Source organism: Corvus kubaryi, unplaced genomic scaffold, assembly GCF_017639235.1.
Source record: "Corvus kubaryi isolate FWS band 111438036 unplaced genomic scaffold, C.kubaryi_AGA036_p1.0 137, whole genome shotgun sequence".
Taxonomy (NCBI): Eukaryota; Metazoa; Chordata; class Aves; order Passeriformes; family Corvidae; genus Corvus; species Corvus kubaryi.
Window position 1 is genome coordinate 27,071,923 of NW_024580671.1, and position 60,948 is coordinate 27,132,870.

Sequence of the window (60,948 nt, forward strand, 5' to 3'; positions counted from 1 at the left end):
TCTACCAGCTGACAAACAAAATGACTGTACTGTGTGGATAAATTGACACATATACAGAGTTATAATCCATGTCTGCTGGTTTAACTGAGTAATGATAAAGCATAACTCTAAATGTAAACAGAGCACAGTTAAATCTAATCTGAGATAACAGCACTCAGGAAGCTAGTGCTTCAGCTGCTCTAAAAGTTTGTGCCAGGAAGAGTACAACTCATGCAGTGAATATGCAGATTAGGAAAGGCTTGAAAGGCAATCAGATCACTGGTGGTAACAAGTTAAATATCATCACCCCTACTAAATTTCAGCACAGATTGCCCCTGGCAAAAGGAAGGGAGAAATCTGGCCAAGAGTAAAAAGCAACAGGATCTTTAGCTAGGCTTCAGCGGAGTACTATTTCCATAGCTTAGTCTTTACCTTGATGATGCAGTCACACTTAATTCTTCTTCAAAATAAATGTTTTGTAGGTATATAAGAGATCTTTACCAGTAACAATTGGAAATTTCATATACAACTTCAGAACAGCATCTTTGTTTTAATGGGAAGTCAGTCTTTCCATTCATTTATTAATATCTGCCTGTCATTTACATAAACAGGTGGAGTTGATGAATATGCAATGAGAGACTGAAGCTGTCCATTTCTCCTCAATATGGCTTCCTGCTGCCCCATCCACCTGCTTTGTATTTATTTCCAGAATGCAGCATTTTTCACCATTTGCTCAAGTGCTTTCTAAGGGGAGACTCCATCCTGACCACAATTTGTTTCCCAGAGAATACATAATATGGATCCCCAAGCACACTATACCATTCTGTATTATTATAATGGTTATTAATATAAACTGTTCCCCAACTGCACAGAGTAGCATAAAGTAGAAGGACGCTAATAAATACCATCAGTTAAAGTGTCACAGAAAGAACGTATTTTTTCATTATAGAAAAATCTAAATGGAAACAGCTTTGCCTAAGGACTGGAGAGTGTAACCCTTTTGCTTCCAGTTTCCTTACTAGTTGAATAGGTCCATTCAAAACAAGGAAGCTTCATGGATGAGTAAAATGGGACTATGCCACTGAATTAATGTTGAATTAACCTGAACTGTTGTACTATGCAGCCCAAAAAATTGCATGACAGAAAAAGAGTTAAATAAGATAGGTCCATAATGCTTGGCTAAAATGACACAATTTTAATTTATATCGTTGGACAAAATAGCATTTGGATTGCCACAGTTAATGACTTCCTAAAATAGAACAATTAACTTGTAGTCTTGCAAATTGTCAGGATTTAATACAGCGAATGCTACAGTTGATCCTTGAAAACATCCAGCAGTAGGCATTCTTGAACTTCCCCAAGAATGGATGTCCTAAAACAACCTCAACATTTTCATAGAAGTCCAGACTATAAAAGATGGGTTAGACTGAGGAAGCAGAAATTAAAATATGAGGAATAAAAATATATCAAATAAAAGATTTCCACACAGGAAAGTGAGTGGGATTGAGTTCACCCTCAGTAAGTTTGTCGATGACACCAAGCTGTGTGGTGCAGTTGATTGTCTATACAGAAAAACAAGTGATGCACAATAGGGCGTGACATCCTGTGATGTGGAATATGCCATTGGTCACTTTGGGTCACCTGTCCCAGCTGTGCTCCCACCAAGTTTCTTTTTTGCACCTCCTAACTGGTAGAGCATGAGACAAGGAAAAAATTCTTTGACTGTGGATAAACACAACTTAGGAAAAAAACAAAACTTCAGTGTGTTATGAACACGATTCTCATTCTGAATCCAAAACACAGCACTGTAACAGCTACTGAGAAGAAATAAACTCTACCCTAGCTGAAACCAAGACAGCTTAGACAGGTTGCCCAGAGAAGTTGTAGCTGCCCCACCCGTGGAACCGTTCAAGGCCAGAAAGGATGGGGCTTTGAGCAACCTGGTCTAGTGGAGATGCCCATGGCAGGAGTTTGTAACTATATGATCTTTAAAGCCCCTTCCAACACAAATAATTTCTGTGATTCCACGATATTATGATAAACAGTGAAAAATTTTCAGGATATTTCCGTGTTTAATTCAGTACTCCCTAAATGATGCTCACTTCAACTGATGTCATATTATCACTGCAATATGTTATTGCAGTGACATCAGTTGATCTTGGTGTGCTTTCTACACACTGTAAGAGGATAGAAATGCTACATATATACAAGTACATGTTGTAAAAGAATCAGAATTTCAAAAATTGTTTAGGCTTATGTAGTTAGAAGTTGTTCCTAGGTCTGTAAACATACTTTATATTGGATTAAAATTATGCTAATTTTAGAACAAGGACCTAGGAGCATGGAGATCCACAAGCAAATGCTATAATATTTTTATCACTGTTAGATTTCTCTTACCTTTTCCTGTCTCAATGGCTTTTGAAGTCCTGGCTGCCTAGTGTCCTAATTTTACCAGTAGACAAGGACCACATTTTTAGCTAAAGAATTGATCTGTGTGGTGTCTTGGGAACTCTCATTATTTCTACTGGCTCCAAGAGGTTATAAATTCTTTAGAATAAATTTCCTACCTTACAATAACAAACAAAGCTTGGGATGCTAGCCAGTGACTGCTGAAGTCAGTACTTTGATAGTTAATGGATAAAAATCTTTTGAAGTTTTCTTCTTTATATTTTGTAGTTTGATGCTTAGGTCCTGACTAGAGCTAGATTTGTTTCCATGAAATAAAGAAAGAAAATTGTGGGGGAAAGAATTAACTTCTGGAAAATGTAGACAAGAAATCAAATTTGAAGATCTATAGTCTACAAATACAACTATATGCTTTTTCTATTTAGTGTTCCAAAAATGTTAGCACACTGGTGTACTGCATGTTGAGGTCAGAAATTTTCAGTGTTTAGTTGTTTGAAGTTGGTGCAGAATGAGATAGTTGTCTGTGTTGGAGAGGATGACAGGAAGGTCAGGAGTGACAGTGACTTATGGAAATGAGAGCTAGAGGGAAAGAATGAAAAGCTTGAGGAAAAGGGTCTGTGCTGACAGACAGAAGGGTTAGTTTACAAAATGGAACAAGAAAATTTTTAGACTTGAAAGTAAAATAATAAGGCTTGGAGGTTACAAAGAAGTCTCCTCCATTGTGGTATTATCCTTATTGAAGTAATTGAAGTGAATCATGGGAAATAAGATTAATCACTATATAAGATAAATTTTTGGGACTCTGGAAACCTGGGAGGATGTCCAACTTATAGTCATATTCTGAGTTCTTTCAAGAAATAGAAATTAAATATTCCAAAGTTTATTAATTTTCCTGAGTACACCATTCTCTTAGAGGAGTTGGTAGCTTTAGTATTTATCTCAAATAAGGATGAAAATGAATTTGAAGAGTAAAATGTTTCCACAGGTTTTTTTACTTTAAGTACAGATCTTTAGTTATGTCTTTATTATAGACATGGAAAAGTTAGGAAGGCTGATGATGAGAAAAAGAGAATGACTTCTACAGGATTTAGGGATCACCTTTACTGAACATGTTACTGGTAAGGGGAAAGCAGCCAGTTACTTTGAATTCATAAGTAGTTGCATAGGTTCAGTAACATGGAAACCTTACTGTGCTACTGAATATAGTAATGAAGCATGGCTGGCTTTTGGGCGATATGTGGACCCACTGTGTCTAGGGACCGGATGGGGAATTTCATATCTGCACAAGTATGGGGAGTGTTCAGGTTTGTACTCAAACTTTGCCACTGCTATCAGTCTCTGTTTAGAGCGGATGTAGTTTTGTCCCCTATAGCCATGACATTCCAACTTGCATCGTAATCTTCAGAGCTAAAACTCCACAAGGGAACAAAAAATAGCAGATGGAGTCATGTAATTTACACTGAATACTGCAGGAAAGGCAGCCAGGTCACAGCAGATCGGGGGAGAAATCCATTTTTGTCACTAAGCACAAGAAGAAAAAATAAATCACAAATAGAAAGGGATTAATTTCTAAGGGACCAGCTATTACATGTAGCATGGAAATTGGAGACTCTCAGAAGTTTGCAGAATTTAACTTCACAAAATATGTGCAATGGTGAATCATTACTTTAAACTCATAACCCAAGGCTGCAATGCAGGGATATAGAAGGCAGAAATTAATTAATCAGCAATCTAAGCTGAGAGCAATATTCACTTTTAGATGCCTGGTGAATAGAAGTAAGGACACCAAAGGACTTACATAAATTATAGGTCACTGGAGATAACAGCACTCAAATCTGTGAAGGTCTCAATTTTAAATGCAGAAGTGGTGTAACAAGATAAATAACAAGTGTTTAATGACAGCAGAAAAACAATAATAACCTACAATCAGATGGATAATAAATTATGGACAGATGGTAGTTGGAATCTTCAAATATTTCACTGTCCCATCTGCCTTCATCCATTGTTATAATTTTACATTGGAATCCAAAAAATAAGCTTTTATTACTCCTTTATTTTTTTTCCCTGCAAATACATTATTAGCATCATGTTGTGTGAATCTGTTTCAGTTTTCTATAATACATCACCAACAGCCCTTCATATTGTGAATTTGCAGGACTGGAAAAAAGGGTAACTTTGGTTTTGTACATTTTTGTCTTATAAAATTTCCTAAAACAAAACTTCCTCTGTAAAGAGTATTTTTATTGCAGGAAACATATTAGAAATTTCTCCTCAGTCAAGCAGTGGTATGACTTTGAAATTAAAGTAGATTTTCCTGTCCAAATAAATATATTGTACAAACATAGCAGGTACCTTTACAAACAAATAGCATTCAAGGACAAAGTGTATATGCACATTCATTTAGAGATACTGGGAAAATTATCAAAAAATATTTAACTTCATGGGTCTGGAATGGAGAATATGAATTTTTCTGACTTGTGGTTAAAGGAAAATTTCTCTCTCAAATAAACAATGTGCAACTTGGTTTTTTGACATAATCTTTTCTGTGCTTTCATATGTATCATTCTCAGTTTGAGGATGCTGATTCTTAATCTGATCCCACATAAAAATGAAAGGGAAAAAAATAAACAAGGGCACTTTCTAGGAGTATGTACAAGGGGAAAAAATAGGAGAGGGCACTTTCTTTGTACCACCACTCTCCCTAGCAGGCAGGAGGGTAAGGAAAGAAAGAGAGAACTTCAACTCACTTGAAGCAGGCTGTCCATCAAAGACACTTGCAGTTGGTCAAACACAACCATTTATCACCACGATACTACTAGAGGAGAAAAGGGCTTTTACAAGCAACTTAATGAGCTTAATTCTGAAATCTGACAGGGCTTAGCCCCAGGTAGCTGAGCTCTGAATGGTCTTAAATTTAACTGCTTTACAAAATTCTATCTTTTTATAAAGTGTGTGTGGGAATTGGGAAAGGGAATTTTGAGGGCATCTGTTTTGTTTCTGTAGTACTCAAGGATAATAGATAAAGTTAAGGGTCAGTTTTCTTTGATTTATATACTTATACCAAACTAATATGCTAATATCTTATTTAAATCAAGGCATATGGATTTGCATACTGTAGTGTTCTATATCCCATTGAGATCTTCACTGCCTCAGTGCTCTGTGTTCTCCTTGTGCTTCAGTTTCAAGGGCTTTTTAACCTCTGGAAGAATTTATTATGTGCTTTCCAGATGGAAAGGAAAAAAACCCAATTTATTATAAAACATCTGAAAGAATTATTAACCTTCCACATGTGGAACACAAGACAAAATCTATGGTATTGATATGCGAAAGAACTTTGGGGAGATGAACTATAATTTGGAACTGAGAGATTTAACTATATTTTAATGGATTTCTAATAAATTTACACAAAGGCGTTAAACAGTACAAAATAACTGGGAAGCAAGGGGCATCTGTGGGGGCTTTGTCCCTACCTGTTTTGCTCTTTTTGGGAAAGAAAACGTGTTTGAGACTTTGAACAATGAATGATAGGTAGGATTGAATGGTAGTAAACAACATTCTGAAGTGGTTCCATTTATAAATTTTTTGCAGAAACATATCTATTTGGTGAAAGTAGCATTGTCTCTGTGTCCCAGATCATTCAGACCAAAGACTTTTATTATATGTGAGCTCTGAGAATCAGCCACCCCACAGAATAAGGAAACAGAGGATTAAGGAAAGTAATTGAGAATCTAAAAAAACCCCAAATGAAATAAAAACCCGCATGTATTCATTTAGGAGCAGTCTGAAAGAAATACAGTTATCTTTCCATATATTTTTATCCACAGTTCAAAAGATGTAACTCTAGAAAATTAAAACTTCAGGAAAAAAGTAGCCTGTTTGCAAGGAAGGAGTTGCCAGAAACCTAAAAGGAACTAGATTCCAGAAGCTAAGAGGACCTGGGGAGAATTACAGTCCATTTGAAACTCAAAGCACTAAGGATGTTGAAACTGGTAAACTAAAAAGATATATAAAACCCAGTGAAGAGATGGTAGGGAGACTTGTTTTGGAAGACTTCTAATGAACCTGATAATGATACAGGTGAGCTTATTTTGAAGGCAATAGTTGAATTTTGTATGCTATTCTGAATAATGAAAGATAGAAAATAATTTGGGATTGGATCAGAAGTGGACTGAAAGAGGCTATTAGAATAAGTTTTGTATAAGATGGAGAATCAATATTTTACCTGAAATAAATTAAACGAAACAATTTTCTGCAGCTCATAAATTTCAGAATCTCTTTAACTGATTTAATTTTGTTGAGTATTTAGTTATTTTGTGATTATTTTTAAGATGTAAATACAAATATGGAGAGACTAATTTTTCAGAATTTCCAAACATCTGTGGCTTCCTCTGAAGCTATAATACATGCCTCTTCCCCTTACAAATACAAGAAATTATTTTCTAAAGACTTCAGTTAATCTTTTTGCATTATTTATACATAATTAGATATAACAGTAAGAAGTGGTGATTGTGTGCTGTAGTTTCTATTTTGTCCTCATGCCAGCACTTTATTCAATCAAAACTACAACAGTTTTCTAAGATCCAGCACATCTTTTCTCAGAGCTCATCCTCCTAGGAACAAATATGGTCATATCCTGAAGCTTGTGAAGCAGGTCACAGAGCTTGACACATGCCATAGATGAGATTGTGCAGCTTGAGTTACTTTCAATCCTGTATGTTTCAAATGTAAGTGCTGACTTCATGCTCTGGGTGTTTTGATTCACATATCTGCACTTTAATTTAATTTACCTGTTACCTTACTATATATGGAAGCTGACTTGTGTGCGTGGTAGTTAATCATATTCACTTAATAACCCTAATTCAGTGTATTTCATCATAAACTATGCTATTTTGGTATAGTGCTCCTTTTCACACCCCTCTTTCTCAGTCATACAAGTCTGCTCTCTGTCTTGTTGTCTTTCAGAATATGAAAGTTAGGATTTAACAGAAGGTGTCAGTCTCTCTCCTTATCACCTTATTTAATGCACAGCTTTTAAATCTTAATAGTGTTGTTCTTATTTATATGAAGAATGTTTCCTTGAAATATTTTCCATTTTTACCATAGTTCTAATTTTTTTAATGATGTCAAAACTCCATTCACTACTTCATGAGCAACATTTCCATTTTGTCACTGGCTCTTCTGCTGTGGGAAAACCATTGTCCATCCTTTTCAGCTATGACAAATACTTTAAATTATATTTTGAAATATCTTCTTATTTAACTTGTAAGCTAGACTCCTTCTCTGACTAGATGGACTTCACATGAATCTTGTTTAAAGCCAATATTTTATGTCAGGAAGGCAAAATTAAAACTTCTTTGACATGTATTTCTCTGGTTTTTACTTTTTTTTTAACAAACTTTGCAAATAGCAGCCTTTGGCTTTTGTTGGGGTTGGGATTATTACTAATGTACTTACCCCCCATCATTTAGATTCATTTCTATTCTTTTGATATAAGGCTGACAGACAGCAATAATAATTGCACACCATAAATTCTGATATTTTTGTAACCCTACTCCTCATATAAACAATTCATCTTTTCTCATTTCACCTTCTGCAATATTGCAAGAAAAAGATTTGATCTCTTTGAGGCTGTGGGAATAGGCAGACATAATACCCTTCTTGCAGTATTTATACGCTTTTTGCTCTCATCATTCCAGAAACTGAACATATATGAGAAGTCAGTTCATTGACTAATGCCAGGTATTTTATTTTGAGTCTCTTTTGTGTTTAAAAAAAGGGTCTGATACATAATATTTTTGTTCTAGCCTTAGAAATGAATTCTTTTCAAATTAGTCTTCTGGGCTTTAATTTATGCCTAAAATAGTAATTGATCCTCATTCTTCATGTAAAAGTAGATAGATTTAATTTCCTCTTTTAATATATTAAACAGTGTTAAATTATATTTTATTGATTTTTTAAAGAGAAGCTTCCTCATTCTTTGCAGACTTTGGTGGATCATAATTTGGCTAGTTTTTTAGGAGCCAAATGTGGGCTTTGGTGCATTGCTCCATGCATGATACATCTGAACTAACCCATACCATCTCTTTCTTGTTTCTAATACAAAAACTTTCAAATGCAATCACAGTGGCAATAGGAGTAAAGATGTCTGTATAATGTGATCACCAACAAGTAAAAATAAATTTTCCCTTCTAATTTATTAAATAAGAGGTAGTCAAGATAATCAAATTGTGCAAGTTAAGTTGATTTGCAATGTACAGCTAAGCTTCCAGATTCTTGGTCACACAATACAATGGACAGTTAATCCATAAACAAGGTTATTAAGAGCTGAAATGCAGATACAATCTTCAGGGAAGGTTATAAATGGAGGAGTGAGACTACTGGGAAGATAGCACTTCATCTTGACCTGTTCTTAATCTTTTTCCCTATTCGGTGTCAGTGGTCACAATCAGATAGGAGACTGTAAGAAATGGATACCCAGGCAGATGCCTAATCTCCCTGTTAATTTTTCCTTGGCAATGCAGAGAAATTAATAGTTTAATTAATTAAGTTTAAGGAGTAGTGACTGATGCCATGAGACAATGCCATGGAATGGGAACTGGCACAGTGGTAGCTGGATGTTCTGCTATCTATCATGATGTTTTCTCCGTGGTCAGGGTAATCCTTTACTCCAAATCCCATCCTCTGGATAGCAGGAGCAGCTTTTACTTGTCTGATATGATCCGGACAATAGATTTGGTTTCTCGTCCTGCTCTAAGTGTGTGATCAAGCACAAGTTGTAATGCCTCGTTCCGCTTGGTGTATTTAGGGGTAGGTAGTTGGATTTACTCTGGGCAGTGTGTGGGAGAAACAACAAAATTCTTAGGAGGTTCAATAGCAAGCTTATTTGCAAACTTTAGAACATTCTGATGGAATAAGGCACTTGGCAAAGCCTGACTTGTGCCTGCATTTTACACAGAGCCAAAATGTTCCTGGCAGGTCCATGAGGTTGACCCCCCAATTACAGTGCAGACCAGTGTCTGACTTTTCAAATGAACGAATGCTGCATAGTGCAGTGTGAGAGGGCTCAAGGGGGTGGGGAGAGGGACCAGCACCGTCCCACCTATGCAGAGCTCATCCTGTTCCCCCACTCCTTCCTATGTGGTTGTTTTGAGCCAGACAACCATTCCTCCAGTCTCCCACATGAGGCTGCTCCACAGCTACCCTCAGACAGCACCAGTCATGTGGCTACACAGTTTGTTGTCCTTTTCTTGCATCTTTTGACCTTTCACTGTTGTTCTAACTCTCTTTCTATGTCTTTGTCTCCTCCCAGTTAAAATCCAGTCATGATTACTTTCTCACTATTTTCCCAGCTGTGCTACAACAGTATCTAAATGTGTTATTTCTGACAACATTTCCTAGGTTCTCTCTCCCTTAAACGGCCTTTCTGGGACACTTACCTGGCTGCAACACTTACTCCCCAACAGGTCCATAATCCTTCCCTTCAAGTACCTGTGCAGTCTGACTGTCTCTCTACTGTCTCTCCCTTTGATCTATGAAATGCAGCCAACCCTAGTGGTACTAACTATATCTCATGTCAGCATGTCCCTGGGTTATTTGTTATGGCCAACAGTTTCGTATCCAGCAGTTTTCCATGCCCAAGCCACTTAGTTCAGCTTCCAGCCAGGGACAAGTATGTGCTGTAATCATTTGCCTGCAATCCTAACACAGCCCATTGCCATTTTTTACCTAAATTACTTTATCAAAATGCTTTTCAAATCTTTTCAAAATGTTTAAGAGATTAAGCAGTTGATATTATTCTATGTATAACTGTTAATTTAATTGATCCCACCACATTTCCAATTTGATAATTATTAAAGTGGTAAGTACAGTAAGCACAGCATTTATTCTATGAATGGTGTCTCAGTGAAGGCCAGATTGCAAATTTCTCTTACATACCGGAAGGACCACATTATATTCCAGTCAGTAGAATTCCAGTAAGTTATCTGCTTACCCATGGAAGAGCTCAGGATTGAATGTCCATGAACATATGATTTCTGCATTAGTTTTTCAATGATGACTTACTGGATGTCAGGGGAGAAAAGGTTAATGGCAAAAAAATGTGAAAATCACACAAACTAATATTCATGTAAGCTTTATTTTATATTTGTGTGTGTGAATCTTCATTCTGTAAACATTTTGTCTTAGTTTCTCTCGTCAAACTAAGATGAATTGATATATATATATATAAATGGGATAGGAGCTAAATGATTAAAATATTCTACTATATACTTAATTCTAGCTCTTTTGCCAGAAACTCTTCAATATGCTAAAGGATTAAAAAGGTTCAAATGGAAGCAGTAAAAGGAGGTTATTAATTTTGTGGGAAACAAGTTCTGGCTCAAGAGCAGCAAAGGACTGAAGACTAGAAGAACAACTGAGAGTGAATACAATTTTCACATATGCCTGCCCTGTTCCCTTCTCCCAAGAATCTCCTACTGCTCACAGTTAAAAGCTGGGTGCTGGCCCAGGCTGATCTTTGGACTAAAAGAGTATACTAATTGTAATATTCTTATGGTTTAGAAAGCATTCCTCCCTCAATACAAACTTCTTTTTGCCATTGTTTAAACAGTCTTTGAAATTTCCATATAGGATGGTGTCTAGAGAAAGGATGTTCAGCCAGATAAACTTTCAGGTGGTTGGATTTATTTCCTCATCTTCATATTAAGCTTGATTATTTTAATACATGACAGGAAATGCAGCTTGCAATTTTCCTGAGCTGTACTGCAAACAAGAGAGATTGCTTTCTGGAAAAGTTACATTCCATACAAAACCCCCAAACAAACAAGGGGAAAAAAAAACAACATATCCCAAACAAACAAAAATAAGAAATGTTTTTGAAGGGACAGGAAAAAAAATGAAAATACTCATTAATCAAGAATCAAAATTAAATGACACAGACAAAATGAAAGATGCAACAGTCTGAAATCTACTGTTGGAAGTCTCCAAATATCTGTAAAGTACTTGTTCATCAGTGTGACTTCTCTTTCTCAGGTTTCTATTAATTTTTACTCATACTGTATTTGAAACACGAAAGAAACTGCAGGTTATCTTATTTCTGATTTAGAGTATAACTTACATCACAATTTAATTGTACCATATTCCCATTTCCTTTCAAAATAATGTCATTATTATTCTCAATATGCTTTTGCTCACAGGATAAACTTGTACTTTGTCCAGGCCTTCTGCCAATGCAATTCAATGGGTCAACTTCAGAAGAACATTGGCATCAAAATAAGCACGCTGAGATCTGTCCATGTTAGTATCTCTGCAGATGGCATCTGCATGATAAGGAATTTTTTGTGAGCAAATGGATAGTTAGCCGTATTTAAACCTTGCTCTCATGGCAGTATTTCAAGACTAACTTGGTAATGTTTAGCTGTGTCCTCAGAGAATAAGCTACCAAGTGAGAGCTGAATTCCATGTAGAAACTCTGCTGAATTGGCTTGTCATTTTTTCAAGAAGCATCCAACTCTTGAAACCTTTTCTTTGTATTGGATGTTTTTAGATGCTCCATTTTAATTAAGTTGTGGGATAAACACTATGTGTGTAGATCTGACTTCTGGCTGGCAATAGCTCAGATTAGATGCTTTCAACACTCTCTGAATGTCTTAAATCCTATTACAGGTCTTCCATCCCTGTTAACATTTCACGTCCTGTATGGTACATACAGCAAACCATGATAGAGTAATTTAGACTTCCAGTAAATAAATATTTCTACTCTCTCTGATAGCAGCCAAACTTAATGTTCAGAAAGACATGGATCTGATGGAGGAGGTCCAGAAGAGGGCCAAAAAAATGATCAGAGGGATGGAATGCATGTCCTGTGAGGATAGGCTGTGAGAATTGTGCTTGTTCAGCCTGGAGAAGACCCCAGGAAAACCTTATTGTGACATTCCAGTACTTGAGTGGGGCTTATAGGAAAGATGGGGACAAACTTTTCAGTAGGGCCTGCTTTCAGTAGGACAAGGGATAATGGTTTCAAACCATACGTATATTTTTATGAAAGAAATGTAAAAAAGATTTTTTTTTTTTTTAAATATAATGAGGGTGTTAATACACTGGAACAGGTTACCCAGAAGGAGATATATGCACCACCCCAGAAACATTGAAGGCCAAGGTGGACAGGGCACTGAGCACCCTGATTTAGTTGAAAATGGCTCTGCTTAATTGCAGGGTGGTTGGATTAGATGACCTTTAAAGGTCCCTTCCAACCCAAACTATTTTATGATACCATGAATACAGGAACACAAGTATTTATGGATATTTTCTTAAGCGTAAATTTTTGTGGTTCAAAGTTACACATAGTGAAGATAACATTTTTGGGTTTAATAATTATGTTTCTGAAGCCATGTAATCTTTTGGTAATCAAGCATCATGTGGAAAAGAATTCCATTACTTCATCATCATCATGATGTGAAGAAGTGACTCCTCTTGCTTATTTTGAAACTACCACTGAATTTAATTTGTTTGTTTTCTCAAGTAGGAACTTTGTACTCTGTTCACCTATTGAGTGCTTCTACTCATGATTGTGTAGACTTCTATCACACCTGTTTTTCATGCTAAAGAGTTTATTTAGCTTTATCCCAGTTTATCTAGCTTTTTCTTCAGTGAAGGCTATGTCTGGAATTATTTGTACCAGGTTGGTGAAATGCTAATTCCCAGATGGTAACTTCTGGAAGAGACATTTTCAGGCAGTTCCAGTCCTTCTTGTGAATCACGTGTTTTCTTCCCTTTCCCCATACAATGACATTTTTATGTACTTGTCCTGGCCTACTGCTTCTGCCCTGTATGCAGCCTCTCACACACTTAAATTCTAAGCTTTGATGACCGTGTAGACTGGGTTTTTTTCTGGCTGTCTACAGTCAACAGATTATGACTCCCACTGACAGTCTTAGAACTAATAAATGTCTTAGATTTGTGTATCAAATGGCTGTTTTAAGGATTCTTAAACAGTTTCAATCTTTGTTTCTATTTAAAGAAAGCAGTCATTGGAAGTAGCAAGTCCAAAGGAACAATGTGATGATACTCAGAGTACACAATTCTTAATCCTTTCAGACATATTTTCAATGTGCAGAACAAAAAACAGCCTCTTCCTCTATTTTTTAGCACAGATCACTTAAAAAAAATCCCATTGATTATTCTGTCATGGCTTGACTTACAAAGTTGCCTCTATACTAGATGGCCTTGAAACTGGCCCTCTGCTTCATCCTGAAAGAAGACTCACCTCTCACTGTCTCAGACTTCTTTTAAAACTGTGTGGGTCTGTGAAACAGGCCAGAAAAAAGAAGAGTAAGTACCTGTTGGGGAGTCCATCTGTCAGGTGGTGATGCTAAATTAACTTTCTGTGTAAAAGTAGAGCTCTTCTTCACTGGGGAACAGTAGTTCTTCTGGATTTTCAGATTAAAAATCAAATTTATTTTCCTTACTGTGTAATGTTGGGACTCTTTTTTTTACATTGTCACCTCTCATTTAGTTTAAATTTACTCATATTGTTTTACTATTTTCAAGGTCCCCTGTGGTTTTCAAAACCTGTGGGAAGACAGATGATGCTTCATAAGTCAGGCACCCACTTCTGGGAGAGCAATTCATAGCACGCTAAACTAGGTACCAGTACTCTAGATACATCGTATGCAGGACAGGAAAGCTCTGACATGCAGCTTGCCTGAGTTGGCAAAGAGCAGCTGAGACTCTTTTCCAGCAGTGCTTGGATATCACCCTAGAACAGAGATTATATTGCTCTACAGTCCAGCAGAGGCCTGGCCTCACTTCCAGCCCTGAAGTACTCAGCACCTCCCTGGGAATGGGTTTCTGGCAATTCTCACTCTTGCTCTCATCGTTTTTTGCTCTTTAAATCCAATTTAAAATTGATGAAAGGTTGTGAGAGTTGATATTGACAAATAACTGCCTCAAATATTAAACATTTCAAGATCTTAAGGGTATGAACCTTACTTTTCTTGAATTCGTTTCCTAAACCTAGATTTCTAAAATTCATTTACATACTACTGGTTTTGTCCAAAGGTTTTGCTGCATGCCAGCCCAGCTGTTCTGATATTCATCTCAAACATTATTAGTAGGCAATCTTTGCCTATACTTTAGGCATTCACATAACTAAAAAATTACTTTCAGTGCCTCACTTGTGCATAAAAGGGTATCTATTTCAAAGAACTTCCTCTCCTCACTTTTATAGCAGTTGGTCTTTTTATTCTCTGAATTGTTATGCTATAGAGGTATTAAAATTTTTGCTACATCTGAAGAAAAACAGAAAAAAATTACATCTGAGTTGTATTTATTCCCATTGGCATAGCTGCTTTCTTCTTCTAGAGGGAAAAATTGAACTTCCAGAGATCTTGCTAGTCATAAAACTGCTGAAGCAAGGTCAGGCATTTCAATGTGGATATAAAATGTTAATAAATGGGGGCCATTGTCCCACACTCAAAAATTTATGCACTACATCAATATGGGATCATTCTTTTCTTGGTTAAATTCACCTAGTAATTTCTGACAGTATTCATTGCCCAAGGATATATTTCTTTACAGTTAAATACCACTAGCTTAGCATTTTGATAGAAGAAATGCAGAATACCATTTATAACCTGCACAATAATAAGTGAATAGAAAGTTGCCCCTTGGAAGAAATGTTACAGAGTATATAAAAATACAGTATTCGGTTTCAATTACTTATGCTGAACAGCATTGGAAGAAATCCCAGTTGGAATTCTAATGCCATTTCTGAGCATCTTCATTCTCTCTTCTTTAAGAACGTAAAAGCAATGATGTATTGACAGTCAAGGCAATGCAAGATAAAAACAGCATTAGAAAAAGCTTGAGATGATCAAAGTAAATTTTGAGAGCACACACTTCTCTATATTTTGTACAGTTCCAGACACATTGTTGTAATAAATATCTTTGCCATGGCATCAGTAATCACAAAAGCATGTAATTAAAATGATCATTGCCCCCTCCCCCTCAGTTTTACTCTTTAAATAGAAATCCCTCTAAGGCTGTTGTAACTTTTGATCAGCAATAACACCCTCTTCAAGAATTTTAGGTTGTAAAAGAATGAAAGACAGAAAAAAAAATATTTTCCTGAAAATGTTTGTGTACAAATTGTATTTCTAGAAAATAAAGTTTAATTAAAAATAGAACTAAAATATTTTTTGATGGGTGTTGTGATTCATACAAGTAAAATTATTTTGGAATATTTAGGAAAAAAAGTCATACTGCAACATTTGATTTAGAGAGACTGTAGTGACAAAAAGTTTGGCAAGACTTCCTAAAGACATGATTGGAAAGAACTACAAATTGCAAAAACAGGTTGTAATGATCATTGGCTGCATTTAGAGGAAGTAGCAAGTAGGAAGATATTTTCCACTCTCCCTACAGGAAAAGACCTATAGGGGAATACTATATGAATGTTAGAGTATTACAGTTCTAATATTGTATTTTTCAATGGAAGGAAACGTTGGAAAATTGTAGAATGTAAGAAACCTTCACAGACACTAAAAATATTTAATGTTTACTGAGACACTTTTAGAGATCAATGTACTTATCTCAACAAAAAGAGGACTGAGGGGTTATTTGATCATAGTTTCCAACTGCTTTCACAGGGTAAAAGTACAGGATATTAAAGAAGTGTTTAATCTAACAGCAAACAATATTATGGGTACAAACAATGTAAGAATTCAGGCAGAAAATACTTATCAGACTTTTTTTTTTTTTTTTGCACATGGAGTGAATACTCAGTAAAGCAAAACATGAAGAAAAGAGTAGATTTCTCTTATCTCAGTGTCATCAAAGCCAGATTGAATGCTTCTGTGGAAAATCTCAGGCATTTGGTCAAAGTTGTGGCCTTGAAATCAAAATTAACCTACATGACTGGCCCTAATTACCTGTGTCCTTAAAACCAACTTTTCCCTCTAATTTGCTGTTCTACTGTTGCAGTGCGGATACTGTAACACGCATATATCAAACCAGGAGTCCCGTGGAAAGGAAATATATATGGACAGACGGATTCTTGATAGCTGTTTCAGAGAGATGTTTATTTCCTTCTACCTTGCCTTTTATAATACTGACAGTTTTCATTCATTTATTGAAATAATTCTGCTATTCAAAGCAATGTATTAACAGTGATAAATGCACAAACAGGGCTGGGAAATATTTTCATATGTATGCTCTAATTTAGATATGTGGATAAAAGCTGAGATAGGCCAAAGAATTTTAGTAAAAGCATGTGAGGACATAATCAGCAAAGTCTGCTGATTATGCAGAATTGTAGAGGTTAACACCAAAAAAAAAAAAAAAAAAGAAAAGTCCATCTGATCATTTGATTTTCTGTAGACAATACTCAACTTCTGGGGACAGCATCTTGTAGCTGTAGCAGTTGGCTAGCAGGGTGCTGATCTCTTCTCCCTTGTATCCAGTGATGATTCCACATGTGAGAATGGTTCAAAACTCAGCTAGATGAGGTTTAGAAAGCATTTTTTTTCTTGAAAGAGTGTTCAAACCTGGGAACAGGCTTCCCAGAGAGGTGGCTGATGGTCCCAAGTCTGTCAGTGTTTGACAGGTACTTGGACAATGATCTTAATAACATTCTTTACATTTTGGTCAGTCCTGAATTGATTCAAGCAGTTGAACTAGTTAAGGAGGATATCGGACTGCTGGAGTGAATCCAGAGGAGGCCATGGATATGATCAGAGGGCTGAAGCACCTCTCCTATGACGACAGGCTGAGAGAGTTTGGATTGTTCAACCTGGAGAAGAGAAGGTTCTAGGAAGACCCTACAGCACCTTCCAGTACCTAAAGGGGGGCTGCAAGAAAGATGGACTTTAAAAGGACATATTGTGATAGGACAAGGAGAAATGGCTTTAAATTGAAAGAGAGTATGTTTAGATAAAAAGTTAGAAATTCTTTACTGTGAGGGGAGTGAGGCACTGGAATGGATTGCCCAGAGAAGTTGTGAATGCCACATCCCTGGAAGTGTTCAAGACCAGGCCGGATGAGGCTTTGAGTAAGCTGGTCCAGTGGAAGGTGTCCTTGCCCATGGTAGGGTGATTGGAACTAGATGATCTTTAAAGTCCCTTCCAACCCAAAATATTCTATGATTCTGTGCATTCTATGACTGTTGTAGGAATTTTCCAGCTGAAATAGTTTGTTCCACTCGATTTTGTTGTGTGACCTTCATGACTCAATGCTCAGCTTACTGAGGAAATCTGCCTTCCCAACAGGAACAGACATGGAAAGCCCCATGAAATACTCATCCAAGGTGATTTCACACAGCTCAGTCTCCTAGGAAAACACGGGTAAGTAGCTTCTCCAGTCCATGCACTAGTTCTTCATTGACATCATGCATGAATTTTGAAGCAGGGCCATCACCTCAGGGCCATCACCACAGGGTTACTGTAAACTTCCGAATATAGGTGTCATAACAGACTTCGTTCTCATATTTGATTCGAAGTCCATCAGTCTAAAGAAACAGATCTTTCTGCAGAACCACTCTATATCTCAAGCATTGAGCTGCCTGTCTTTGCAGGAATAGCTTGAATTCTTCCTGTGTGAAATAATGTCCTCATACAGGCTTAAATACCTATTTTACAGGAACTTGATCTCAAAGTATGGCTGAGTGGAGCACTTGGTGCTTAAAATGGCAGCAAACTTGTGTTCATGAACTTCACAGATAGATCCATTCTAAGCAATTCCTTTTATCCTTAACTCTTTCACATTCCCTTCCTTGACATCTCCTTACCTAACTGCCTACAGACAATCTATCTTAAAATTCAAATTATCATGTTACTGGAGACACCTTTAATGCTCTGACACCTCTACTTCTCTGACACCTCAAAATATTTTTCTTTACTGTTTGCCGCAGATCCTGGAGCACTGTCCCATTCTTGCCCTCCTCTCCTCTCCTCTCCTCTCCTCTCCCCCATCCCAGACGGTATCTATTTTTTCTTATCTTCTATCCTCTTGTCTTTTTCCACCTCCATATATGCATCTAGAGATATGCACACTATTTTTGTTTGGCTGTGGAAAGTTTGTATTTTCAGTTCCTCACAAAGTATTTGAAAATACAGCATTTTTTTTGCATTAATTAAAGGCCATAAAATATCCCAAATTATGCCTTAGAGAAAAAAGCAGCAAACACTTTTGAAAGTACTGGCTTGTGGTCACTGATGGAAACCGATCCCCTTAGCCCAAACGAAAGGGGCATAGACCATGGAATCACACTTCTGCATTCTGTTAGTTAAACTGTGCTACTGTTATTAAATAAACAAACCAAGTCCTTCAGGAAGGATAAAGGCGTGGTTGGTTGTTTGGGGTTTTTTTAATTACGATATCTGCTCATTGTGGTATTACCCTATGGCCCCAGACTTGCCAGCAGTTACACAGGAAAAAGGAAGAGAGACTGTCTGCTTCTAAATGTCATACCTTCACTGTATGAAGAACTCATGGTGACTTTGAGGCTATTTATGTTTGGACCATAGATTCCTATTATATGGCAGATAGTAATAACTTTTAACAGTACCACAGTGCAGAAGACTCAGAACCTAAATAATGTAAGACTTTTCTCCTAACAGTAGTATTCTGGTGATTTCACATAGCTATTTTTAAAGAAAAAATAGGACAATGTACTGGATTTCTATGTTCCTAGAAAACCTTCTGCTAAGCAGCTTGCCAGTGTCTTCACTATCTAGCCTGAGACATGGGTGGCTTATTATATTAATTAAGGCAGCATTATGATTAATAGCTCTTTGTGTCAGTCAAAGGTAGATAACACAGCCACACAGCTCCAGATGTCCAGCAACTCTCCACACTAGCACAGTGAGAACATCTAACTCTTGATTTTCCTCAGATGCTCCTCATGTTCTTTCGCGAGTCTCACCTAATCATCTCATTCCTCAGACACAAACACTTCTGGTGTATTTCCTACTCTTCTAATTTGTCCCAGTCTCAGCTGCCAGTTTGTAGATGTGTGCCTTTTACCTCCCAGCTGTAACCTTCAATTGTGTATGTAGTTTCCACATGTGTGTAATCTTCAGGGTGGAAGAGACTGTTGCTGTGCTGTCTGGCCATATTATCATTTCAGTCTTTATTATAGGTGCATTAACCTATCATAAGCTCTTTGGAGTCAATGGGTAACAGGCATAACAAGACAAAAGCCATCTCCTATCACCCAGTGACCATGTAAGACACTGTTTCCTATCCATCTTTTTTAATTTCTCAGGCTTAAATGAGCCAGAATACTTCTGCTCTCTGATCATAGGTTGTACCATCTGAACAGTCTTTCAGTCATTTCATTAGGTTGGATTTTCTTGCTCTAAAATAATAAGTCAAGCATTTCACTGCTTGCACAAGGAGATCACTCAATACCTATTTTGAGATGCCATGTGTTGAAGACAGAACACACTGTTTAGCAGTGGCAGAATGGATTGACATGTCAGGAGAAGACTAAAATTTTGGAAGGTGGATGGCTGTTATATATCAAACCAAAAACAAACAAATAAACAAACAACCAACTGGACAAAAAAGAAGAAACCTTCAGCTATTTTGTGCAATTGGACAAAAGAAACTATAAAGGTTTTATGCAGAAATTGTTCTGGATGCTGAGTCACACTAGACCAGCACATCTAGTCATCTCAAGATTTGTTTTTCTGGTGATTTCCATAAGAAATCACCATTTATTATTGGCAGCAAGTGATCAGAATTTAACAACAGGGACATGGCAAAGTGTTGTCTTTATTTTCTGCAAACTTTGATTCTTTTGTGACTGTTGCAAATCCATGGTATCACAAAAAAATTATTTTAGATGAGCAGTAAAACCTGTTTTTCTTGCACAGGACTGTACAACAAATTCTCAAGAATCTACACACTTCTGTGTGGGTTTTTATGTCAGCTACAGCTTTAATATGTTCTTTAAATGGCTTGATGGATATATGTGTCCCATGCCTTTGAATGCTTTTGTCATGGGTGGCATCTTTTCAGAATGAATTGAGTATATGGTTCTTGTGTCCTTCTCATCATTTTCCTCGGTGTGTCTGTTTATCTGGGGCAGGTACAGCCATTATCACCTCATCATGTTGTTGCTCAAAACAACAAAAAAGAGCAAGTGTTTCTTTGCTCTTTTATTAAAACATCCTCTATTTCAGTTAATTGCAAGAAGTAAATGTATAATCTTGCAGCTACTATATCGAGTTTGAGATTGCTCAATTCAGCTAATTGATTCTGTAATCTGGCTAGCCACGGCCTGTCCTTGTTCTCAGTGAAAATATTTGCATCACATTGTTGGTGCTGTATATCAACTATTGTGCAGATAGGATGATGCTATCTCAAGATAAAGCTGATATTCTGCTGTGAATGCTTAATACAGATTTTCTTATCTGCCATTTTCTCTTCCTAATTTTGATGAAACTGTTAACCCATGTGTTTGACTTAGTGATGTTTTTATGACACTTTTTTGTCTTTTTGCAATTTTTAATTGAAGTTCCTTCACTATTTTCTAGTTAGGCTGTTTTCAGCAGGAGATCTGAACACAAACATGCTATTCTTTGTATTTCTGAAGCTGGCACTTATTTTGCCCCTTTAGCTTTTCTACATGTCTTATCTGTTCTTTTCCTAGGTGTAGGTAAGAAAATGACCTGATTTTGATCAAACCTAATACTTTCCTTGGACTACAGCAGTTGCTAAGTATTAGGATCTCGTTCTAAGTGGAATATTTTCAACTGGTTTCTAATAACATGAGTTAATACTTTCAGGAATTTCTTGCCCGCTGTGTACAGTAAGTGAGATACTTGCAGGTCCTCTTCACATCTATCTTTCCCCAAGGCATTCAAATGGATTTGGAAATCTTTTTTCTTTTATTTCCAATCCTCAGCATTTCTCTGAGATAAAGATAAGAATATTTTCTAGGTACTCTTCATTTATCTCTTGACTTTCACATACTGACAGGTTTTCAAATAAAACAACAAATCTTTGCTTTGTGTGGGCTATGGTTGCTTTTGACAACATGTTGTGCTGTCCTCTTTATATATCAGGAATCCAGATTGTGACCAAGGATATAGCATTTAAAGTTGAGCTCACTCTATAAACTCAAAGCACAATAGCTTCATCAGACACACTTAGTCCAAGACCCCTTTGGTAATCAGATATAATTAATTTTACACACAATTGGAAGAGGTGTGACTTTTTTAATTCTGAGTTTTCCTTTAATTTCAAACCTATGAGGCCTATGTCTAAAATTGCCTTTGGTGAATATGAAGTTTGTGACTTTTTCTATGGAATATAATCCTGTTCACTATCAGGATAACGTTTTAAAGATCTCTGCATATGACTTTAGTGACAAACTCTAGAGTATGTGAGGCTTTGTGACTTTGATAAGTACAGCCTGGTGTTAAAGAACGTATTTTGTCAATGGGAAGCTATTTTACAAAATCTATGAACATACTATGTAGGTTCAGTTATTTTTGCTCATATCTATGTAGGTTTAAAATAATCTAAAAGAAAAACCAAGAGGCAAATGAAGGCTAAGACACCATCTCTAAAATCTGGAAAATGAAACTGCCTGTGAATCTGCTTTTAAGGATGGTATTTAAGATATGTTATATTCCGTTATTTTTTTCTCTTTTGCACCAGTCACAAAAAAAAGAATGATGTCAAGAGAAAATCATTTAACAAAAGCAATACCTCTGTTGTTGCCTTGATATTGATCTATATCATCCGATATTTCTCTCTGACATTAGAAGTTCACCATCTGGCTACTGCGTTTTACTTCCCATAACTTTCAAAGAGCAAAGGGAAAGAAATACAGCCCAAATATTTACAGAATAATCATACCTAAAGCAGAAAATTATCTCACAGGGGTTTTTTGAATTGTTTACATTGTGTCATGTTACTGTGTTAAGGTACAATATAGACATTGTTCTTGATGGAAGACTCATGAGGTTCCCATGAAGGCTGTATACAACAAAAATCCAGGAAAATGGTTTTGAAAATCACATACATATATTTTGAGCATTTCTTTTTGCATTGACCCATGGTTCATAAATAAAATCTCAGATCTAGACAAGAACCCATCTCCTAACATTCCTCCATGTTTACTTGAATGGTGAATAAAAAGTCCATCTTTAGAAATGATTCAGATATTGTCAGAGACCTTTGGTTTCTACCTGTTAGTGTATGTAGAGTTATCTTCAGACTGACAGCATCCCAGTTACCTAAATGCAATTTGTGCACATGCATACATTACACAAAATTAAATGCCATATGGTGCTGAGCCAGTCACAATTTGTACTGTTTGAAAATAGCACACTTTTAAAGTCTGATGACAAATTTTATGGGTTTTCTCTCACTAATTTATGGAAAATTAGCTCTTAACCATTTATCCACAGACGACTGCCTAAGCTGTGGATGTAAAATTTCACTGCAAGAAATATTTCTAAGGAAATCACTGTGTGTAAAACATAGAAGACCTATGAAAAAAGATTTTTCCTCTCAAAGCACCTACAGCAGTTTTTATATTTCCTGCCTTCTCTAGGTGATGATGTGTTTTTACTCATCACAAATGAAAATATCCCAAGCAAAGGAGGTAAACCTCAGACACAGTCATGTTTCTGTGAGTAAGAGGGATTCACAGAGAAAGAGTGAGTATTTTCTGGCAAATTTGAGGATGTGTTTGTATCTTCTAGCGGTCAGCCAGTGGGTGATGTTGGCCAGAAGATTTCTTTAAATTGTTGATAAAATATCAGGATATGGTGAAACAGAAATGTTATGCATTTCTGGGTTAAAAAAAAGTGTACTTGATCATTTGTATAAAGTTTTAGAGTAACCTCTAATGCTTAGCATGAACAATGATATTTTGTTTGCTGTGTGTGAAAGCTGTAAACTACTGAAGCAGCAAATAGAGCATTTAATCTTTGTATTTTCATAGCAAATCCATGCCCTATCAGAGACTGGAGCATCCTCAAATGAGATCCTAGGACATGTGACAAGAAAATCTAGAATATTAATTTCTAAAAAAATATTCTGATCTCCTGAGAGAGGCACAAAGTTCTCACAGCCTAGTGACAATTTTTCCTGATCTGAGTCAGCTGTTCCAGGTCCTTGTATAGGTAAGGGAGGGAGAAAGCAAGTGTTATGATCCTTAATTAATACTCTGGGAAGGGAGTTCACTGATTAATTGTTGCCTCATCAGTGAGCTCACAGGGGCCCTGTCAAGTGTGGCGACTGAATCTCAGGTTTCTGAGCTGCATCTTCTTACTAGCAGGACCATCCGTCTGTTCCAGAAGGTGAGGAAAATGAATTTGGATACCCTTTTAAAGATGGTTGGGTTTTTTTCCCTCTCCTTGTCTTTACAGTTGATTGGAAATTTTCTCTCAGTCTTACGTCACTGTTTATCAATGACAGTCTGTGCTTTGTGTTTTAAATGCTGCTTGTTGTTTCCCTTCTCATCTTTATATAAGAAGAATTGGACTGTATTAAAAAGCCTGTTCTAAAAAACAAGTTGAAAATGTTTTGATATTTCTCAGCCCTAGAAGTATACATATATATGAGTCTGTCTAATTAGAAACTTTTCTTTTGCTCTTTCATGGAATCTGTTTGGCTGTGCCTCATTTTCGTAGAAAGAAAAAGAGATAATTTGGCGCTGGCAAAAATACTGTATTTTGGATCCTAAATAAGAAGTACTCTATATTTCCTTTTTGGACTATTCTAATAAAATCATTGTATAAATTAATGAAAAATAAAAAGTGTGGTCAGCAAATATAAGGACATCTACTGTAAGCAAAATATCTATTTATTTTACTGAGAATTTTTATTTAAATAAACTCATTTTGCTTACAAAAATTTTGTTCATCAGTTTGATGGAATAACCCACACAGACAAATATTTAATAGAAATGCAGGGAGGCGCCATTAAATCAAATCCATATTTTCTAAGTAAAAAAATTTATTAAAATACATTTCTTGAACCTACTTAGTTGTGAAGCATGCCCTGTGCCAGTATTGCTTTAACATGTCTACTCCACTCTGGTGAAATCCCAGCTGAAGTACTCGGTTCAGCTCTGGAGCCGTCAAGGCAAGGAGAACAGGGACCTGTTGCAGCAGGCCTGGAAGAGGGCCCAGGAAATGGTCAGACAGCTGGAGCACCTTTCCTATGAGAAAGTCAGGGTTTCCTGGGAGAGTCGGGGTTGTTCAACCTGGAGAAGAGGAGACTCCAGAAAGACCTGATTGGCCTTTCCGTACTCAAATAGGGATTATAAGAAAGATGGGGACAGACATTTTAGTAGGGTCTCTAGCAACAGAACAAGGGGTGATGGTTTTAAACTAAAAAAGGGTAGATTCAGGCTAGATATATGAAACATAATGATATAAGTTTATAATTATTTTATAATTAATACTTAATTTTGGAAGAAGTGCTGACAAAAGTCTTTCATACATGTTTAGGATATTCTATAGTTTAACAAAGATATTGAGTTTAATATTTAGCTCACAAGTGAGGTTCTTCAGCCTTTCTGGTCAGGAACGACATATTTTTCCACTTAACTCATCTGAGGAGCTGACTACAGAGTCTGACCATATGTTTGTTCTCCCCTGACCCGCATAAAGTGTAAAAAAGCCAAGGAGAGAATGAGGATGCATGTTCATAAACTTTAAACTGGGTATAAATTGCAGGAAGACTGGGGACCAAGGCTTCTTTATTCTCCTTTGTTTTCCTCTTTGCTAGTGAGTTTCTTTTAATTAATCATCACATCATTCTCACAGACTTTCTTTCTTTACTGCTTTGGTTTCTAAATGTTGGGCTGGGAGTTTTACGTGGTAGAAAATCTTTTCTTTTCTTCCTCAGTGGACACTGCCCCAAGAGGTGGGAGATAGGGAATGGCGAACAAGGAATTTGAGCCCTCAGTAGCTTCTTGAGATTGCTGCTCTGAGAGCTATCACAAAAATTAACTTGACTGTTAATAGGAAGCTTACTTAGTTCATCCAGTGCATCAAGTTAAATCTAAAATAATCAGGATCCAGTGAGTCAGCCATAGCTGTGCTTTCTGACTGCAAGTGACTTCTCATATGGCACAGATCTGGAAAGAGCAATACAGGCAGCTCTCTCTAGAGATTCTTCAAAGGCAAATTTCCCATATCTTTTTTCCCTACCCAAAGCAGAGAGACTAACAATCAACAAATGGCATTAACACAAGAAGAGAAATTATTTATGGTTGTCAATCACGTAAACAAAATAATAAACCAATGTGCACTTGATCTGAACCATTAATCTGCTGATCTTGGCTCTTAATTCTGTCATTTTCATGACATCTAGAGACTCTTATCTCTGAATTTTGTCCCACTACAGTTATGCTGTGTGTGTGTGCCATGATATGGTATGCCATAACCACAATATCTCATGTTTTATTTAATCTTCCAGCCATTTGTTTGCCAAACAGTGGCATTATTTTCTGGCAGTGGCAATAAATACTGTATGACCATTTTTCTGATAATATGTCTATTTATATAAATATTAAAAAATAAACACCCAACAACCTAGGGCTAGAACTTTATTCTCTGTTTGATATATATAGTAATAAGTTAATACTTATAGCTTTTTAGTACCTATTATACATAAATTTCTATTTCTGAGTTTTGAACAGCCTCTGGTTATTCCACTTTGCAATTTTCCTGACTCTTGTATACTATAATATCTGCTATAAAAAATGTCGTCTATGCACCACACAAAAATACTGGGTATTGGCTGTCACTCCAAGAATTTCTCCCACTCTAACAGTGGAAAACTATTTATTTGTAGAGACAAATATATATATATTTTTGATGAGTCTATCAGTAAGCAAAAATATCCACGTTTTTTCTTTACAGTGACCAACAAGATTACATGTAGTTCTTTCTTTTAGTCATTCTATAACTTCCTACTAACTACAGCTTATTCAATTTCTTTTTCATTTTAGACTGAGAAGAACTTATTAATGGACATAAGCTTTAAGGCAGTTGGTATCTTTCGTCTCTACTTGTGCATTCCTGTTACACTCCAAGTCCTGGCATTGGGCAAGGAAGAATTCATTGTATCTATGGAGCTAAGGATTTACTGTTAATCCAATTAATGTTTTAACAGTCTAATAGTCCAAATTCCCTAACACAGAGAAGTCTTCCCAGTGTAAATTGTTAAAACAAAAAAAATCCCCACTTCAAAATCCCAAAATTTCCTAGTACTTACCTTTTCCCCTTGTCCTGTACTTGTCCCTTCAGTGTCCTTTTAGGTCTTAAGGCTGAGACTTCCAGTTTTCTCAAGAAAAATTGCAGGTAGTGGTGTGTTTTTAAAGAGTTCTCGTTGTCTGGAGGTCTTTACTAGGAGAAGGGTGTCATTAATGGTGGAGGTATCTTCCTCTTTAGTCCCAGGACCTGCTTGTGTGGGTTGTCCTAGGTTTCCTTGCCCCAGGCTGCTGCCTTCTGGCTGCTCCCACGTGAGTGTGAGTATTGCCCTGCAGCCTGCCCAGGCTCAGCTCCCAGAGGCTCTTGTTTGCTGGGCAGACACCCCCTGGGTTTGTCAGATCCTTCTCACAGACACTGGCACAGATCTGGCTCAGGCAGAGGAGGCTGCAAGTACGTGACCCCGAGGCAGGAGCTGAAACCAGCAGAACCCAGCTCTGGTCAAGGGAAGTCCAGGCCAGTGCAGACCCTAGGTCACTTTGCTTGGAATGAAAAAAGCCTTATTTTTGCAGCAACAAAGAGCTTCAACCCCAGGACCTATTTTTAGACTTTTTTCCTCTGTTGAGTTCTTTTCTGCTGTTACATGTCTTCATTCTCTTGAAGTGATGAAGGGCTTGACAAAACTGGATAATGTTGTGTGTAATAGGATGAGGAAATATTTTATTCAATTTTCAATTCAATACATCTTGTTAGTCTACATATCAATTTCCTGCAAAGGAGAAAACATTACTGGAGAGAGCCATTAGCTTTGCCCATTTATGCTGTATTGTCGGTAACTCCCTGAATGCTAATAGAAATGTTTTAATAAGTTCTGTCTGGATTCTTCTTCAAATCAGTTTGTGTCCTAAATATTTTTATGTTGATATTTCATTCAGTTGTGTTGCAGCTCTCTGCCTGGATGGTGTGAAGAGATGCTCTGACAGTGTTTGTGGACCTGATTTGTCTCTGCTGTGATCTCTATCAGCTCTGACAAAGCCTTGCAAGGTGACATAGCCCACTCTGTTTTTTTCATGTCTTCTGCCAAAGTGTTTTGGCCTATATATTTTGCCACAGTGTCTATGGCTTCATTTGTACTTGTCTGAGTTACTGATTTGACAGACTTTATTTTTTGAGTAGTACCCTGAATTTTTGGTCTCAAAATAAAAGTATAGGTTAGTATTTCATTGCATTTATTTGACAAATTCCTATATATAAACATTTTCTTCATGTAATAAACTTGAATGACTGTCCCTTTTTTCTTTTTGGTCACTGATGGTTTTTTGCTTTAACCATTCTGTACATTCTGGTTAAAACAAGCAAACAGAGCTTATTTAGCTTTATTGGTATGATTGCATCTACAGATGTTTAGTCCCAAATAATACCTATAATTACTTTCATCCACCCTCCTTCGGCTTGTGTACTTAATTCCAGAATGAGCAACGTCCTTGTCCCTGAGGCCCTGTCTCTGTCTGGAAGTGCTGGTAAAATGGTAACTATAGGTTGAACTGCAGATTTACTCCTGGGAGTGAAAGGCAGACCCAGTTCTTCAGTTTCAATGGTTTTATACTGGTATAACTGTTTACCACACACACCTGTAGGTGCAGTGGTGAGCTGTAGAGCTCTGCAGTGCATAGCAGACAAAAGTCCTGCTGTCAGGAGGGGGAGTGGAAGATGACAAGCAGTGTATGGGAAGAAGCTACAGCCAAGCTGAAAGCAGGGTATTCTTTTCCAATGTGAAATAGTTACCAAAATGCCAGTTAAAAAACGTGCCACAATTATCAAACTAAGAAATCAGCCACACATTCAGCATATGTCAGTGACTGTGAACATTGTTGGCAGAGTGCACTGACGGAAGTCAAAGCTTTCCGTTGAAGGAGATAGAGACAATAAAGTGATTTCTAATCTCCGTTCAGCTTTTATGATTTGAATGAACTTGATTTTTTTTACCCTCCACTAAGCTTTTTATTTTCTGAATAAGAATGTGAGGTTGCTTACTCAACCTTTGTTTCAAATAGTCTGGTGCCTGGGTCTCCTGTGGCGCATTGCCACAGAGGTGTACTTGCAGCAGATTAAGCCACACGGATCTGAATTTCATGATCTTTTACTGTTTGTCATCTCTAACACTCTTCATTCAGAAACTATAATATTCCCCATGCATTCATTCCCTGGTCTAAACATTGTCCCCTTGGTAGCACTGATGCAGGCAGCAGACTGAGTTGTCAGCATGGTTTGCATCTCCATTAAGAAATACAGTTCTCTATTGCTGCTCAAGGTCAGCATGCTCCTTATGAAAGATTTTACAAAGGGAACAAATGTCACCCAACAGAGAATATGAAGGCAGGTCATTTGCTGGAGTACACATTTTTAGAAGCTTGGGTATGAAAGTCTTAACCTTGTATCATAAATTACAATGCAGAATGTCCTCTGTGTTCAAAAATTACACTTTATCTGAGGTCAATATTTCTGCAAGGTTTTATAGTGAAAAAAGTCTTTGAAGCACAATTTTATTTTCAATTTTTTTCTTTTTTTAATTTAAATAATAATGGCATTCATTGGTTAGCTTGATATTGGTAAACAAGGAATGCAGATTTTCGGCAGTAGAATAGTAGATATTTTAAAATTCTTTAAAAGTAATAGTGTGCATTGCACTTGAAGCTCTAAAGATCACAGAAAGTGGCAATTACAATAATGCCTATGGAAAGGCAATCTTTTCAACCTTAAACAGAAAAGAATCACTTCACTGTCATTAGGAAGCTATTCACCGGAGTCATAGAGACTGAGGTGTTACAAAAAGGAATTATAGAAATTCTGTTAGTAGTAATCATAGTAGGTTCATGTCTGAAATCAGTTCTGAAAATGAAGGTTAAGAAGTTATAAAAGTAGATTTATTTAAAAAGCAATAATTTATTGAAGCTCTACTGCCTCGTGGGAAAGAATATATTTTCTTCTTATGAAAATGAAAGTTGTAGAAACTGTTACAGTTAGAGAAAAGCTGAGACAGTGTAATTTTAGAGATCTGCCATTTTTCACATTTCTCAGGCCTGATTACTCTTTGACATGTTATTTTGTGAACAAACTGTTTTAAATAACTCTTGCAGTTCTTAATGGGCTTGAGTATGGAAGCCTGAAGGTGCTGGATTTGAGATGAATGAATACCAAATATTATAAGAGTACATTTAGTAAAATAACATAGGAAACTGAAGAAGGCACAGAATGAGTTTCTTCCTCAGGAAAACTCTTCCATCCTTTCATGACACTATTTTCAGTCTTGTCATGAGCAGCCTTAAAAAGGGACTAATTTTGCTTCTTTACACACAGCACTAGTCTGAAATCATGACGACTGTCAGCTATAGCAGAAACTCTTGCAAAATTAATCAAGCTCAGTGATGAATTAGAAAAGCATTAGACCATCTAACCTGTAGGTACACAAAACTCAGGACAAACAGATGTTTTGACATTTCTAGCTGGGAATCCTGCCCTCCATAAACATATTTCATGCTCAGACATGGTCTCTTGGCTGCTTGCAGTCATCCCCATCTGTCAGGATGGCACTGTGCCCACACACAAGGTGGTATGTCAGCTTTGGTAGGGCATAGGTGCCAAGTAAATTCTGCTGTTTGCAAAGCTTTGCATGTGCTGGTTCTTCAGTAGGAAGCCTCTGCTCTTACACAGCAAGGCTCCTTCTCAACACGACTCCCTACGCTTGATTATACCTGTTGACACTGCTGTGTCTAAGGAAGAATATTAAATAGTACGTGCAGGAAAGATTGGTATGCAGGAATGGATTTAGGAATCTGTATTGCACATACACCTCCAGGTACATAATTCTAGACTGGGGAGAAGAATATTGGCATAATTTCTGTCTCCGTCATTAACACCTTCAATTCGTTCTTCCCCTGCCCCCACTCCAAAAAGAAAGAATTCTAGTTATCAGCATGAATTCAGTCAAAAAACAAAGTAAAACAAGTGGAAAATGGTTGTTGAAGCAAGGAAAGATAAACTTGACTCTTCTGTGTTATCGATTTTGTGGTGAAACTATATTTACCACAGTAGAATAATCCTTGCTTTATCCCAGTGCATGAACTGTGAGAACAGAGAAAAGCCAGCCTGGGTATTATGTTTGAGAACTTTGTGAGCAGTCTATGTATCTGAGAAAGCATGGAGTTTCCTTACCAATAAAGGACATAATCACCTAAAAGATGAGAAAATTCTGGGACTGCAGAGACTTTACCGTACCTTCTTCCTGTAACAGTCCACATAGCTGACCTAGCAAAGAAGGCTGCACTGCCTTGGGGAAACTGTGATGTTCTGGGTTCAATTTACTCTTGAAATTATTTTCTTTGATGAAAAGTTGAATAAATTGAATCAACTGAACTGTCATTTTAAAGGACAACTCTGTCTTTCAAGAACACTTCCTTTCATTTGCACATTAGTGATTGTTTGTAACAGTCAGCAACAGAAGTCCTCATCATTCCTTTATATCTTGTATATTTTAAATTCACAGGGATGTTTCCTGTAACAAGACTTTTAGCAACTTTACCAGTTGCTTAAAATTCCTACTTGTCTTTTCTTTTCCTCTCTTGTTGACATATAACTACTGTTTTATGTGTGACTCATCCATCTACATTTTTACTCTTTTCAATTTCTGCAGGTTGTATTGAAAAGCTCACATGACTCAAGATTTCAGGTGTATTTACTCTTTCTTTTTCTAATACAAAAATCTATTTTCCAAATATCTCTTATATTTTAAAAGCCTCTAATGTCCTGATTAGTCATAAATGTCTTTAAAGAGGTTTTTAAAAGCTAGAAACAAGCACAAATACCTTGAAACCTTCCAGAAACACACCTTTCTATTCTTATCTATTTTTATTTTGTTTATCCTCTTACTGTATTGAGACATGTAAATTGAGTAACTCAGAAAGATTTAATCCAGAAGAATGAAATATAAAATGATTTAATATTACATTTTATCACTCCCTCTACATTAGGAGTATCCTTTATTCTGCTTTTCTCAAATGAATCTTTCTAATTGGTGTATCTTATTTTCCCCCTCTATTTGCATAATTCAGATTATTTTTATTCTTAGGCTTTATTTGTCCTGTATCAGAAGTATTCCAAGCACTCATATTTTCTAAATATTTCTCAGTCCTTTAGTACAAAGCAGTGTTTTCCCATTTCTTTTTTCATTTTTTTCCTGTCTACTAAGTTATTCTCCAACCCTCCAGCCCTATATCATATTATTCTAACTACATAGTGTATCATTCTACCTCACCTGCCCCACCACTCTATTCTCAGCATCTTTGACAAATTATCGCCATTATTTCCCTTCTAACTCTTCTTGTGCCATTCATCACCCATGACATTAAATAACTGCTCTTCTATCAAAATAATATACCTACATCATATAACCAAGTGAATATTCAACCATTTTCTATTAGAAATGGCCTGAGACTGACATATCTGTCCCACCTGGCTATTCACAGATAAATGGATGAACTGAACTGTACCAAAAAAAAAAAAAAAAAAAAAAAAAGGGTGTTTAGAATTGGCTTGAGATTAAAAATTTTTCCACACATTTTTTTTAAAAAAAAATTTTTTAAATTAAATTTAAAAAAAAAAAAAAAAAAAAAAAAAAAAGGTGTGAAGGTTTTGGGTTCCAGTTAAATATTCCTAAAATGACTTAGTTTTCCAAGAAATTTCAATCCTTAGATGTTTTAAACTAAAAAACTTCATCACAGAAAATGTTGTCACTGACAAAAAGTATTAAGGACATTTTTATTCACTGTTTTGCAATGTGAAAGAATTAACTTACACTTTTTTTTTTTGTTTGTATGTATTGCAATAGTTTAATATTAGAATGTTTGATCTATTGCAATATCACCAGTTTACAAAACTGATTTAAGGCAAATCCATGTCGTATGTAAAAGAGAACTAGCTAAAATGGAGTATTTCACTACCACTCATGCTTATAATTCACATTACATTTTAACAGCAATTGGAAAAAGCCTCTCTAGATTTTTCTGAAGGTAGAAACAGGAAGCCATGTAGGCCTTTTGAGCTGTGAAAAATTATAATGGTTTATGCTTTTTTATTGTTTTATGAATTTAAAGATTTGTCATTACATCCAGCATATGTAATATATATATAGATTACATTTTGTTCAATAAAGAAACAAGTCAATACAATATGAAACTAATATTATAAATTAAAATATCTGGCTATTGCATTGAAATGCTAACATTAGACATTTAATGCTTTTAATAAGATAATAAGTTGAGCTGTGAGTACTCAAATAAGGAATAGCTTTCTGTACTAAGAAAAAGTATTTTGGGCTAAGATTTCTAAAAGTGATGTTGTACCAAGTGTAGAGACCAGGTGTAAAAGGCTTTGTGACACAGCACTGAGGATCGTGAAAATTAAGCACCCTTTATATTCTCTGTTACTAACATGGCATTTACCAGGCCTGCAGAAAGGGAAAAATGGTGGTAGAACCAGTGCAAATCTCACTTATTGTCGGACCCAATCCTTAGCCGTTAGTATAAAATGATGAATCTTGACTTCTGTTGGCTGAGGAGCACAACTTTGACAGAAATTTCCCTTCCCGAGGTTAATGTATAGTGACAGGATCTGATCATTCTTGAGAACTCAGCTCCATTCAGGCTGAGCTGAGTGTGCTTCTTTTATGTTATTAAATGGTAGAAAAGCTTTCTCCGTGAGAGAAAGCACTCTCCAGAAAAATGTTACAGATTTGGAATCTAAATTCCTATATCTTTTTCTTCATCCCTGATTATGGTCTTGTCAAAGAACAGTTGTCTGCCCAAAGCCATTTAACGCAGAAAATTATATATATTGTTTGCATCATATTTACAGTATTTCTCTTATTTAGGCTTTTCATTTCAGCACAGGGTGTCATTAAAATGAGGTATTGTAACAATGACTTTCAGTTAGCTAAAGTTCTTTGCTGACTGTAACTTTAACTTCTCCACTTTTAAAAGTAAACATTTAACCTGTGCTGAGGCCTAATGACTATTGTCAAGAATCAAGAATACCTTTCCTTTTTTCTATTCTGATTTCAGTCAGACCAGCTTTTTAATTTTACAGAATTTTAATGGAACTTATGAAATTCAAATACAACCTTTAAGCACTCCTTTCGTGTTATTTTCCATTTGCCATCTCATAAAGAGTCATTATTAATGAGTTTATTCACCTGAATTAAAAAAAAGACCAAATATCTCAGTTGTTCACAATATAAAAAGAATACACTACAGCATTTCCCAGAATTCTTCTATTTTCCTTTTCCTTTTCCTTTTTTTTTTTTTTGGCAATAAAGGAGCGGTCCCCTAGAAAAGAAAATCTGAACAATGTTTTTTTTAGGCATTGCTATTGAAGGCAATCATGATACCACACTGGGTTTTCATGTTCCTTCTCTGTACATGGTGACATGGAGCTATGCAGCTATTATCAAAGCATGTGTCCTCTCCTTTGCCACTGTTAATAGGGACATGCCAATCTCTGGAAGCAGAATGGGTTATCTACAATTACACTAATTTTTCTTCTAACAGATGTAAATGGAATGGCATTACTCAAAAAGCAGAGCTGATTGTCTCTTGCTGTTTGGCAAGATTGATCTCTATAAGCAAAAGATGAGTTTTCTTTCCCATCTTCATGTATGTGAAATGAGATTCCAGTTAGTGATGCATCACTGTGTGCATGATGAGAAAGCTGCTTCCTGATGCACATTACTGTGTGTAAGAGAGGAGGGAAAGGCAGAGGTGGAGTTCCAGGTGTCTTATGATGTGTATCCCCTATTGCTGCTCTATGCCCAGAAATTAATTTTGTGCCTTTAAACTGAGCCCAAGAGGGGGGAGGGAAAAAACCAAGTGAAGTTTTCAAAACAGTTGTTCAAGGACACAGATACACACTCCTCTGCGTCCTGCTGCTGCGGTAGAAGAGCGGAGGAAGCACCCTGCTTGCTTTTCAGCCAGCTTTCGGCTCCTTTTCTCCAGAGGGAGACTGAGAGTTGAACTTTGTTTTCCTGGGACTTCAGTTTTTTCCCTCCTTCTCTTCTGGGCTGTTTCAACATCAGAACACACCGGGAGAATTTTCCACCGAGGACCTGGAGGTGGGCCCACACTGACCCAGGTCCGAGGAGGAGGAGAGAGACCACATCTACAGAAGGACTCTGAAATCTTCCCAGGTTTCTCTCCACAGCAAGAGGTTTTATTATTTAGAATTATTATCCTTTTCCTGTGTGTTTGTTAAATAGTTTTTATCTCTTTCACTTTCCTCCAAGGAAAATTTTTTTCCCGAACCTGGTAGGAGAGGGATGGTTGTAACCTGTCTTCTATCAGAGGATATTTTCCTCCAAATTTGTCTAAACTGGCACACAGGTCATATCCAGCTAAACTGCCGTGTTATCTGGCAAAAGAGAGCCTGCAGCCCCTTGTTTTCCTTCACATCCAGGTGGACCCTCCAACCTAAATGGGCAATCCATCAGTCACCTGTGCTATCTAACCAACTAACTCTCCTGCAGGAGACAACTAATTTTAGATACAAAGGAGCAGCATGTATGCTCTTTTCCTTACTGTATTTGGCATCTTGCCATGTCTTCTTTGTTGAGGAATACATTTAGTGCAAGTAGCTTGGTTTGCAAGCTGAAGCGAGAGCTGCAGAGGGAACTCTGGGTGGCCGGAGCCCCAGGCAAGAGGAGGTGAACTGCCGACACTTTGCATACCAAAGGGCACAGGGACTTGTGCCCCAGACAGGTGAGTGGAGGATCAGACTGAGCAGGACTTTTACACTAATCTGTGAGGGTATAAAAGCCATGGGGTTCCTTTGTTCGAGTTGCTTCCTCGGGGGCACCAGCTCAAACTGTTATTTTGTTACTGCACCAGGATTAAATTAAGGATCGAGACAGCTGAGACACTGCTATGGGAAAGCTGAGTTTGGGCCAGTTGAGGAGACCTAGTGTGACTGTGTGAGCGTGGGGGGTGAGCTGCCAAGGGGCCTCAGTCCCAGCTCAGGGGGTGTGAGTGGGACTGCCAGAGTGGTTCCTGGGTGGTCAGACAGGGACGTTTCCTCAGCATCTCCTGTGCTACCCGGTCTGTCAGAGCTATTCCCTGCACTAGAGTTGTTCTATTGTATTTCTTCTTTCTTTCTCAAAAGAGTATTTTGCTGCTCTTGCTAAATGTCTTCTGCAGCATTCAGAAACTGCGACATTAAAAAAAAGTCAATTTTCTGTTATTGGAAGAATTTTGATAAACACCTCAGGCATTATACACTGAGTTTTGAAGAGGAGAGGGTTTACAGCTATGTATTTTATGAGTCTTTTGTTTTTAAGGGAGGTTTTCCTTTTAACTCTGTGTTGCGCCTCAGCAAAGAAACTAGACTTGGGAAAAAGAAACCAAAAAAAGAACAACAAAATGAAACCCAAACCAAAACCAAACAACCCATGCTTTCCTCATGCGGTTCCTGTTCCGGCATGCAAAACCCACTGTCTTGGGGTGACTTTATGATGTGTATCCCATATTGCTGCCCTATGCCCAGAAATTAATTCTTGTGCCTTTCTATGTCTTTAAGCTGAGTCTGAGAAGGGGAAGGAAAAAAACTGAGCAAAACTTTTTCAAAGCAGTTTGCAGCTTGTCCAAGGTCACACAGAGATAGAGACTTTTCTTCCCACCCAGCTTTCAGCCAGTTTTTTTCAGTTTTTTTTCTCTTCTTCTCCAGAGAGAGACTGAGAGTTGGATTTTTTTCCTTCCCTGGAATTTTGGATTTTTCCCTTTTTTCCGTGGATTGCTTCAATATCAGAACACATTGGGAGGACTTTCCACTGAGCACAGAGGGCCTGCCCCTGGACCAAGCCCCAGCTCCGAGGAGACCAAAGGGAGGACTCTAACACTTTCCCAGGTTTTTTCTTCACAGTAAAAGATTTTATTGTTTAGCATTATTTTCCTTTTCCCGTGTGTTTGTTAAATAAATAGTTTTTATCTCTTTCACTTTCCTTCAAGGAAAATTTATTTTTTCCCGAACCTGGTGGGGGGAGGGGTGGTTTTGCCTTCTCTCAGAGGATATATCTCTAAATTTCACCAAACTGGAACACCCACCCTTTTCAAAGCATCTGGCACATCTATACAGACAGATGCAGCCAGTCCAAATTCATTCTGCCCACCCTGCAAGCTGACTGGCTTTCCTCCAGCTCCCATCCAAAAACCATGTGGCTGTGATGGAGCATCACTGAGCCTGGACTAATAAACCTGACCTCACACACAACATTATGGAGCTCTGTGGCTTCTGGCCAGGATGAGGTTTTCTGCTTGCTCAGAGCATGAACAGAATAGATTCAGCTCTGTCTGTGCTTGTGCTTAGAGACTCCTTTTGTGTTTCTTTGTTAGGTTCATTTTCACCAAAACCCCATCCAAATAATATAAGTCCCCTCTTTAGCCCTTGGCATACTTTCATTCATATAATCTGCTGAGTATTTGTACTCATCCATTGTTGTTTACAGTCCAAGCAAGAAAACAACTGAAGTTAATTCTTATTCCAATCAAATCTGTAAATCATTAATACAGAAATAACATGCATGAGAATGTTGGTGTGACCCAGCCCCCTGTGGGGCTAGGGCAGCGTGATGCCAATCAATCCCAGCCCATCCCCTGGATTGAGTTTCCCGAAGAGGCAGACTCAGAGGGTGGGTCGAGGGGCGGCTCAGAAGCCTAAGCTGCACCCCCTGGGCGGTGCCCGGGTACAAGCCGCCTCCTCTGGTTCGGGAAAAATCCTGGTTACTCGGTTGTTCATTGTTCTCTGTTATAACTCCCGCCTCTCGGTTCCCCCCAAAGTGGTTCTTGTTAAATTGTATTCTCCCCCTGGCTTGTAACTCATTGGTTGTTTTCCCCTTTCACCGGGGTTTTCAAATTCTCTATAAAACTGAGGACAAGCCTCAGTATCCCATCCCATCACATTCCATCCCATCCCATCACATCGGATTCCAGCTTGTTCGGGTTGCAAAACTTCTTACAATAAACCTGTTAGACCAGAACAGCCTCTCTCTTCCTTTGTCTCCAAGCTAACGTGAGTTGATGCCATCGGCTCTTGGTGTGTTTGCCGAGAAGCCAGCTAGCTAGCTCAGCCAGCAGCACCCTTCCTGATGCCAAAGTCGCTTCAGCGACCCGCAGAAGTAGTGCAGCTGGACTGTCTCTGACCTGGGGCACACCAGAGCTCATGCTTTGAGCACCAAACCCTGTGTTATGAGAAAAAATTTGCCTAACCATTCAAATAAAGCAGTAAAATAAGGAATGACAAAGGAGAAAATAGGTGATTCTGTTCTTTGCTTCTAATCTTCTTAAGAATTTAATTGTTGAATCCCAATCTGTTAGTCTCACACATCTTCCCAAAATTCCCCCATGCTCCCTGTTCCCGTACTGTGGGGCTAGAAAAACATCAGCATAATGGAGAGGGCCAGGAATTATAGGAGATTTTAATGAGTGATGGATATTCTCCGTAGGTAAATAACTCTGAGAGCCCAAAGGCAGGACATGAGAAGTTCTTAGAGTTATTGTTCTGCTTTAGTTTGGGACAGGTGACTTTTCACAAATGTTACTACTCATAACAAATATGAGTTGAGGTTCTCATAGTAGATAAGAGTTCACTTCCAGACAGAATCCTTGCAATTGTATTCCCTGCATATTTTAACATCTTCACCAATCTGGGGAATGACATCAGTAGTGCCAATAAATTTTCTTGTTCACTCCAAGCATGACAAATTTTTCTAATGGATTAAAGAGCTCTGTGTGCTATTAAGATACAACAGTTGACTGATGGCATGCCTTCCCAAATAATTCTTTTTTATGTGAGTGGTGCTTAAAATACTATCTTAAGTCAGCACTTAAACTTAACCAAAGTTTATTTCCACAGTATTTCAGGATTTGTTCTCTCTTTAATTTATTACCTTATTCTGGAATTCTATGGAAAAAAAAAATAAGGTTAGATCTTACTTCTTAATTTTCTCCATGAAGAGAATAAATATAAAATCTCAATCTCAGAGAAGGAAAGAAAATAGAAAAGGGGATTGAGACAGACTTGTTTATTGGTAGGAATCTCCACATATCTAGTAAGTAATCAGAGGTTATATGGTCTGCTGTTTTGTGCAATTTGTGCAACTCTGAGTAATAAAGTTAAATATGAAAAAGGCCTTTCACTTGTATGAAGGCCCTTTGTCAAATCTCTTTAAGCTGAAAGAAGTAAAAAAACCTCTAATGTACTGCTGAAAAGTCATAGAACTAGAACCAAATACTTCTGTCTTCCCAGAGTGTGCTCGGCAGAGGTCAGCGTCCTGTCTGGGTACAAGGTCAGCATTGGTGTACTTCAGACAGACTGAAAGCAGCTCTAACTTCATCCTGCATGCTGAGACACAGTTGGACTGTGGAAGTGTGCTGGACTTTCTGTCCTTCCACTGTAAAATTATTGAAGAAGGTGAGCATGTTTTACAGCAGCCCCACTTCCTATGTAGCCATTTGATTTGGGTGTCTGAAAGAATACATCCAGCAAAGACAGAAAGATTGGGTATGATACAAAACTCTCTCCAAGACTTGTAAGCTATTTTATATAGTTAGTATAGAAAACACAATTTTAACTCCTACATTTTTCAACCAGCTGCTGTGGATTTCTTAGAACTGTCTTTCGTAGAAATCGCTTTACTTTCTTTGAGTCCCTTGCTTTTGTTCACAATCCCATATCTGTACCCAGAGTCGTTATGTTTTTCCACACCTGAAGGGCACCTGTAGACACCACCGTCATTCTGTATGACTTTTATTACAGGGTTAGAGAAACAAGAAAACAAGAAATAAATCAAGCAAAGACTCCCTGAAGGAGGGAGTGCATGTTTTTTCTCTCATATAGCAAAGCAGACCTGTGAATACAGCTGATTGATAGAAATATAGTATCTGGAAAACAAATTTGCTTGTATTTACCTGAAGCTGTTTTCATCACAGATATTTGAATTGTCTACATGATACATGAAACATGCTGTACAATTTGCAGAACTTGTAATTTGTTTCAATTAATGCAACCCCATGCTTAGCAGTAATGAAAGAGCAACAGAAGGAAATCTGTGACCTCAATTGTACCTTACAGTTCTAAAGAGTAGTTCTACACATGAAGAAATTAAATGAACTCAACTCAGATTATAACATAATATCATTGGGTTGGATATAAATACCTTAATGAATATTTAGAAAGCTATACATGAAAGCTGAGTGCTTGTGACTTACATAATCACTGCAAGACCTGAAAAATGTTCACAGATGAATAACAGGGGTAAAGAAACACAGTGGAAGCTTAGACTAATGAAGTTGAGGGTTTGCCTTAAGAAAAAAAAAGTTAAATTTTTTTACAGGTTCCAATAAGTAAAAGGCATTCTAAGGCCTGCAGGTTCATATTTCTACAACCTCATTCATTAAACAAGTTCTTTAGTGCTAAATGAAGATCTGTTTAGTGTAAATATGCTCAAAAATTTTTCATTTCATGAAGATAAACCTTCAGGAAGAGCCATTTAAGAAGAACCTATGTTGACCTTTGGCAATTGTGGTTTATAGGCAGATTTGTTTGATAGGTAGGAAAAAAATTCAATATCAAAGGACACAACTAAATGAAATATTAAATATTTAATATACAGAAGATGAAAAAATGCAGAAGTGCTAACCATAAACATATATATTGAAATGCACTAAATGAAATTTTAAAAGCTTTCATTGCTATCTCTAAAACCTTTATAAATTGAAGCATGGAAGAACAGGGGAGTCAGACAAATAAATGAAAGGAAGAAATAAAAAGACCCACAACTTTTCAGAGAACAAAAATAAAGAAAATATCTGAGAATTGTAAAAAATGTTCACTCAGTTAAAAGAAGTAATTCTTGACAGAAAGACCCAGGTATAACTACTAAGCACCCATCGAGGTCAATGAAAGACCCTGATGAGATGCCAAGAGTTCACTGAAGGAATTGGTTGAAGGAATTAACTCAAGTTTTACTTTCAATAGTTATAAAACTCATAAAAAATATTGGCTTTTTGGAGTTGGAAGGAACCATGGAATTGGTTGACATATTTGTAATGAGGACTCTTGAGGAAGAGAATCAGTCAATTCCATGTAGAGGTGAAGAAAATGCTCCCACTGACACAAGCAATGTGCTCTTGATGGAACATGGTAGCTTTCATCTGCCACAAAATTCATTTCTGCAATCGTTCTGCTAGACACTGAACAATCCCCATGACTTAGCTTGGTGATGTAAAGTGATGGAACTTGGATATTAAAATGAAAAAAAGAATAAAATCCTGGGCAACATGAAACATGAAAACCAGAAAAAAAGCAGAGATATGCTATGAGAAGAATCTGACTGAAGACAGCCAAACTGCACAGATGCAATCAAGGAGTTCTCAAGGAATCCCTCTGGTTTGCAAAAATAATGATTTGTGATGGAGAAGCAGCTGGAAGGCAGGCACACTATTTTAGGGCAGCAAAAATAAATCCAGACACTTATATAGAGACACTGAAATTGCTGTCCCTTAGGTCTTAAAATCCCAGAGTATATCAGACATCATTCACTACTTTAAATAGAATATAAAACTCCAAATAAAACATTTTGGCAGACTCTGAATAAAATGAAGAGACCTGAATAAATGTTAGGATTACTTTTAAGAAAATTCTCAGCCTACTCACAAGGTGCAACATAGAAATCTGACCCATTTTTAAAGTCTGAGATGTATTAATTTTTAAAACTTCATATATCCCTCTTTTACCCTCCATTATAATAATTAAAGTGTACTAAATGAAATGGCATTGTGTGAAGTTACATAAAAGAAAATTCTCAACAAAAGAGAGCCTTTTAAAGGCTGTTACCACTAAGTGTGATTAAAGTCTGATTTCTTCCATCAGAACAGATGATGAGCAGCAAATTGCCTGCAGTACTTGCAAATTGAACAGAAAAACCTGCTTATTGACCACTTAAATTGTTTTAGAGCAGATTGATACATCTCAGCTATTTATGTGAATAAATATCAAGAGAATAACTCTCTCATTTACAAGAACTCCCAAGTGGTAGCTGCCTGGAACACAGAAAATAATCACAATATCAACAGCACATAGATTAGATACAAGCATCTCTTGAACAGCATAGCCAAAAACATTCAGCTTGAAAAGTGTAGCATAGAAGCTATTTTGAAAGTTAGGGTCAGAGTCTTCCACAAGAGGGTGGCTGAACATGAAAAACAAGCAACACTTTTGGGAGGCATGTTAGGTAAAACTGCAAATATATTTTTAAAAACTAAGGAATCATTTTGAGCAATAATTTTCAGAATCCACAGGAAAGAAGGTACTGTCTTCGTCTTCTTTTAAAATAAGAAAAAGATTAAGCTTCACATATTTCTGATTAGCACATTGGGAACTAATCCTGCCTGTGTCATGATATAATGCTCAGGATCCCTAACACATAAAAAACTCCCTCATTCTACCATCTGCTACAAAGCTTATCAAGTTCAGAACAGTATCGCATTATTAGCCAGTCTGCTAAAGGAATCATAGTTGTCCAGCAGAGAGAGAATTTATTAGTTCTTAAAGTTATATTTTGTTTAAACAAGAGCAGCAGCTGGAATTTATCTTAAATTTCAACTCAGATGATTTTTGTCCTAATTAAAATACCTGCACAAGGTACATAAGGAATGAGCATCTGGAACATATTCCAAATATGTTATTATTTTACTGCTGAAAGATTTAGATTAATTTCGTCTCAAATACTAAAATCTTCAATTAGTATATAAATGGATAGATAGATAGATGATCTAGTTGAACATGTTCCTGCTTGTTGCAGTGAAGGTTGGACTATGTGGACTAGGCCCCTTCCAACCTAAACTATTCTATGATTGGATGGAGTGATGGATGGAGTGATGGATGGATGGATGGATGGATGGATGGATGGATTGGTGGATGGATGGATGGATGGATGGATGGATGGATGGATGAAATCTGTAGTCCTTCTCTGTGGCCTGACTGAAGTCACTGCTCCCACCTTCATGTCACTGGGAATATCTGAAGAGCCATCCCAGGGTACATGAAGAACTGTGGAAGACAACTTCCTTTCAAATGCCAATGTAAGGGCTACCTTATGCATAGCACAGTTACCAGGGGCCAGACAAAAATGTTCCTTGATATGGGCCTATAGATTAAATAATTTTAAGGAAGCCTAATATTGCATCTAACAGTCCAATGAGATTATCATGGCCTATGAAGATCACTAGAAGACATTGGTTTATACCAAGACCTCCTTTCAGCTCCAAAATTGTTCAGAATTTAAAAGACATAATTATTACAGCTGGTGAAGGGGGTCAGCGGCTTTGACCCAGGAAGAGGTGACCGGTCCGGGGAGATGGTCCCGAAAGGAATCACCTTCCCGAGGCCCAGTGTCTTCCTCTCAGCTGCTGGCAGGAGGGCCCTTGCAGAGGCTGTCAGCTCTTTAGTGATATCAGCTCGTGATCCCAGCTCAGCTCTGCAGGGCTGCCTCCAGGCCAAGCCAGACCAGAGAGAGAGATGAGAAGGCTCGTGTGGCTGGTTCCACCCGAAGGCAGCTTTATTGTGGGTCCCCTCCGGCGAAGGGAAGCCAGGGACGAGAACCCTCTCTGGGACGGGCCCCAGAGAGCCTGCTTTTATAGGGTTACAGGGGATCAGCAAGGGACCAATGGATTACAGAGGATCTGGGATGGGAACAGGCCAATGGGTTACAGAATGATCTGCATAGTGTCTCCCAAAGGATTGTGGGTCTACCTTTCCTTGCCATGACCAAAGTGGTTGCCTTTCCAGGGAGTCCTGCTGGGCGATTGCGAAATTTCTTATCTCAGCAGAGATCCCTCCAGGGCAGGGGCTGGGCATACCCCACACATAATGATACCTTAAATCTCTCAGATTCTTCAGCTCTGTCAAAGCCTTACAGAACCTCACTCCTGTACCAAAAGGGCTTTAGCAAAATGTCTTCCTGTCTGGCAAAATATCAATGTTATTAGAATATATATATATTATATAGAACAAATGTAGATAATAAACAGTAATGTGTGCTGAATAGGCCAGTATTTTTTCAAGAGCTTGTATTGGCTTTATGTGGAAAAGCAAGGGAGGAGCTACAGGAGTGATTTCTCTGAGAAGCTGCTAGATGCTTCTCCTATGTCTCAGCCAAGGCTGTGACAATCAGCAACAGTGTGTTCCGGTTTGGCCAAATTCAGAAATATATCCTCTGAGAGAAGGCAGGTTACAACCATCCCTCACCCACCAGGTTCAGGAAAAAATAAATTTTCCTCGAAGGAAAGTGAAAGAGATAAAAACTATTTATTTAACAAACACACAGGAAAACATAATGATGCTAAATAATAAAACCTCTCGCTCTGCTGAGAGAAACCTGGGAAAATTTCAGTGTCCTTCCGTAGGTCTCTCCCTCTCCTTGGAGCTCAGAAGGGGTGGTGGGCCCACCTCCAGGGCCAAGGCCTTGGTGGAAAGTCCTCCCGATGTATTCTGATGTTGAAACCATCCAGCAGAGAAAAAAGGAAAAAACAATGAAGTCCCAGGAAAACAAAAGTTCAACTCTCCAAAGGAAAAGGAGCTGAGGAAAAAAAACTGCTGAAAGCTGACTGGAAAGAAAAGCAAGCCGGGTGCTTCCCTTCCCTCTCGCTCTCCTGCCGCAGCTGAAAAGAAAAAATCGCTATCTAAGTGTGACCTTGAACAAGCTGCAAACTGCTTTGAAAAAGTTTTGCTCAGTTTTTCCTTCCCCCTCTCAGGCTCAGTTTAAAGGCATAGAAAGGCACAAGAATTAATTTCTGGGCATAGGGCAGCGATATGGGATACACATCACAGTCACCCCAAGACACAGTGTTAGGCACCTCTGGGATAATGTATTTTAAAAGGGAAAAAAAATTCTGTGCAACAGCAGCTGGAAGAGATGAGTGAGAATATGCCAGAGAAACAGTCTGGCAGACACCCAGGTCAGTGAAGGAGGGGAGGAAGTGCTCTAGATGCTGGAGCTGGAATTTCCTTGCAGTCTGTGGTAAAGAACTTGGTAACACAGGCTGTGCCCCTGAAGCCCATGGTACATGGTGGAATGGAGATCCCCCTGCAGCCTGTGGAGGACCCCACACTGGAGCAAGTGGATATCCAAAAGAGTCTGTGACCCTATGGGAAGCCCATGCTGGAGCAGGCTCTTGACAGGACCTGTGGACCCATGGTCAGAGGAGCTCGCAATGGGTCAGGTTTGCTGTCAGGAATTGTGACCTTGTGGGGGAACCCCCCTGCTGGAACAGACTGTTCCTGGAGGACTGCACCCCATGGGAGGGACCCAGGCTGCAGCAGTTCATGAAGAACTGCAGCCCATGGGAAGGACTCCTCTTGGAGACGTTCATGAAGGATTGTCTCTTGTGGGAGTTACCCCATGGTGGAGCAGGGGAAGAGTGTGAGGAGGAAGGACCATCAGAGGCAATGTGTGATGAACTAATCACAATCCCCATACCCTCTCCTCCTGTGCTACTCTGGGGAAAGAATTAGAGAAACAGGGAATGTATATGAGCCGAGGAAGAAGGGACGAATGGGGGAAAGTGTTTTAAGATTTAGGTTTTATTTCTCACTCCCCTATACTGATTTAATTGGCAATAAGTTAAATTAATTTCCCTCAAGTTGAGTCTGGTTTTGACTGTGATGGCAACTGGTGCTTGATCTCTCTCTATCCTTATCTCAACTCATGAGCCTTTCTCTATATTTTCTATCCCTGTCCTGATGAGGAAGGGAATGACAGACCAGTTTTGCTGGTCCAACACACCACATAGCTATTAGGATTTCCAGTGTGGGCACTGCCTGTATTATCAAAGCCAGTCAAACAGTGGTCCAATAGGCCTGTACAAGAACCTTTCCTCTGGAGTGAGTAACTCACTGTATACAACTATTTAAACTTTGTGGGGTTTTTTTCTGCTGAGCCTGAGAAAGTTTCTCTGCCAGTTATAAATTATAGGAAAGGTAGGTTTTTGTGAAATAGTCATTTTAGGTACATGGCAATATATACGGACACAAAAACTTTTCAGATAGAAACTGTCTTTGGTCTTAATAGCAAAAGAATGCAGTTCTTCCCTCCCCCCAAGTGTTAGAGAAGCAACCTTATAAAAACTTTTCAGAAATGTTTCTTTTAAAAATGTTTGCTATTGTACCTTTGCTACAGAAAGAAAATTTTAGTTTGTCATGTTCCTCCCTGGCATCCCCCAGGGATGTGAGCAAATATTTTGACAGAAGCTGATCAGGAATGGGACACATTTTACATTGCTTCAGTCATCCAAATCTAGGGCAACTAGTCTAAGATAACTGCATAAGCTCCCTGTGCAAGATAGGAATAGAAAGCGAAAGGGGCACAGTGTTCCTCATCCCACCTCTCAGATGCTGCTATGGAGCAGGGTAAACCATCCACCAGCAATGCACAATTTCTTCAGGTACACAGCTGAGGGAGTACAGATTATTAGTTTAGACAAGTTAGCTCTCAAATCTCTCTCCAAATGAGAAGAGAGCTCGAACATGTTTCATAGTCTTCACCTAAACACTAACAGTCATTAGCAGTTTAGTTAAACGGCTGACTAATACAGTCGATTTCAGTGACTATGGTACTTACGTGGTGCTTGTTCCTCCTCCGAGTCCAGAAGAAATTATCACAGACACTGTGTTATAATGGATTATCATAGATATCATTACTGCTATTATACTATTTCCTGACCATTCCCAAATTTGTTTTAGAAAACTGAAATGTACTTCAAAGGAAAAAGGTGCTCTGAAGAGACATGTAACTATCAGGTGAAGCAGCCATATTTATTGTACCCCACACCCCAAGCTATATCCAGTTGTAACTAAAGATGAAATTTAAAAGGAGGACAGGAAGTTGAAAAAAACCCCTATTTACTTTCGTCTCTGCAATTCCAACCCGACCATTAGCTTTTATATGGGAACATATGGTCAATATTTCTTGAGAAAAGCCACTATTTCAGATGTTAGAGGATGGTGTAATGTCCCTTCTGTAATACTCTTTTTGTCAATGTAACTATTATGTAACAACGTAACAAATCTTATTCAGGAGAGGAGAGGAGAGACAAGCATTTCTATTACTGAATGTCAACAAAACAGTATAGATGGAAACAATTGTCTCATTGTCTTATACTTGTTCAAACTGCCCTCGACATTTCTATTTTGATTTTTGGAGCACATAAGATGTACATTAGCATAGGTTAACCCTTTTGGTTGCTGATACTTTATAAGTTTCGCTTATCATAGGTTACCATTATGCACCTTGCGAAGCAGAATGTGTAATAATTACACCTGCTGACAACAACACTGTGTCCTTCCCTGCAGAGCTGAAATAGTTGGGAAGGCAAAGAATAATTGCATGTATCTATATGTTCGATTGCTTAGGAACAATAATTTGACAAGGCCAGTATTAGTACTATTTTGAGGAATGAGTCCACAATTAGTAGATGAAAGTCAGGAAAAGATCACAAGAAACAGTTTATTCAAGAGTACAGTAATGTTTCTGCTGAGTACTTTTAATGGAAATCCATTTTTAAATGTTTAGCTGAAAACTGTAATAGATATTAAGATGTGTCTGCAGAACTCTTTATGTTAAAATAATTCCAGTTGATTTTTTTTTGTATTTCTGTTACAAAACTTGTTTTTGTAATATTTAGTACAGCACTGCTGTATTCTAATTCTCTACTTTAGAAGGGAAAGTGTACATATGGCTTTGAAATTATAATAAATTAACATCCATATTTACTCTCACTCCTTATGTTTTCAGCTGTAGCAATGTTACAGATCATAAGTTCTTTCTGCCAGTAATAGCTAATCATCCAGGTAATAATTTATCCTGGAATATTGAGGTGAACACATCCTACCCAATACATCATTGCTGCAGACCTGTCACATATTTCATACACTTGTTGAAGGTTCAGTTCCCTGCCCTGTGTTTTCAAGATCACTGAGGCATTAGGATACTCTTTTCTCCTTTTCTGTCCTCTAGAATTCTAACTCTTGAATACAGGAGGCACAGAGCATGCTGCCTTTATTCTGAATTTTCTTCAATGGCTGCCTTTGAGTCACAGAAGGCAGACACAAGTGGCTCAGACAAAACTACGCTTTTGTGAATATCGAATAAAAATTATCCTTGATTTCTGTATAGTAATGGTTTCACTACTTTTATTAAGAATTATTGGACTTAAGTCTTGCTCCCTTGCATGTGGGAGAAGGGTTTTATTCATATGTAAGAACCTACGGTTGCAGAACTCTGTTGCATGAAGACACACCAACCAACAGTGTGGGAAAAGACAGATTTTGGGTTGAGATGGCCGTAGGAATTTTCTTAATGTGAATCTACTTGCAGAAAAAGTTCTGTGGTAAAAGTTCTGCAAAATTTCCACTATATATTTGCAGGATGTAAACACATGAGAGAGTTCTTTAGGTATCAATTTGCTATCTATATGTGACTGAATATGGGATTGTCATATGAGTTTGAAAATACATTTTTTTAATCTGCTTGATTTTGAGAATGACAATGCCTAAAGGCTGTTTCACACCAAAAATACCAAATCTTTTATTTTTACAAACATGGCTTTTTTTGTTCTTAGCTAAGATCTGTGACAACACTTAGAGTATATATGGAGAATGAATAGAACATTGCCGGAATTTTCTACCAATTCCAAATTGCGAGTGTATGTACTACCTCCAAAACCAAGCATCATTGCTCAGATTTCAAAGGTCCAATGCATAAGACATTTTTGGACACCTTTTGACATCAGCACATTCCTTAACCATTATAAACAGTTGAATCAATTGTATGTTCGAAAAAACTTCCCCAAAAACCCAAAAAACAACCCAAAACCCAGCAAACAACCCAAAACCCAGCCCAACTTAGCTTTCTAATGTGAACTGATAAGTATATAATTTTCATTTTTTTTCCACTTAAAGTACTCAGTAATCAAGAGTTCAGAAATTAATGATGTGTTTTTATAGAGCTATGTCTGAGTGTTTTTACCTAAAGCTTCATCAATGGCAGAACTGCCAGAGTAACTCCCCAAAGTTTTTTGCTTCTACAGATTTGTGCTCAATTTGTGTGTGTGATAATGCCTCTTTCGAAGACTTTTGTTATATGTCTGTAATGACATCACAACACAATTAATTTATTAATCAGATCATAGTGGCATTCCCAGACGTCAGTTAGGTATTTTGTATTTTCTGTTTTAAACAGAGTTGTGTTGAGTAGCTAAAAAATATGAACTTCCCATCAGTGTAATTGGAAAGAAAAGCTTGTAACAGCAGGTGCTTTAATCTTGTTACAGACAAATAACAAATTTTGGAATAAATGATATAATTACACTGATCAAATATATGAGAGGGATCCAACAGCTTCACAATTTTAATCTATCAAAATTATTATATTAAAGTGAGCAAGAAAACCAGCTTTTCTTGAGCAAATCAAGTCAGATAATAAAGAAATGTGGTTTTAATGTGAGCTGTTATTCTTGCACTTTTCCACATATTTTACTTAAAGTGTGTTTCAGAATTTTATTAGTTTTAACTTTGAAATTAAATATGAATCTTTCACAGCTCAATCTTGAAAACTGCAAGTCTGTCACAGAACCTTTTTTGTTTCACAGTGTTTTCTAGTTCAGAAATGTTCATGTATATTTAGTGTTATAAGCAGAATTCTTTCCACCTACACTAAGAACCTCTTTGCCTCTTTCAGATCATTTGGATAGGCTGGATTTATTCTCCATGTAAAATTCTGTATCACAGTCAGCAGTTCTGAATTTTTTTGGAGTAATTTATGACCCTGATTAAGAGCAAAAGGTTTTATCACAAAACCTGAATATCTTCAATTTGGTTCCATATTCTGGGGAGAATATGTGTTTTATGGAAGTTTTAGTTCCTTTATCTCATCTTTCACACCCTTTGAGGTGCAAGAGAATGATAGTGACTATCTTAATTCAATAGAAAATTATGCAATATAGAACTTACTGCTTTGTTTTCTGGTGATGGTTAAAGGTTATTGATCTCAAATTCCAAGTTCTTTTTTTTTTTTTTCAATATAACTGAGTGAATATAGTCGATCAATGTAATTCAGAGCACATACTCTTGCCACTTTATTGCAATACAGGCAATATACCTGTATATAAAATAAAAATGCACCAACAGTATGACACAGTCAGACTCTGGTAATACTAACCTTCTAAACATCATAGATACGGCATGCAAATATATTTTCTCAGAAACATCAAGTACACCAAATTTGAATAACACTTTCCTGTCACTAGGTTGTTGTGAAATAAAATTACAAGATTTCCTATCTGGAAAATAGTATTATTAAAATAAACAGTGTGGCTACAAAAGAATCTAGAACAACAATTTTCCTGTACTCTGAAGCAGCTAAATCAAGATAGTCCATGCTATATCACTTGTGTTTTCTAACACATGCTGTCAGTAAGAACACTTAAAATGACATTTTCCAATGGAAAGGGCAGAAAATTTCAATAGCTATGTAAAGAATTCAATAACTGTTAGGAAATCTATCTTCCATCCAAAGAGGTTAACATCACTGGATATATAACTGTTCTTGGTTCCTTCATTTGTTCAATGTTAGAAGAATAAAAAAGACATCTCAACTATAGATTTTTTATTGATGTAATTTTAATGAAGCATTCAACAGTTTCAAATAAACAGATATATTTTTAGAGTCGTGGGAACATGGAGAATGAATAAAATGTCTTTACATTCTTATTACTATAATTGGTTCAAAAACTTTTTTTCCATCCCACAGGAAATTCTGACACTGTAAAATTTATTTTTATTATTTGGATTGAAAAATGAAAGTGTAGATATTTCTTAATGCAGAGAAACTTGAAAAAAAAATAGATACTTAAACATTACTGCATTTCATTTCCATGTCTTTGCGTTCCCATGCGATAAAAGCCCTATAACAAAAAATATCAAGTTCTAATATAGAAGTGAAATTAAATATAAAGTTCAAATGGAATATCTCTTTCTTACTGAAGTAAGTGTGCCTTACAAACCTAAAACTAAGAATGTAATACTGATTTATTCCATGCTTTTCTTCTGAAAATTTTACTGATATACTGGTACTTCTCTAAAAATAATTGTTCCTAATTTATTTATAAAGACCTTAATAGAGTGAATTTATTTAGGAGTGATTTAGTTCCCCTCATTTTGAAGTAAAATTTTGTTGAAATGGGGCTGAATGCTGATACAAGTTATATTGTTTTCTCAAGATTTTTTTCTTTAAGTTTTGATACATTTTTCAGTAATTTAATATGATTATAGGATCACAAGGAGCATTTTTTTGTTGTTTGTTAATTCTTCCAATCAGTCAGTGGAACCTGTTAATATCAATTAAAGTTTTAATATGCTCTTCAGCAGAACTAGAATTATGTTTTACATTTTCTGCCTGTCCTAAAAAAAATGCATTCAGCAAATTAAATAAGTTTTACACAGTTTGTACTGGATAATAATTTTCACAAAAATTCATTTCAGGAAAAATAATAATCTTATGGCCATAAAGTTGAAGGAAATATCAAGATGAAAATTCAAAAAGTTTTTATCTAAAAAAAAAACCCTTCACTTTTGGCTACCCAGTTGACCTCAATTAACTTCAGAGAATGCTAGCTTTGTTCAGTTTGCATTTTCAGGCTCGTGTATATTTTAGTTGAAAATATTTGTTCTGTTCTACTTCTCAGTTATCTCCAAACAGTCTTAAAATAAAGAAGGTTGGTTTTCCTCCTTCTCATCTCACTTCCCCCCACACCTTGTTGAAATTGTTGATCGAACAATTTGTCTAAGGCTTTGCATAGCAACTGTGCCTCCCGTGCCTGCAGCCACAGATGCAAAGATGCACATTCCCATTCTGCAGGCTGAGGAGCTGATGGCATCCACAGACATGAATGTATTTGATAAGCACATTGTATTCAGGTGGGAGCTGATTGCAAAGTCCTTTGAGGCTAGTTTTCGTAGTTCTTTACTCCATGCGATTATCACTCTCACAAAGCAATTGGGGGCTCCTGAAGTGTAAAATAAGACTGATCCATCCCACAATTCTGATTCAATCCCACAATTGCAGACCTTGCTTGTTTTTCCTGCCTGTGGTTTTGAATATAGTAGATACAGAGTCAATTCCTTTCAGGATTAACAGAATCTGGAATGTAAGTATTTGGCTTAGGAGACACTTTGACAGGGAATCGGCTCACAGGTAATGATATCTAAATGGAAGACTCCACATGTCTATGGCTTAAAAGTTTAAGCTCTTCTTATCCTCCCTGGTATCCTTAACAATCAGTGTAGCCTAGAGCTGACCATGGCTATCTGCATTCCTTAGGATGAGTTGAATTATTCTCCATGATTCCTTGTCTTTGCTGACTTCATTGTCTCTGCCTGTACTGGAGCTTAGACCCCTGGTTCATTTGCAGAACCTTTCCATCATGATTGGCTAGAAGTAGATGTTTGAATCAGACCTGAATCCTACACCATATTTCTCTTTCTCATCTTCCAATACACCTTTTAAAGATCCCAGTAACATCCCTGTCAGTTCACTGGTTGTAGGCATACAAAGTGAGTAAACTATTTTAACTTTTGCAGATTTTCAGGTCTGTGACTCTCCAAGCTGAGAGTAGTTTCTCTACATTTTGGCATGTGAAGTTAGACATAGATATAGATTGTGCTTTTTCTAAACCAGTTTGTGAGACAATGCATAAATTGAGAAGATTTTATTCCACTCTGATCGTGCTACATTCACATTAGAACTCTTTATAATTTTGTGCATCTTTAGCTCTGCCAAAATAGCTCTAAAATTATTCTAGTAGTTTTAAAGCCAGTTCTGCTGATGCTTTGTTTTGATGTGTGTGTGCATGTGCTGATTATTGTTGTTCTTTCTTCCTTAGGAATATATATTTAAATTTCCCTGCTGCCTCACAGTTCCCACACAATGTTTGCTTGATTGCATATTCTTTGTGGCTTCATTTGGTTTGTCTCTCTAGTGGGAGGTCCTGCAAGCAATGATAATGGACCATCCTCCCCAGAGGAATTTATGGGTAATTTTCTTTGTCATCTGAAAGATTTATGATCAAAATATTAAACATGAATAGGAAACTGAACTAAATAAATCACAGCTTAATTCTACAGATGTATGCTGATTTATTTACATGTGGATACAGCACTCAGAGACCCCAGTTTTACTTCAGACTTTTGCTGACAGATATAGGAAGGCAGCAATTTCAGCTAGGTGTATGGGACTCTTTCATTCAGCTCACTATCAGTACTAAGGTTCTTCCACAGTTTTTGATGAGGCTTTTGGGTGCAGATCCAGAAAAGTTTGTGAGCTGTGCCTGTCTGCAGTATTCAGACTACGTTAGGAACTTCATTTCACCAAAGCAACACTTAAAGTGTCGTTAGTGGGCCTCAGCAGGATAATCCAAACCACCTAAATCAGCAGTCTAGACTGTGTAAGTAGACAGTGGAGAGAAGTAAACCCTGCTCAGGGTCTATGGGTACCTACTTTGGTTAGCAAACTATTTCTCTCCCTTGGCTCCTTGGAGCTTACAAACCTACTCCAGCGTTACGATGTCCTGAGCAAGGGGCAACTTAGAGCCAGCCAAGAAATAGCAGTCCCAGTCTCAGCTGCATGCTTGAAGAGTAACCCTTGCCTGGAACAGCTTATAATCTGAAGGTTTGTGTGTGGCTTTTTTCCTCCCATGAAAAATTACAGTAAAGTGCAGTAAAACCATGTCTTTGATTTTACTTTTTTTTTTAAGTTGTAAAAGATTGCTATTACAATGAACTATAAGAGATGTTTATTACTTAGTAAGGCAATGTAAATGTTATTTTTCACTTCAGGAACAACAGCAAATGCTACTGTTTCCTGGATCTTATCTCCATATTCTGCATTCTAATATATATATCATGGATTTTCTTATATCTGTCAGTCCTCTCTGTCAGATTTTGGACTTTCTTCTGCTTTAACACACAAGACTTTGAAGTTTCATTCAGTGCTCAACAGTCTTCTTATGTTGTGTATTTTTTTTTCTCACACAGAATAATGTACACAATGATTCTGACAAACTATTAACAGACATTTAAATGCTGTTAACCTTGCTTGCTGCTCCTCCTTGCAAATCTCTGTTTTAGTTGAGTCTTTTCCTGGTATATGTAAACTACACTTCAAACACTTTCTCACAGCTAGTCATTGCTGGGATCTCAGATGTCAAACAACTCAATTTTGTTTAGGAATTTCGAGCCCAGACTCTGTTCATTTTGAAGCATGCTCCTGTAAGGAATAACAAACTAACATCATGCTCCAAAAAGCTCACTGCTTGTCAATTTGTTTTTAAAAAATATCTTCTAAACGTACTCTGAGATTTATTTTAACTCTGTACAAACAAATCCAACAACCATTACTATGATTTTTAAGAAATAAAGATTTGATGCTACTATCTTAAGAATTCATTTAAAGAGATATTATTTTGGACTAGGTATTTCTTCTGAAAAGGAAAGCAAACATGATTGTATATAGTTCACAACCTGAGTACTAAAATATACTGCAAACAATGAATGAAGCTCCCAAATTTTTGATGCTTGGTATTTTGTTTTTTTTCGACCAACATTATATTATCCAAAGCAGAATTCAGGTTTCTGCTTTCTCTATTTAGACACTTCCCTGTTATCATGGATTTAGTTCATCTTAAAATGATGATCATGAGTCTCAGCGGTGTTTGAGAGCTTGCTGTGGTGATTAACAAAAGCCTATTTCTATTCTGAAGTGCACTGAAGTATGTAATTAAACGTTATTCTTTTTCTCCAGATTGAAGCTGAGTTTTGAAATAAGAATGGTTTGATTGAAAACTCAGCTTTGTGAAATGGTTGAGTTCTCTCCAAGCTAAAGCCAAGTTCAAAAAGCTGATGATCTAGTTAAAGGGCCTGAGCTTAAACTATTAATAGGAAGACCTTCATGCTTACACTGCCTTTAAACTAATCTGAAGTGCTACAATTCATGATGGCTGCACATTCATTTCAACTTGATATAAAAATATACAAATACCTTTGTTATGTTTATTTCCTTGATAGACAACAAGTTGAACATCAGCCAAGGATGCACCCTTGCAGCAAAGCAGGCCAACAGCCTCCTGAGGTGCAGTAGGAGAAGCATTGCCAGCAGGTTGAGGTAGGCAGTCCTTCTCCTCTACTCAGCACTGGCGAGATACATCTGGAGTCCTAAATTTCCAGCTGAAGAAAGGCATGATCATATTGGACCGACTTCAGCCACAGACCACAAAGATGATTAATAACATGAAGCATCTGTCATGAGTGGTTTGGAGAGCTGGGGCAGTTCAGCCTGGAGAAGAGATGCCTCATGGGGCTTATGCATTTAAAAATATCTTTGAGGACATTAAATAAAGTGGAACCAGTCTCTCCTTTGTGGTATCCAATGATCCAAGGATAAGAGGCAGTGGGCACAGTTTCAATTCCACCTAAACCTGAGACCAAAACTTGGGGTGGGGGGGTTCAGTGAGTATGGCCAGAATCTTGTAGAGGTTGCCCAAAGTGGTCGTGGAATCTACATCCTTGGAGATACTTAAAACCTTGACTGTACACCATCTGCAGCAACTCACTCTAGCTAATTCTTCTCTGATCAGCAGTGTTGGCCTAGTCCAGATGTCACTGCTACCTGACTGCCTCAGTGATTCTGTCTGTTCGTGGGTGAGTCACAGACTAAAAGGATGAAAATAAGTTTCAGTGACTAAAATAGTTTTGATGACATCAGCTGTCCTGCTGTGCCAGATGTGACCCCCAAGATGACATTACATGTTAAAAATACCTTCAGGTCTCAACAATTTTTTTTTGTCTTTTATGTTAGTATCCTTTCAAATTATTTTATTTCAATTTTTAAAATCTTCTTTATCATAGAAAGCTTTGCTGGGAAATTATAATATTCAGTCTTAAGAGGAGAAAAAGTATATTTTTCTGCCTTAAAAACATCTTTGCAAAGAAGGTATTTCCTGAGGAAAACTATGTTACAGCAAGTCATGATGATAAGACAATCTTTTTACCTGTAAGAGAACAATAGATTGTTTAGTCCATAGTTTCTTTCATGCATGATATGAGCATTTTTGTTACATTTCATGCACTCCTTGGGTCAAGTTACTAACATATGTATAGTTTAAATTATTCATCTTGGACAACCACATGGGTTTAGCAAGCAGATTTACAAAAGTGCTCTTCAGAACAAAAAAAAATATTGCAGAAGACATAAATGCTGTTGTATTATCTCAGTAAATATTAAAGATATTTTAAAGGAAGAAAGGAAGAAAGGATGATCAAATACTTTCTGTTGGCTGCATGTATTCCTTTGGTGAAGAAGCTGGTACTAGGTCTCAGAGGTGTGGCAATCTTCCTTTAAAATACTGAATATTCAGAAGCAATATATCAAGTTACATTTTATAAGTTTAAGTTCTTCTTAGTGCATATAGACTCTGCCTTCATCTATTGACATAAGAAAAAAGATTATGTCAACAACACTCCTCAGAGGTGCCTATCTATCCATTTTCTGCTTTGTTCCTTGTGCTCAGGATTGGCAGTTCAATTGTTCTGGTTTGTGACAAGAGTCAGCTCCCTGAGCTCCAATTTCCATTAGTGGTTACTTACAAAAAATGTAAGCTCCCTTTAACCTTAATAATAGAGGAAATTAAACTGCAAATAGCAAGAGTGAAGCACATCCATGACTGAATGCTTGGATGGAAGGATGAAATATGCAGAAGCAGATCTTTCATATGATACTGTAATATGATTCAGAACATACACCAGAGTAAATATTATTATTGGTTGAAGAGAAAGTATATAAATTTCAGAACTGTTGTATGAGTTTTCCTCATATTTTTAAGGAGATACTAAAGAACAGGGCATGAACATATTACATGAGCAACAATTTCAATAAGGTGATTTTTATGATACTATAGTGGTGGAATTTGTTTCAAAACTGATTCCTTGCCTAAGAATTGATTTCCAAAAGATCATTGATCATCTTGAAGAATCTGATTTTTGCATAGATGTTTATGGCTTCACTTTCTACCCTCCTCTGTTTTTCTTTGTCACAGGCTTACAAAACAAAGTACTATAACTGTCTTTGTCTGAAAATGAAAAATCAAAATATTCAGCCTGTATCTAAAACCAGATATCAATTATTTATCTTGCTAAGAGGAAAACACAGATCAGTTCTGTAAAACTCTTCTAAACAATTCAAAAAATTGTCATCAATGGTTTTTCAAGATGTTGTTATGGATCTTCACATCACTCAATTTTGCTTCCTGTTTATTGATGAAAGGTGAGGGGAAAGGATTGATGGCTCTGCTCACACTGATATTGTGCCAGCCCCAAGGGTTGTCCCTGGTCCTCGATGCATGCGATGGAGCTGCACAAGACAAGGAGATTCTGCTGCCCATTGCTCCAGTGCTGTTCTCAGAGCACAATTAATTTCAGAAGGGATCCATAGGTATCAATCACACCATCTGCAGTAAGGACAGTTACAGCCAGCAAGGAGTATTGCACAGCAGGATTACAAACCTGTATAAGCCTGTACAATGCTTCTGTTCTGGACTATCTTCAGAGAGAACCCCATCTCTTTTCACTTATCCCATGGTAACCTAGAAAAAAGAGGTAAATTTAGTATCTAAATACATGTCATAGTCTGAGTCTGCTTGAATAATATGACATAAGGAATAAAGAGTATTAAGCTGGTAACTCCACTGTCATTTGAATAGTTTGCTTTTACTTGTTTTCCTAATAAACTCTGGTCTGCCCTGAAGTGCACTTTTTTGTCTTGCCATAGTATTTGAATGAGTCATTTCCATAATTAATTCTGTCTATTATTTTTCTTCTCAGAATTATCTTCTCTCCTTCTAAGTCCATTCCCTTTTTCAGGCTCTCAGAATCTCTTCCCATATCAAAGCTGTGTGGGTCTTATATTTGCACTTGGAGAAACATATGGATTTTGGATATTGAGGAATATAACTTTGCTTTTAAATTAACTTATTTAAATTTCAAAGAAAAATAACTTTAAAAAAATAAGTTGATTGTTAATTTAATCTTTTTAATTAATTTAACTGGGAGAAACTGTTTTAAAAAATGTACCAAATTGCTTTCTTTAGCTGTCTGCCTTAGCATGATCATACAGCGCAGTCATCCGATTCTCACACACTCTACTTTTGTCAGCTATTGTTGTAACTTGTGTCCTGGCCTGTCCTGACCTTCTCGTGACAGACAGTTAATACCTTTCATTCCCATTTCACCAGTACAGTCAGACACTATGCACTGTACCATCTTATGGGATCTGGTCTGTTTCATCAGGGCACACTCTTACCTTTTTCAGATTCTTGGAGGCCGCTCAAAACAGTAGGTCCTTTTCTTAAACCCACAGAAGTAAGCCATAATATTGGATAAGTGGTGAACGTGTCATGTGGAGATTGAGAGGCCAGAACAGTGTTTGTGTTCCCTGTGCTGAAAAAGTAATATCTCCAAGAACAGAGTTCAATGATGATTTCCCTGGGGTATCATGGTTCCACATGGATCCTAAATAAGACTGTGACAGCTACTTAGCAGTCTAGTCCCACCTCCCCACTTCCCATATGTTGCATCTGTCCTTGAAAGGGACTCCAGACAAAGAGCAATTTGAACCTCTTTGTGCATGTACAAAACTCTGTTTCTGTCAGTGTACTTATTACCAGAATATTAAGCCCATATGTTTAAAAACACATCAAACCCAGAAAAAAACCCAAATATCCCAAACATTATCTACCCTTTGTGGCATGCATTTATGCACCAGAGGGAGAAATATTAATGGACAATCAGAGAATCCTCTAAGGCAGAGGAAGTACACTGAATGATCTCTCTTCTTAGAAGGACTGCTGTGATAGTGGTCTTTGAAAACCAGAATCAGAGAGTCAAAGAGGAAAGGCACACTCTGCCTCGGTCCTTGGAGAAGTCCCAGGAATTCTTTCCTCTCTCATTTTCAGTTGCTTAAACCCACGCTTCAAGGAACCTGCTGGACTTTGTTGTGTACTTCTTGTCTACAAAGGTTTTTCTAGCTGGATTCCCAGAGCAGTAAAAACAGTTGGGGTTTGCTAGCTCTAAACAAAGATCTTGATACCTGGTTGAACTATAAAAGATCTGGCACCTCTCTTCATAAAAGCCTTCCTGTACCATGCAGCTACTGAATTGCAGACAGAGCTTTCTCACATTAGAGCTGGCAGGCATCAAGGACCGTCCCACTCTGAGGCTTGTACTTCTGAGGGCAGGGAGAAGGAAGCAAGTTCACCCAAGGTTTCTCTTACCTTTGACTTGGAAGAATCACAGTGTTTCTGCCCGATGTTGTTGCTCTTCTAGTAAAAAGTCTCTAGTGACATTTTAGTTGTACCAAAAAGTTGTATTTTTGTTGTTGTTGTTGTCTGCATTTTTTTTTTTTATATTCTCATGTTAATCTGCTGCTGGTAAGAATAGAACATATTAAGTCTTCCAGAAGGCTAATAGTTGTTCTAATTTCAATTCAATTATCAGCACAGCTCTGCCCCTCCTTATATTTCATAATACTGCTAAAATAATGTTACACCCCCTCATGCTCTTCACTTGCCCTCTTTCCCTTTTCTTCTCTGCTCTTAGTGGTTTTCCTTTCTGCCCTTGACTTTACATTTTCTCCCTCCAGTCAATCCCATATTCTTAAAACTCCTTGGAGCTCATGCATAAGAATCCATCTTCTCTTTCCTTCTTCACAGTCTAACCACCCTGGGCTAAATTTTCAGAAAAGTCAGGATATAGAGAAGACAATGTACACTGAGAGATAACTTCTATTTCGATTTTTGTTTTAGAAATATTTGTATTTTTATTTTTATTTATTCCTGAAAAAAAAATTATTTTTATTTATTCCTGAAGCAAAGGGGTAATTCTAAAAAGATTAAAATGATTGGGAAAACATGCCCTGGGACACAAACATTCATATTTTTCATTTGTGCCTAGCTCATTGCTCCTTACTCTGATTTTGTGCTCTGATTTTGTATTGATGATATTATGAAAAAACTGCACTATTATGAACCTAGAGATGCTCAAAAATGAACAGGTAAATCTTTAAGAGTAGTAATACAGAAATGCTCTTTTGCCCAGGCACATGTCCACTCTCTGGGCCACAGTTTGCTGTGTATGGATCCCATCACTCCGTTCCACACCCTCCTGAGGTCTTGAGTTGAGAGTAGAGATGGTCGCTGTTCACAGTGCTGAGAATTTCAAGAATATACTTTCAGGACAGCTGTCACAGTTCTTCCAAGGATTTTGTGTTAACATATGCTCAGCATGGAGACCACTGGTCTGTGGGAGCTCTGCTTTCCCAGTTAGAGGTAAATATGGGTACGTGGTGAGAGAACAAGAAATACATAAGCTTTTTAAGCCTGTGTAGACTGTGAAAAAAAAAAAAAATCCATCTCTGAATAAATTTCTGCCTGTATCCTGCCACTCTTGCATATGATTCTCATTTACAAGTTGTGTAATATCTCATAGCATCTCTTCTTTTCAGCCTGATCTGATTATTCATAAATCACTTCTGGTTGGAAAAAGTCTCTTTTTACACCTCTGTGACACACTCCTGTGAGGTTTGGTTGAGAGGTTGGTCCCAGCAGTAACTTCAGGCTAGCCTGTTCCCTTCTGTGAAGATTATAGTACAGTTGAAAGGGAGAGAAAGGATAGGAGTAAACAGTGGAAGAGAAGGAGAAGATAAGAACTATATAAGCCATTCTATCACCGAGAAAAATGTTTGTGGAATCATGGCCTTAAACATCTCAATCATGATTTAGCTCACAATGCAAGTGAAGGTTGCAATGAAAATGTTTTTTTACCAAATAAATTGGAATTCATAAATTCATGTTTAATGTCTCATATCTGCTATTTGTTCTTTAAAATGTAACAGTGCCTACAAGGTCACTTGAATGAACACTGTTCCCTTGCACTATAAAAAAATGTATGCCCCCAACATCAAGTGCTAGTACATGGTAAAGAACAGTAGAAATTGGAAACAATTATTTTGTTAATACAAATTCAAAGAGTGACTGTCAAAAGACAGTGTTTCTAAATATCTTCAAGAATTTTATACCTATCAGCACAGGGGCATTCCTTTATGCTTTGGTCAGACAATAAAATTTGTCCTCAGTTTTTATTCCTTCACCAACAGCAGACTTTAATTCACAGCTTAAAAAACTATTAT

The 60,948-nt window shown here is 37.3% G+C and overlaps 1 long non-coding RNA gene across 2 annotated transcripts; it reads left to right on the top strand.

Annotated features, from left to right (window-relative positions):
• Positions 1-34,906: 34,906 nt before the first annotated feature.
• Positions 34,907-60,609, top strand: LOC121659769. 2 transcript variants are annotated; one of them, XR_006014450.1, is made up of 3 exons: positions 34,907-35,368; positions 38,907-39,071; positions 54,777-60,609. It is a non-coding gene; the product is annotated as an uncharacterized LOC121659769 (long non-coding RNA). The 2 variants fall into 2 exon arrangements; XR_006014451.1 differs by lacking the exon at positions 38,907-39,071.
• The last annotated feature ends 339 nt before the right edge of the window (positions 60,610-60,948 follow it).